Source organism: Astyanax mexicanus, chromosome 8 (genome assembly GCF_023375975.1).
Source record: "Astyanax mexicanus isolate ESR-SI-001 chromosome 8, AstMex3_surface, whole genome shotgun sequence".
NCBI classification, from domain to species: Eukaryota; Metazoa; Chordata; class Actinopteri; order Characiformes; family Acestrorhamphidae; genus Astyanax; species Astyanax mexicanus.
This window is the reverse complement of record NC_064415.1, coordinates 54,953,698-55,018,092: the sequence shown is the minus strand read 5'-3', so window position 1 is coordinate 55,018,092 and position 64,395 is coordinate 54,953,698. Positions and strand designations below refer to the sequence as shown.

The window sequence follows — 64,395 nt, the reverse complement described above, 5'->3', positions numbered from 1 at the left end:
TCGTCAGTGTCCCTTTAAATCTGGTGCACCATATGTATGAATTCTACCAGTCAGGTATTAAGGAGCAGTAAAGCCATTCTGCTGAAGTACTGCTGCTTAATACAGGAGTTTCAGTTTAGTTCTCCAGCAGTATTAGCGTTAGCTGCCAACTGCGCTAAGCACTAGCTCTTCGGCTATTCAGAGGTGCGTGTTATCAGCCTGTACCCTGCTGCTAACCCCAGATAACACTGCTGAAGCAGTGCTCCAGCTTCAGTGGAAATCTGGAAATCTAAGCTAAGTGTAAATAAATGGAAGTGCTTTACTCACCCAAATAAATAGTTTTTGTTAGAGAAATCTGTGTAGATTAATATCCAGCACTTGTTTGACTTGTCTATTGTGTGAAAAATAATAACGGTATACAAGTTTTAAAAAGAACATATATGGAACCTAATCGAAGCAAAATTATTTGAAACATCTTATATGCAATGCAGTTATGCTGCCACTATGATCGGCAGATTGCTGTTCGAATCCCAGTCATGCTGCTTGCCATCAGCTTCCGGAGTCCTTGCTCTCTCTCTGGGTGGGTACAGTAGATGGTGCTCTTTCCCCTCATCACTCCTAGGGTGATGTGGATCAGCACAAGGCTGTGTCTGTGAGCTGAAGTATAGGAACCGAGTCGCTGCACTTTCCAATGGGCTATATAAAGCTGTTAAGAAATATAAATTATGCAGAATACGAGTTGTGCTGTCCATTGTGGGTAGTAATGCCTTCTATAACATAGAAGTTGGATAGGTTGGAACATTTTCATAATGCAAAAATGAATCAAAGCAAGTGTCAATACATTAAATATATAAATATCATAACAGGTCCCGATTTAAAGGTTTAGTGGGGGGATGTATGTAAGACCGGTATGTGTCCTTTTAACACTAACAGAGCATAATCCAGAGCTCCTGAGCAGGACTTTAAATGACACAAAGGTCTTCTTGTAGGTCTGCAGGCTCACAGGTAAGACCACTCTTCCTGAACACACAGCCCACTATGCAGTTGATGTTTATTTATTTTGTAAATGGGGCTCCTGAGGTATGTCTCAGTCAGCTGGATGTGGGAGAAAACTACTGTATGGTCATTCCTGAGGTGAGCGCCAGGAGATTAGTCTGCAGAAAAAGCTGCCGCCGGTGGACGGACACAAGCTGGGGGCAAACCCTCTTTCAGGGGCTGTACGATAAATCGTATTTTTCTATTATCACGGTATGAGTTAGTAGTAAAAATACCAAAGAAGTTGCAATAACATGGTGAATAACAGCAAACTTAAATTGCATTAGCTGCATGCAACAACAGAGGGAGCTCTGCACGCTGTAGACTGTGGTCATGTGATGAAACAAAGCTGGAGGTTGAGTGAGGTAGAGCAAGATAGAATGAATTGCAGTGAGGTAGAGCAGAATAGAGTGATATAGAGGGAGATAGACCAAGATACAATGAGGTAGAGTAAGGTAGAGTGAGGTAAAGCAAGATATAATTAATTAGAGCTATATATATATTGATACACTGTGAAGTAGAGTGAGATACTGACGGGTAGAGTGAGATGAGCAAGGCAGGGTGAGATAGAGCAATATAGAGTCAGATAGAGTGAGGCAGATGGAGATAGACCAAGTTATAGTGAGGTGGAGCAAGATATAGTAAAGTGGAGTGAGATAGAGTAAGATAGACTGAGGTAGAACAAGATAGAATTAATTAAAGCCAGAGTGAGATACTGAAATGTAGAGTGAGATATATTGAGGTACAGCAAGGCAGAGTGATCACAAGCCATCAAACCAAGCTGAACTGCTTGAAGTTATCCAAAAGCAGTGTGTAAGACTGGTGGAGGAGGAGAACATGATGCCAAGATGCATGAAAACTGTGATTAAAAACCAGGGTTATTCCACCAAATATTGATTATTTCTGAACTCTTAAAACTTTATGAATATGAACTTGTTTTCTTTGCATAATTTGAGGTCTGAAAGCTCTGCAAATAAATGCTCTAAATAGAATGTTTATAGAATAAAACATAAAACAATGTTCATTTTACTCATATAAACATATAACTATTAAACCTAAAAATAATACTGACTCTCATTTTTATAACGTGTACCTGCGTTAGAAAACTCACCAGTATTAAGCCATGAAGTCCATGAAAGCAGCTCCTTAGCAGAATTCCCAAACTGCCCATGAGTGGAGGTGTGCAGTCCTCCCCTGCCCTGGACGCTACTGGAAGCAGAGAGGGGAGTGAGGCCAGTAGCCCTGAGCCCAGAGCAGAAATAAACACACAGGGGGGGCAGCGCCACTTCTGGGGAAATGCCAGCCGGCCCACAACTCAACCTGGGACACATACGGATTCAATTATGAGGTGCAGAAGCCATTTACTGCTGTTTCTTTCCTGTTCTTTCTTTCCTTTTTTCAAATCTCACACCTACAAGATTGGCAGTTTTATAACAGCACAGGTCCAAACATTGTGAACAGGAGTATGTGAACGTTTGGTACCTTTAGGTCTTAATGGCCCAATCCCATTTTAACCCTTTGGCCCTACTACTCACCCCTACCCCTTCTTTTTGATTGTAACCCTTCCCTTTGAAACAGAGATACAAGGGAAAGGGGTAAAATCCAGTTTTAACCTAGTTCAGTAACCTAGCTGCTGCTGCTGGTTAACTAGTTAACTTTAGGGCTTATTTTATTGTATGTCTTCAGAAAGGTGGGAGATGGTACAGAAATGAATTATTATTGTCTATTCCTTATTTCTTCTGTGATGGGAAGCTGAAATTACCTTTGATTAGCTTTTATTTTATTTTAATACTTAAACACTGCAGCCCCTGCTGTCTGTTGCACCATTTAAGATGGAATGGGAAAGTTAGATAAGCTAACTAGCTACTAGCGATCTTTTTTATGCTTGTTATGAAGAATTTGGCCATAAAACATTGAAACCACACATTAAAGTATAGTAATAAAGTGCTTATTGTCACTTTTAACAAGGAAAATACAAAAATTTGTAGGTTTCTTTGGTCGCTTGTTCCGCCATCTTACCAGTGATTTTCATACTCCTCGGTTTGAAGTGTGCATCTGAAAAATCTCTGTATGAAGGGGTAACAAGTGCTATCCCTTCCCCCTAACCTACCCCTCCAACCTAACAAGAATGGAGACACCCCTACCACTTGGTGTGCACACTCAAATCAACAGAGGGTTAGGGGTAAATTCTAGGGATTGGGCCTTCATCTCCTTAGATTGAGTGTTAAATTAGGGGTGGAGCTAAACGCTGCAGGGTGGTATGTAGCCAGAATCAAGATTAAGCACTACCAAGTGAAGTGTAGTGTAGTTTTATGGATGAAATGTATTTTTATCAAGTTAAAATGTAATTTTACACATTCCAATTGTATAAGAATGATTATATTTTTAAAAGGACAAATTCTCTTTATCTGTTACTTTAAGAATACTCAGCAGAATCTTATTTGGGATTATTCGCAGTTTAATCTTTTGAAAGTCCTTGTTGAGTTTGGAGGATCTAGTGCTAGGCTAAGTTTCGAGTCTTTTTGGTGCCATCACTATCTCAGTTGAGATTTTGGGGCTAATCAAGTTTTGTGTCAGTAGAACTAGTCAAGTTTTAAGTATATTTTTATGCTATATGATATATTTAACTAAAATTGCTGATCCAAACAACCAGTGATTTATAAAGGAAAATTGTGGAAATTATTAGGGGTGCCCAAACTTTCGATTCAAACACCTGTGAATCAAATCCCTGGTATGCAAGACCAATCAAGTAAAAAGTAAGAAGTTAATGTCATATATATGACAAGTATCCACTCCATTGGACATCCACTTTAATCAAAAAAGCCAAGTTTATTTGTAAGCATACAGACAAAATAGGTCTATTAATAACTTGAATAACTTACAACAGCAAGGAAACTGAGCAAAACATTATTCAAGCAGAATAAAACAGCAAAATAATTTTACAAAATTAGTTAAGAGTTCAGCGATCCAGAAATGGAGGGATTGAGGTGAGTCACTAAGTTCCATGTACATGTACGGCAAGCTTCCTAGGACCATTTCTGCCCAAACACAGGCCAATTACAGCACAGGTAATACAAATATAAAGTGTTGAGCCAGCCAAAACATTAAGACGACATACTTAATGTGTTGACAGACCTCTGCATGCTACCTCAAAAACTCTTTTTAAAAACAGATTTTTGAAGATGGCACAAAGACAATGCAACAGATCACAGGTCAACATTGCACCAAACCTACCCATCCAAATGATGTTAAAAAAAACAGGACTCATTTCAAAGAACAGCGATTAGCACTGGGAACCTGATGGGATTTTTAGATGCTACACTGTGTTTTGTGAGGCATTTTGGTTCAGCCCAGATAATGTAGCCTGTGGTGCCCAACACCCTGTCCCTTCTTAAACCAGTTGGTCTGTAGATACTAACCACAACTGACTCAGAGCTTTCCTTAAATCCTTAAGGTTTTGTAGGTACTCTGACTGGACATAACAATTTGGCACATAATAGTGTGGCTAAGGTCTTCATGCTGAGCCAGTGCATTTCTTCTATGATGAGAACCAACTGTTCACTACAGTGTTTCAGGTCTTTTGAGCTGTTCGACCATTGCGCTAACATGTGTGCAACAATGTTGCATGAGCTTGGTAGCCTTGGTAACATGCTAACAGCACTTTAGCAATGTTGGACAAGGTTAGCAGTAATATGGGTGTGCTAAAGCCGATTTATGTAGCATGGTTACTCAACTGTACTTGGGGCCACAGACAGCCTATTGGCTAGCTGGGCTGTATTAACACTGTGGTAGCAATGATGGACTAGGCCCTGTGTTTGGCATGCTAATGCCATGTTAGCAATGTGAGATAAGCCTGGTTGCTAAGCTTGTTGGACGAGGCTGCTAGTAATTTGTGACGAGGCCTATAGCCATTCGCAAGTTTTGGGAATGAAACTGGAAACATCCAAAATGTACCAAAATTGCAGAGTGTGAAAGTGTGAAATTTGAAAGTGCAGTTTTTCAGCTTTTGCTGTTAAAGCAGCTTCAAACTGCACAGATTTTTGTACTGAAACATGTAATCTTCTCAATTTATTTTTTTTCTTTGTCCTGAGCCAGACAGCTCTGACCAATCAGAGGAGACAATGTGCTTGCGTGGTTTATTGGTGCGTATTTTGATGCGTTTAGGTTTATGCCTTTGTGAAAACAAACCAAACAGAGGGATAAAATCTCCAATTAACAAACTTATCAAAGGATCCAGACCATAAAAACAAACTACAGGCGTGAAAACGCACCAAAAAGAACCACAGTCTGGACCAATGGATCAGAATTCGGTGTGACCAAAAGAGGTGGTCTTGGTTTGGGGCAACTGAATTATAATCTGGTTTATTTGAAGTGTGGAAACACTTGTTTAAATGGTTGGCCTCAATGGCAGCCTCTGACAAAACACAGTACTAGTCCTGGTCCTGATTAAGTAATGCAGCAAATGGTAAAGGAACTGTAACCAGGTTAACAGGTCTGCATCAGCACAGAACATTAGATCCTTCAGTTGAAAAGAGGCCTTCAGTGAATCATCTCTCTTAATGCAGAGCATCCCGAGGCTTCCACAGCTGCCTAAAAGGCTGTAGGCTTTAGAGAGCAAATCAAATAGCTTAGTGGCACAGTACCAAAAAAAACATCCTGTTTAACTGAAACAGATACAGAGAGGGAGGGAGACGATCATGCAGAAATGAGCAGGGAATATTTTAGTCACCTTGGCATCATTATGCAACCTGAAAGTGTTAGAAAACAACCCCCACAAAAAGCACCAATTTAAATCTAACCAATTACAGCTACAAAGAAACAAGCTGAAAAAAGAAAAGCAGCCAAATATACAAAATATCAATATCAAGAACATGCTGGTATACAGAATATATCATGTTACAGGAGAACACAGACACTTCTGGAGTCACAGTCCACTCAGGGATGGGCACTGCTGGTCATTTTGCCCTTGGGTGGACAATTAGTCTGACACTGAAGAAAACGAAGTTACTGAGAACGAGCAGCAGCACTAAAGTCTTTAGGTTTGCTGGTGGAGACAAAGCAAATCCAGGATCCAGTCATTCAGGAAAGGACATAGCAATGAGTAAGAACCTGGATGTTGGGTTATCTGTTATCCCCTGGAAAGAGGAATGGCTGCTGGGTAAGATGGATGAAATATGGTGTGTTTTTAGATGATATTGTATTAACACTGGGAATATTTTAAGTTGGCAGCAGGTTGGTTTAAAATAGGTTTAAGGTTGCGTTTTCACACCAGCACTATTTGATTCGGTTAAAACAGACTCTGGTTTGTTTGTACTCTGAGTGCGGTTCAATTGAGCAGGTGTGAAAACAGAAATCGCACTCGGTGCGGATCAAAACTACCCAAAACTAATGGTCCCAACCTAACTCTGGAGCGGTTCGCTTGTGGTGAGAACGTGATCCGGTCTCGATCCGACACAGCTATCAAATATACTCCTTTTTTGAGCTATACTTCTGATAAGGCGCAGTTCAATCTGATTTATTACCACAGTTGAACAAGCGCTGTCTCTGCTGCTCCATGCTGTTTATTCGTGCGGCCTGTGCTGCATTCACTGCTTGTCACAGCGTGCTGTACCAAAATTAATACTTTAAACCACCCCTGGCTCAAAAAAACAGCATTCACACTCGATCAAATGTACCAAAATTAGAGAGCAAGTGTAAAAACACTGTGTTTAAATGTGCAGCAGCATTTTTCAGTTTTCTGTATTAAAGCAGCTTCATACTGCACATATATACAGATATACGCGCTGGAACACAGAATCTTTTCTTACTATATTTACTTTCTTGCTCCCACAATAGACAGCTCTGGCCAATCAGAGTAGACAATGTGCTCGTGTGGTTTATCCCTGTGTGAAACCAAACCAAACAGAGGGACTCATTAACTGATCCAGACCATAGAAACCAAATACAGGTGTGAAAACACCCCTAAAAGAACCACAGTATGAACCAAAGGATCAAACTTTGGTGTGACCAAAAGAGGTGGTCTTGGTTAGGACCAACCGAATTATGATCTGGTTTGTTTAAAGTGTGAAAACACTTGTTTAGATGGTTGGACAAAAAGTTGAGACAGGCAATTATTACCTCTTAGACTGTACAAAAAGAATAAAGCCATTGTTGTAATAAAATCAGACTCTCCTTTGCGTGTCTCTAAGCAGTGTACTGTATCTACTGTAACTGTAGATTAACCCTTAGTTATTAACAGAAATCAAAGGCATCTCAAGGGGAGTCCGATTTTGGCAGGTAGGTAAAATTTGACACCTGGCATGGAAAATTAAGATTCGCTTGTGTGATACCAAAAACAATTATTTTATGAAACACCCAGCAAAGTGTAGATGAAAAAACAAGACAGCATTATTCAGTAATATTAATAAGTAATTAGTAATTTGGACAAAATGTAAACCTTTTAAACTTAATAAATTCCTCATTTCCACAGTAACTGCACAGTAAACTTGACAATGAACCATAAGTAATGTCATAAGTAATGAGTTGGTTCTATGGTAGCCACTGAATTGCTTTGTTTTGTTGCAGTTCAATATAGTGGTAATACATAGAGTATAAGTAAGCACAGTGACTAGGATAACAGTAGACAAAAGCCCTATCCGGATGGGATTAGTTTCTCAGGCGGTTCTGGGGTAATTTTCTCTTTTATAAGGGGGTCCTCTGTGATTTTATTCCCGTCCGGAACGACCATGTATGTGTTTTTCTCAGACGTCCTCTGAGAAAATTACAGGCTGAATTATCTACTGTTTTTCGCTGAACTCCTTGGTCCTCCGGTAATTTTACTCCCGTCCGGAAAACATCTCTGAGTTTCGTCTCCTCACACTTAATAAAACAGCTATTTGTCCACTGCTGCGCACCGTAATTACACTTTGGGTGCACGTTTCCACAGAGATCCACGTAAAAAACACAACAGCGAGTGGAAATGGAGGAGCTACTGAACGTGATCTCATGTGACCGAGAAAGCCAAAAAACTCACTGGTGCTCCTGTTTTTTCAATTGCAGTCCTGATGCAAGAGTGAAATATTTTTCACAGACGACCCCCTGAGAAACTAATCTCGGCAGAGTAGGGCTAAAGTGTGTTTCCGACACACAAGTTTTGCTGATCTTCACTGTCCCCAGCTGTCCCGATCATCACTCTCGTCAGTATTGGACTCGTAGCCGGACGCGATGCCAGACTCTCTGAAGCCGGGAGTCTCGAGAGAGTTGAAGAACTGACCCTCGGTGGGAGACGCTTCTGCCAGCTGCTCATCGTCCTGACCCTGCCCAGAGTCTCGGTCCTGCTCCTTCTTCTTCTCCTGTGCTGGACGTCCAGGAAAGAAGCAGAATGCAGAATTGAGTTGGACCAGGCTGGACTCTCGGGGGGCGCCGCCTTGTGGAGAGGAGGGGCGGGGCAGGCCTGTCGCAGCGTTAGCTCTCAGCGCAATCTCCAACAGGCTGTCCTGAGATCCCACTGCAGGAGAAAAATCATCAGGTCATACTGTAGAGATCATCAGACAGTGAGATTCCACAGACCTATCACAATGAGGTATCTAGAACCCATGCGTCAAACACAGACCAGTATGGCCTGCAAAATGATTTTGGTAACCTACTAACATTAGCCTGTTTCCCAATCTTCTGTAAAGATTTAAAGGTGCTCATTACTATCTTACACCCCATCAACAATCTATTTTCATGCCATGCACCCATGCCATTAAAATAGAAGTGGAGTTTAGAAACCCTTTAAGAACATTAAATACCACTAAAATAATGAAAACATAATAGCATTACCAAGCAATTATATCACTTTAAAGACAACAAATTGCAATGAATCATAGTTTGGGAAATCATAGTTCTTGCCAACCCAGATAGCAATGCTGGAGCAGCATTAGCCACTAACTTCAGAGGTGAGTATATTAGACTGTAGTCTGCGTGTTAATCATGTTAATACTAGCTACGTGGGACAAACCGCTAGGTAATATCACCCTGTCTTACCGAAACACTCTGGGCTCCTTAGTGCAGTGCTGTTTAGCAGCATTAGCCGCTAACTGCTGTTAGCGTTAGGGCTTAAATGCTAATGATGACATTGCTGCACCCAGCTATGGTAGAAATCTGAAAATCAAAGCTTGCTGTAAATAACTGGAAGCCCTTTACTTTAGGAGAGAAATCTGTGTAGATTAACATTCAGTGCTCGTTTAATGTTTTTATATGAATTACAGTTTTGTTTACTTAACTTGTCTTAGCTTTATAGGTCTCGCCACCCAGTGAATAAGAAGGAAAACATGGCGACACCCCTGTTTCTTGCTAGTGTCGCATAATGCACCTTATGTATGGGACCAGAAAATAATATGGTATAATACGGTGCACCTTATAGTTTAAAAAAATACGGTAGTCTAAAGTTTTTAAATAATATATTTTAACAGCATTGCAATCTGAAACTTTGCATCTTTTGGGTGCAGCTATTTTTGCAGCTATTTTGATGGTGATGAGTGATGAGATCACACATTCCCGTAGAGCTGTGAGACTCACTGGAGGAGGTGGAGTGTGCTCGCAGCTCCAGCTCCTGGATGTGTTTGACCAGCAGGGAGAGGTGCTGCAGGAGTTCACTGTTCTGCTGAAGGAGCTGCTCCACCCGGGACTGAGCCTCCGCCCTCGCCCGCGACTCCACAGAGAGCTGCTGCTGGAGCAGAACCGCCTGGCAACAGACAAACAACAAACGACCAATCAGCAGCCATTAAATTAAACTTATGACCCCTGGAACTGGTTTAACTTTTAAAAAATTCCCATAGAGATAAATGTCATAATTTTAAGAACTAACAATTGCTGTTTCTATTACATACTAATACCGCAGCAACTTCTTTTCAACTGTGTGCAATATTAATGCTTACAAAAAGTAATTAACATACCACAGCAACCACCTAGAATAGCACAGCAACACCATAGCAACAATAAAATAGCAACCAGCTAGCCACATTCCACCAATCATAAAAGATAAAAGCCCTATGCATTATCTAAGCAAACATCCGAAGAGACAAAACATTGCAACTGCTCAGCAATACCATAGCAACCACTTAGCAACTGCATAGCAACTACATGATAATGACATCATAATAAAAATGCTTAGATAAACACCATAGCATCTTCTTTGAACACCCCAGCAACTGCTCAGTAGGTGCACAGAAACCAGTAATGTGTGTAATAATGTACAGGTGCATCTCAAAAAAATTGTATATCAATAAAAAAGTTACATTATTTCAGTAATTCAATTCAAAATGTGAAACTAATATATTATATAAATGTATTACAAACAGAGTAATCTATTTGAAGTGTTTTGTATTTATTTATTTTATTGTTGCCAATTATGGCTTACAGCCAATTAAACCGCAAAAATCAGTGTCTCAGAAATTTTGAATATTATATATAGACCAATTGGTACTTTTGGCAGTGTGGGCAGTGTGCCAAGTCCTGCTGGAAAATGAAATCCACATCTCCATTTAACCCTTGTGTGGTGTTCGGGTCTGTGGGACCCGTTTTCATTTTTCATCAAATGATACTAAAAATATATTTTTTCTAACTCAAACTCATTGGCTCATTTTTTGTGAAAAACATATATCAAAACACATTTTCGATAAACACACACTGTACCCCCCCCCCCCCACACACACACACACATTTATATTACATACAGTATGTTTGGCCAAGGGCTAATAAACATTGCTTCATTTGTAAATTTTAAACTAAACAAATTTTCTACTCATATCTTGAGTTTAAATCATTTTCTTTTACATTTTATTAAAAAACGAACAAAAAAAGAGTAGCACTTTTTGAAAGAAATGTAACATAAGAAAGCTAAAGGGCAAATATTAACCATGTAAGCTGTGTTTATATTGCTTGCAATTTAGGTGAAGCGAGCATGTGTAAAGCATTTTAATGTAAAATTGCTTAATTTTGCTGAATTAAATACAAGTAACAAAGTAAACGAGGAACAAAAATATGAACACCACACAAGGGTTAAGTCTTTGAACTTGATATAACACAGTGGATCAACACCAGCAGATGACATGTCTCTTACCGTGTATAAATAAGCATGTGTGTGGTTAATGTGTTCCTGTAAAATGGTTTGTAGGTGATCATTGGTGGAATGTGGTCTAAATATTTTGAGAACCTCTACATCACTGGATCCAAAATCTGAATTAGAGGATAATAGAGATGAGCAGCAGATGTGGAAACGTCTAAATGTCGTGTCAGAGTGTATCTGTGTGAGTAGAGCTCCTGCCTGCGCTGAAGCCGCCTGGTTCTTCTGCTCCTGCTGCTGGAGCTGCCTCTGAAGCAGCTGCACCTGATGGCTCACAGTCAGGGGCTCGGACACGGGGGACGCCAGTCTAGACGGCTCTGTTTCCAACACGGGGTCTTCAGATACATCCTGGAGACAAGAGACAAGGGTTCTGACTTTTAACTAAATCTAAGCAACTAATATTATCTAATTTTAAGCCAATACATTTTATTTTTTTTCTCTTGATAAGAATTGTGTCTTTCTATTTTGTATATAGTATTGTGTATGTGTAGATTGATTTACTAATTTTAGGAATAACAATCTTATTTAGTTTTACTTAGAATCTACAGCTTATTTTAAGTAATTCAAACTTAAAATAAGATCATTTTACTTGATTTAAGTCTTACTTCACTCATTTTGAGACTTTGTAATGCCTATTTTATGAAAGTTTACTAAGAAAAATTTGCTTATCCGAATGGCAGATTCTTTTCTTTTGCTATTTTTTTGCTTAATTTATGCATTTTTTTTTGCTCAATTTACATATATTTTGTCTAGTTTTTGCCAATGGATTTTTTGCAGGGCATTTCTAAAGCAAGTCATATGATTTAGCAGTTAGTAGCCTTATAGACTGAAAAATACCATATTAACCCTTTGATTTATACTCAACATGGGTCAAAAGTGATCCATTTATTTGCAATAAATTAGTTTAATCATTCAGTATTCAAGGTATTTCTCCCATGGGTAAACATGGGTAAAAAAAATCAATCAATTTTTTCATTTCTTTTATTTTCGTTTTGTATTGCATGTAAATTGCATGTAAAAGTAAAAAAAAAAATGTTTGATCTTAATTTTTTACCAAGTTTTGTTGTTATTGTTTTTATTCTCATTTTATTTTTTTTTATTTTTATTTTATTCTTAGTTTTATATCTTATATATTGTACTCTGAGGATTTAAAGGACGTTCAAAATCCCACATTGAACTGTTTCTATCGTGTTTTTATCAGCTAATCAGAAAGATAGTTGACAGAAAAGTGACAGTTTATATATTTTTTAAGCTTTTCTTTAATGCAGCCACTTGTCATTCACTATTACATACATTTAATTGCCTAAATGTAAGTTTTATCTTTAGCTTTTCAAAGAATGAATGTTTTCAAAACTACAATTTGTAGGTAGTGTTATTATAGTAGTATAGTAGTAGCATCAAAAATAGGGAAGCATCCAGAATATAAAATTCCTAAATCTAAAAGAGTTTGCACACTGCAAAAAACTAAATCTTAGCAGGTGAAATTTTCGATTTTTAAGGCAATAGATCTTATTTTATTTTCTGATAAGACTTTTTGTCTTATTAAGCATTGTAAGTTTTAGATTAATATTACTTATTTTCGGAATAATGATCTTATTCAGTCTAACTTAGAATTGTCATCTTATGTTAGATAGATAGATAGATAGATAGATAGATAGATAGATAGATAGATAGATAGATAGATACTTTATTTATCCCGAAGGAAATTTAGGCACAAAAGTCATCAATCAAGTTATTCTAATTCTTGTTTCCACATTTAAGGCAAAAAATCTGTGATTTTTCCTTGATTTAAATCTTTTTTAAAGAAATATTACCAAGAAAAATTAGCTTACCCCATTTGGAAGAGTTTTATGCTTAATATAAGCATAACATCACACATCTCTGCACCTTATCCCAACTATACACTTTATTATACCGTATCGGTACTGCACTGTCCTGTCTTTAAATTGTCTCGTCTTTTGTATTTATTGTATTTATTGTTATTTAGTGTTATAATTTTATAATTTTATGTTGCACTGTCGTCACTCCTGCACTTTATGTTGTCTATTGCTTGTGGTTCTATGTTGCACCATGGTTCCGGAGGAACGTAATTTCATCACACTGTGTACCTGTACTCAGATGTAATGACAATAAAAGCCTCTTGACTCTTGACTTGGCATATGTGTCTAAATTTACATATATTTTGTCTAGTTTTCACCAATGGATGTTTTTGCAGTGCAGCTTTTAGCATCTGTTACATCTGTTGCTGGAGAATCAGAGACTATTCCACACAGTCAGACATTACAAATATATGAGGACTCATCACACAGTCTCTTTCAGACTCCCTGATACCTCGACAGCTACAGCACACGGAGGTGGAGAGACAGAGTCTGTGGGGGTGTTCTTTATATTTTATTCATCACAGACACTGTGGGAAGCTAAAAACACATGTAAAATGTATGTCTATATGATGTATTATTCATCACTTTCTGAAGGAAGAGAAGCTTTAAGCTTTAAAACTGTCGTTTCAGAGCTCTGAGTATTTTAATGCTGCTCCAGGAACCTGCTATTAAACATCTTATTAAACACCATTAATGAGATCATTAAGCATTTCTGAGCATACACTGATCAGCCATAACATTAAAAGGTGACACTGATTACCTAATTTCAACTGTAACTATTTACGTTGTGTGATTTACAAATTAGGCAGCAAGTGAACAGTCAGTCATCTAAGATTATATGTTGGAAATTGGGATATATCGTTGCTATCCAATGAAAAACAAGTATCTCCAAAACAGCAAGTTTACAGGGAAGAAAAACGTTTTTCTAAGTATTTCTACTGGTCAGTTCCTCAAAAAAAGTGGCACAGTGTAAAGGACAGTTACTCTGTTCAAATTATGTAGTAAAATTAAAAAACTAGATACTTTACAAAAATGTACAGATTTGTTTTTCATTGGACAGCAACGATTTTCAAAATTAAGCAGGTGGTTTAGATGTTCCAGCTGATTGATGGTTTAAATCAAGTCATCTTGAGTTAGAGAAATGTTCCTACTCTGAGAGACACAGTACCTTGGCGTCTTTGTTTTCGACTGATTCCTCTGTGGTAGTTTCTGAGGGGGAAGTCTTCTCCTCTTCACTTCTCTCCTCCTCCTCTTTCACCAACCAAGCTGCCGATGCAAAAGAATCAAATTTAACACCTGTTTTTTTGCTAACTAACTAACCAACCAACCAACCAACCAACCAACCAACCAACCAACCAACCAACCATCCATCCATCCAACCAACCAACCAACCATCCATCCAACCAACCAACCAACCAACCAACCAACCAACCATCCATCCAACCAACCATCCATCCAACCAACCATCCATCCATCCATCCAACCAACCGGCCAACCAAAAAAACAACTAATTTCCTAAATAACTAATTAACCAACCAGCTAACCAACCAAAAAAACAACTAACCAACTAACCATAACATTATTTAATTTTATCTGTTAAATGTGGAGTTTTTAAAGCAGCCTCACAACTACTTGGAGAGAAAGCAACCTGCTAAAGTTATGCAGCATCTAGAGTTTAGTTTCCCACTTGTAGATACGATTTTGTAGGCTATAAGAATGCAAGTTTATATCAGAACTCCCCAGGGTGAAAAATCTCAGGAACTCCAGAACCTGCAGTAAACAATCACTGAAGATCAAGATGATGTGTCTCACTACCTAACCAAACAATCAACCAACCAACTAACTGACCAACCAAGCAACAATTGAACTAACCAACCAACCAACCAATCAATCAATCAATCAATCAATCAATCAATCAATCAATCAATCAATCAATCAACCATTGAACTAACCAACTAACCAACCAACCAACCAACCAACCAACCATTGAACTAACCAACCAACCAACCAACCAACCATGGTACTATAGTACCAGTATTTGAAACTTATAACAGATTAAACCATCGAGTGTGCTCTTACCGTCAACACTGTCCAGACTTTGTTTATGGCAAACCTCAAAAGCCTGGCCGATTGTCCGCACTATCCGCATAGCCTGGCTCTGAGACAAAAACACATTTATTAGCATATACTGTATTCTTTTATGAGTGCCATTATTAGCTGATAATGCACTGTAAACAAAGCTCTCCATGTATTAATCCGCCACAGTGCCTACAATCCAAACAGTGCAGCTACAAACAGAGCAGCAATGGAACTATTTTAACTGGCGGAGTGTTTTTAACCAATCAGATCCTATTTTTCCTCCTTTTAACTCAAAATCTTTAAATAAATAGCGATAATAAGACTATAGTATAATGACAATTATACACTCGAGGGTTCGTGCTATAACAGCAGTGCCAATATTACACATTATAACACTCTCTCTTGTGTATTATTGCTTAATTATTATATTATAAACAATATATACCAAACACATTGGCTGATTGGCAGCATCTGGGGTGAGACTCAAACACATCAAGCAAGGATTATCAAGGCTTGAAGGCTTAAAACAAAAAAACCTTAAAAGAACATGAGGGAAGAAATAAGACATCAGGACGGACAGAGAGAAAGAGAAACAGAGTAAAAAAGAGAAAATTACATTCATGAATCCATTCTATAACAACACTGCTGTCACTGTGATGGATTAGCTCATTTCTGAACAGATGGGTTCTGCTGCTCTGAATCAACTTCCATTACCAGACAGACTCATATAGACTTGTTTGCTCTGTTTACTTGTTTTGAGCTTCACTTCATCATCGAAATTAATCAGGTTCTCTGTAATTAATGAGTTCATTTCTATTAAAAACGGCATGTGTTTAATTTCATGTATCTTAGTAACAGGCAATGTTTTGGAATGAGGCACTACACAGTGCAGAATCCAACATGTTTGCTTATTTTATTTATACCCCTATAATTTTCATTAATCCCACTCCGAAAAAATACTGAGGTTTAATGTAGAGGTTAAAGCAATGGCTACTTAAGAAGAAAAATATGGTGTTGTTGATACTAGAGAGCAGCACATTACCTCCAGCCTCTGATAGTAGGTCTGTCACGATAAGTGTTTTTAATCTATTATATACTGCTCCATGATTTATTGTAATTTTTAAAAGATTTTTTGCTCCTGATATATATATTTATAGTATATTTTAGCTTTAAACATGAAAGCAAAATGGTTTCACATTGACTTAAATTAAAAAACAGAAGTTACAGCTATCCGTGTATTGCTTTACTAAACTGTGTGAAAGACAACTGCAGAAGTAAAACTGTTCTGAGTGTGTTTAAGTGTGTGTGTGTCATGAATCAGGCTGGCCCAAAATGAATGCAGCAAGCAATATTAAAGCTCAAATATGGGATACAACAAAGTAAAAGCCAGAGAAGCCAGCAGGGATTTGTGCTAGGCTAAAAGCTAGCTAACACTACAAAACTGGCTTTCACTTTGGCATTTTTCCCCTCCAACATCTGTTATTACTTTTTATCAGTTAATTATACATTTTTTTATATTATTCATCAATCAAAAACAACTTAAATACATTGTGTACCACCCAGTTATATACAACAACGTCGACAGTTAAAACAGTATAATCTGATTATTGTCTTTTCCTGCTCTTGGGCTCCCCCTACAGTGAGGAAGTGGAAAAAGTGCTTTGAACTCCTCTAAAGAACACACTTTACACGTGCATTTTACAAGCTGAGAGATAAAACACCAAAATCTGAGATGGAAGAAGTATTTGGAATGACATGAGTACTTGTGAGTGTTTTCCTGTCGGCTATTCCGATTGTGCTTTATGTATTTTCACAATTGCTGAGCCTGTAGTAGCAATAAAAGTGGGGTTTACTCCCCTATTTACAGGTCAGCGGAGCATTGACCAGATTTTAAAGCTGTTATTTTAATGTACAAAAAAAATAAAAAATCACACTATCAACTCCTACACATCACGAAAACCAACAGAATTTAAATAAAGGGAAAATAATAATGTACAAATGACTTATAACCAGAATTCAATGGACCTAAATATATTTTTTACCTTATTTTAGCCAATGCTTCACAAGAGCAAGTGCAAAAGCATGAAGGACAAATCGATAGAGCTTTTGGTGCAGTCAATAAAAAGGGGATTAAACCAGCCTCTACCAAACTCATCAGTATTCCACCCTAATCACTCACGTCTATCAGCCTCCTCTATATCCACACCAGATGATTGGAAGCTCTATCAGCTGCTCTGTATGGATGAAGTCATCAGCAACATATTTCTGCAGTAATGAGAGAAGGTTATCAGCTGACCTTTCTCTTGGATTTGAAGACGTTGCAGCGGAACACGTTGCTTTTCTTATCTCTTGCGATGTAACTGAATATTTTCAGGTCCTGGGAATCATGGGAAACGTAGAATATTCTGAAAGGGAGAAAACATATGTGAAACATAGCTGCAATAATGAATTATGTTGAAAATATGTGGACTAAATTCTAATTCTGCCACAATTCTCAGATTTTTTTTTTTGACAATATTATTATTATTATTATTTAGATTTTAAGACCATTTAATGCCACGAATACAATAATAATACAAGAGAATATTAACACGTTTACACTTTACTTGTTGATATTAAGAATATTTAGACATTGGAATGGGACAATAGCATTTAAAGCACCATTTAAAGCACTGTCATCTATGGTCAGCAGAGCTTCAGCCAGTATTTTATATAATTTTTTAGTATAATCTGTGTGGTTCACATCACATTTCCACACCCTGGATTGCCAGGTATAGAACACAACAGCATACAAACAGTGTGCCGCAGCAATGGTAAATGCATTTTTTTCCTCGTAAACAGGTAATCACTGATCTTCAGTAAGGTTTGTTTTAGCACGGACAGTTTTGCTGCCAGTCACGATCATTTCCAACCACTGCACTGCCGTCCACTGTGGGTGATAATGCCTGCTATGATGCCTGCTATGATGTGGCATTACCAGTACACACATGACAGTGTGGATCGAGCAATGTTAAATACCCTCAAAGCTTTCACAGTCCCTAAATCAGTGTTACGACGCCCACAGACACCCCTGACAGCGTTATTGCTAATGCGGCGCTGCAGAACCTGCTGCCTCTCTGAGTGATGAGAGGTTCTGTGGTGTGTACAGGGCTGCAGCTGGGTGTCTGAGAGAGTGTTGGTGCTCAGGAGATTGCAGTGTTTATTATTTGCTCTCAGCATCTGTCTGTTTCATCAGACTCAGGAGCCTCATTGTGGCTCTGATGCTTCGCTCACGAAATTACAGTATAAAATATAATAATGCTGATTTCAGCAGATTACCAGCTTTCTGAACTAATGCTAATACCTGGCTCACACTACAGGATTTCATTTGTACTGTGTTTTCTGTCCTTAATGCTTGTGAGGTGGGACAAAAAAAATTGATAGATTGTATAATTTTTTATTTGGGATCCATTATCAATGTGTGGCATCAAATATCGGTATTTATATTGAAACATAGGTGCCTTAAACTCTCCAAGTTGACTTACTAAAGCTACTACTTCATTACTCCATGTGGTGGCGCTATAACTGATATCAATAAATTCATAAGAAAAATCTTCGTATTGGCTTATTTAGTAACATTGATGCTGTGAAGTATTGTAGAGACCATCATTATGTCTAGCCACGGGCAACGTGTAGGACAACCCCATTTCCCTAAGTCCTCACATCCTCAGAGGAAAGCGCAGCAACTCGGTTCTGATACATCAGCTCACAGACGCAGCCTTGTGCTGATCAACATCACCCTATAGGAGTGATGAGGGGAAAGCGCACCATCTACTGTACCCACCCAGAGAGAGCAAGGCCAAATGTGCTCTCTCAGGGCTCTGGCAGCTGATGGCAAGCTGCATGATCGGGCTTCGAACCAGCAATCTGCCATGGTGGGAATGGGAATAGTATGTTTTAAACTTTTTAAGCAGTAAATTGAGATTTTTGTATACAAAATTGCTGAATAAACAGGTATCACATACTGAACAACTACTTACACATGGAAATATGCAATACTTCTTGCTGTTTACCTGTAAATAGGGTCCTGCGTCAGTGTTACCTGACTCTCATCCCAGCTGTACGCATTTTTCTGGAAGAAATATTTAGCATTAAATGATAATCCACAGATTTACTATAATCCCAGCTAACAAGTAACACTTTCCTTTATATATACGACAATGAGAAAGCAAGGCATATTAGACTTTTACCTTTTTCTTCTTGCGCAAAACCACTTTGACGCCGTCCACTGCAACGACAAGGCTGACTTTAGTCTTCTTAATGTTCTTCACTTTAAACTCGTACTGGAAAACAAATAAACAAGTAAAAACACATTGAAATTCTGATGTTTAGATATTAGATATTCTACTCATACAGCGGTGATCTCTTCTGCAAAGACTAGACTTCAAACTGAAAAATAAAGATGATAGATATAGACTTGTTTCTGTTGGGAGATCTGTTGATATATATATATATATATATATATATATATATATATATATATATATATATATGTTTACTGCAGTGTAAACAAGAACAAGAACAAGACATAAACAGAAAACCCACAGGGCTGAGCTGAGAACGAATTGATCACTCACAACACTGCAGCTCTTTTCATGCGTTCCTTGAGTTTGGGCAGCTTAAGGGAACTTAAACTCTTTTTAAGTCATCCGAATTAGCAACCCTGTGCTAGCTTTTAGCAGAATATTGTAAAAAAAAAAAAAAAAAAAAGATATTATAAGGGGCATTAAACCCACTCATTTTAGTTGACTCCACACCTCAGCTCAAATTTGAAAAAGATAAAAAAAAAATGGGAAGGGTAGTTTGGGAGGGGCACTGGGTGATGTATGGGTTTAGAGGCAGGGCAGAAGGAAGAGAGAGCTAATTGGCTGAGAGCTGCAGCAGCAGCATTGTGCCTCTGGCGGTATTAATGACTGACTGATTTGTATATTGTGAATGTCCACAATATTGTACCAAAGGACACAGATATTATCCTTGACTATAGCACAGTTGAAACTGTAGGGGCGCTGCAGAGGCAGAAATGACTGCAAAAAGCTAAAAATGCAGTAAAATTAATACAATTTTGTGGACCAAACCAATTCTCCTTGAAAAAACAAACATGTCTCCACTTTTGGAAACAGGTGCTTGCTCATGAAGAGAATTATGTCATTCGTAGGGTAAAGCAATATATCGTAACAAATGGTAAATTTTAGACGATTCAGATTGGTCAAATGTGTCAAATGGGTGGGAAAATTTTGATATGATGAGTTTAAAATAAAAGGTAAAGACCTGGATGAATCAGTGTGGAGGATGTGCCTTGAAACAGTCTTATGGACAATATAGTCATATTTTATTTGATGATACTATCAAAACGATACAGAATATATTGGGATATATATATACCCAATGCCCAACCCTGCTCATTAAAACTTTTTGGCTCCAGTGCAGCAGACTGGATTATAAAAGGTCGGATTCTAATCAAACTGTTTTTTTTGACAGATATATTGTAATATAAATAATTGTGATAAACAATATTACTCAATAGATTAAAATATATTAAAAATTGTATTAATAATGCACTTACACCCTTTGAAAAAACTATATTTTTAAGAATATATAGATATTGAACTTTAGGTATTGTGATACTGAGAACATTTAAACTAAATTTATTGGGTTCATGTTCACATACTGTACGATAACGTCAATAACATAATCTAATCTGAACATATATCTGACAGTAATATACATTTAAAGCTAATGTCTGCCCACAAATCTAAAAAGCAGCATCAACTATTGAACAGAGCACTACTTATTCCTCAGCACCTTCTCCAAAAAGACTCTCTCTATATTCCTCAAACGGCAAAATAAAAGCCAGGCATGCCTGCAGAAGCCTTGCTCTGGTGCACTGCTGTTGTCATAAATCTGAAACGGGCCCTGGAGCAGGTCCAGAGACTGGTGTAGCCGCGGTACAGAGAGGAAAGTTTCTGGAGCAGAGGACGTGTTCTCTGAGATCTGCTCCCGTGCAGATAAGGGTCGAGCTGTAAGAGAATATATTCATGATGCTGTAATGATGCCATCAATCAGTCCTTCTTCTCTTTTTGCAGCGTTACAGAAGAACATGACAAGCGGAAGCGGGTGTTTTTTTTTCCAGAGGACGAGACTTCACGACTTGTGAAAAAATGCATAAAATAGAAAATCAGCTACTTGTTTAGCAGATTTGGGTTCTGCGAGAATATAGCCAGCCTCATTCTGTCATCCTTAATCCCTGCTGAGCAGCAACAAAATGTGATATAAAATTAAGCATGATCTGTGAAGATACAGCGACCTCCATAATCATTGGCACCCCTAGTTTGGTCAGAAAAGACCAAGATAGTGTCACATCCTTGCCCTGTACCTGTCTGTCTCTGTGTCTCATGTGTTCTCTGTGTTTGTTTATCTCAGTGTCTCCGCCCCAGTCCCATTTTCCTCCATGTGACCTCACCTGTGTTTCATCTGTAGCTCCACCCCCTCATTTACCTGTTCCCCGGGTCTGTCTGTGTTCCTGTTCCTGTGTTTTTCTGTACCTGTCCCTGTCACTGTGTTTGTGTCTGTTCCTGTTAATGTCTGTTGCCCAGGTCCCTGTCCAGTCCCCTGTCCAGTCCCCAGTCCAGTCTCCATTCTCTGTCCAGTCTTACCACAATAAAAGCATTTTTTAGAGGGGAAGGAAATGTATAAGAAATAAATTTAAGCAGGACTGCTATGTTTCATTCGTTCATAGGAACACATTTCAGCTATTAATAAAAAACTAAATTATATGGTTAAAAAATCTGGAGTACTTTTATTTTTAAGGGCATTTTCACACCATGCACAAAAAAAAGCGTCCTAACAAACTGCTCGAGCTCATTGTCTCCTCCTCCTTGTGTCTGTCTGTCCAGTCCCTTGTCCAGCCTCTGTCCCCGTTCTTTGTCCAGCCCTCTGTCCAGTCTTTGTTCCAGTCCCCGGTCTCGTCCTCTGTTCAGTCCCTGTTCCATGTCTAGCCCCCTTTTCCTGTCAAGTCTCCAGTCTTTTACTGTGTCCTTTCTGGCCCCTCTTTTCCGGCTCCTGGGAGCTGTTTTTTCCCGCCCCAAGAATTGCATGTTTGAGGGGGGCTCCTCAGTGTCTCCACCCCAGTCCTGTTTTCCTCCACGTGAACTCACCTGTGTTTCATCTGTAGCTCTGTCCCCTCGTGTACCTGTTCCCCAAGTGTCTCCCATTTCCGTTTCCCGCACAAAAGGCATGCACTAATTCTCTTAATTAATAATGGGTGTGTTTTGGGCGTAACATGAAATGTTGTCATTCCCTTTAAAAGGCAGGTGAGCTATGACTTTGGCGTGTTCATATCTTAACAGTGCTGCGCTTTTGTGCGTCTCAGCAGAGAAAGGATACTGACCTGCGCGTTCAAGCTGTGAATATACGCCAGCAGCTCATTTAAAGGAACAGTAATGTTATTTAGTTCTTTATTCTATTTATTGGATTATTGAGTTAAAAGTTGGGGTTTGAGCTGTTTTATGCCCATCACCTGCTCCAAACTATTCTGTTACCTATAGAGCATTATGAGATTGTCTTACACACTCTTAGATTATGTGTTTTGATTTTAAAATCCCACTCACCCGTATCCTCCTCATGGCTGCCAGGATCTCCAGCCTGCTTTTGGGTCTGACAACGTCCAAACTGCCCACAAACTAAGAAAAACGGAAACACATGAAGTTACCAGCAATCTAAAGATCATAGTGGCGGTGCTTTTGACCGCTGAACACCTTGAAGTAATTGGTACTTCGACTTTTTAAGGTGGACCGGAAAATCCGAATAAGACACTGGCGAATAAGACGCCAACTTCAGCCTCGTGAAGTCTCTGATATTTTTATTTAAGTAAAGGCACTTCCTTTCTCTCTAAGACTCGCCAACAATCTGAATTATGATTAAATGTACTGCTTCATTACTTCACATGGTGGCGCTATAATCAAACGAATAGGGTAAACCTCCGGTGAAGAATATTGGTTGCCAATAAATCCACAAGACTTCACAGTATCGTGATACAATCGTTATTGTGGAAAAAGTATCGTGAATATTATATCAGGAAATTGGTCTGGAGCTAATCTGGTCAACCTCTTTGATTAGGGTTGCCAGCTGTTTTTTTTTTCAGGTGAGAAAATATTATTAACACACCCCATCCATCTAACATCAGATGTGCAGGAATATTCAACATCTGTACTGTAATAATCAATATGCAACAGGTTAACTAGGCTTATGGACACAGAGAAAAGAAGCTCATAAATGGCCAGGTCTGGTCAGGTATACTAGTCACGTTTTATTACAAATAAAATATAATTTCCACCCACCTTCACCTCAAACGTGACACCGTACTGAAAGATGTCGTCGTTGTCCGCGGGCGTCCTCGGCTCCAGCGTGTCATCCACCAGGTTATACTTGGTTTTCTCGGGCATTTTGTAAATATTGTGGCTTTAAATCTCAGAAAAAACACAATATTAAAGCAGTGATTTCATGTGGTGGCTCAAGACAGTGCAGCCTCGCTTACACACACCACAGTTCCAGCAAATTACAGCAGAAAACTGATGAAATAAATAAAAAAAAATGATAAAATTAATGAAAAATCATCAGTTAAACCTGCAAACCTGCAGCTGTCTGTCTCCTGTATCCCCACTGAACAGGGGCAGATGTGCAGCGTGTTTATTTTTATTTCACGCCCGTTTTCCGACAAGGTCCCGCCCCCTCCTGAGCTGTGATTGGACAAAGAGACAAGCTATTCACAGAGTTCTACACTAGCAGCCAATCGCAAAGCGAGACGCGCAGCGCGAGCAGCCAGTCACAGCGCAGTGATGCGGAGCTGTGCGGAATACGGGCGGGGAAACTGCTGCAGTCTGGGCTGCTCGCGCTGAAGCTTGTGTGCGCGCGCGCTCGGTACTGTACACTGTGGCTATATGCCGAGCACAGCTGACCTCTGCTGGTGTGTTATTGTTGGTGCACGCGAAATACATCTTTTTTATAGTGACACAGATATAGATAAAAAAAAAAACACCAAACAAAGGCTGAATTGTGATTGCATTACATCTTTTAATGTTGATAAAGAAAAAAAACCTTTAAACAGCCGTTATTTATTTATCATTAATATTATTACTGTTACTATTATTTTTTTAGGTAGGTAGGTGGGTGGATGGAATGATAGATGGATGGATGGATGGATGGATGGATGGATGGATGGATGGATGGATGGATGGATGGATGGATGGATAAAAGGGTAGATAGGTAGGTAGGTATATGGATGGAAAGGTAGGTAGGTAGGTAGATGGGTGGCTAGATGGATGGATGGGTGGATAAATGGATTAGAAGTAGATGGATGGGTGGATGGATGGATGGGTGGATGGATAGAAAGGTAGAAAACAAGGTAGGTAGATGGATGGATGGATGGATGGATGGATGGATAGGAAGGTGGATGGATGGATGGATGGATGGATGGATGGAGGAATGGATGTAGGGATGGCTGGATGGATAGGAAGGTAGGTAGGTAGGTGGGTTGATGAATGGATTGGAAGTAGATGGATGGATAAATGCATGGATAGAAAGGTAGAAAGAAGGTAGGTAAATGGATGGATGGATAGGAAGGTGGATGGATGGATGGATGGATGAATAGGAAGGTAGGAAGGTAGGTACACAGGAAATTTGGCAGTGTTAAATCAACACTGTTAGTGTTAAATTATGTGTAAAGTTTAACACTAATAAGTGTTTATTTAACACTAACAGTGTTGATTTAACACTGCCAAATATCCTGTGTAGGTGGGTAGATGGACGAATGGAAGAATAAAATAATAAATAGCATATAGCTACAGTAATTATTCTGCATTCTGAATTACTGATTGCTTTTGTCATGTAGATCACAATGCTTTACCAGAACATCCAGACATCAGTTTATTAGATTAGTCAAATGAGTTAAACCAGAGGTAAGATCCTGTAAATATCTCCTGAGGTAAGGTTGAATGTCAGATGAATCATGACTGTTACTAATAAGGGGGGATGTTATCACTCATGACTTTACAGTGATTTTACAAATAGTGAGGCTGAATATTGGGAGATCAATAATTCAAACATTTCAAAAGGCAGACAGACAGACAAATAGATAGATACAGTATATGGGAGAAAATGGACTGACCACTTCCTATTTTCCCAATACACCAACACTAGTATTCAACGCTAGAGGGCGCCCGAGAAGAAGTAATTTGCTGAATGTAAGGCTGTGTCCTAAATCTCACCCTAACTCTAAGGTCCTGCTTGAAGTGCATGCTTTTTGAGGCTGTTGAAAAGTGAACAGGTTTCAAACGATTTTATACCAAACCTTAATTTATGATGGTCAGAACATCGTTCCACCTTGTGCTAATTAAGCTAATTAAGCTAATTAAAGTGATTAATTAGCTTATCTGTAACTAAATACTTTAACACATTTATTTTACATCCCTTGTAATTAAAGATACATTATGTATCTTAATTTGGGTAATCCTTTACATTATGTTACAGTCCTTTTTTTTTATTACTAATCGGAAATTGATCAGTTACATCAGTAATGTAACATATTTCATTACTTTTTTTCCAATTTTCTCCCAATTTAGCTATCCCAAACATTGAGTGATGCCGACAAAGTGGTGCCACAACACAAGAAAGGTGAAGTTTAGCACATGCCTCCTTTGACACATGCGACTTAGTTCTGATACATCAGCTCACAGATGTAGCCTTGTGCTGATCGACATCACCCTAGGAGTGATGAGGAAAAAGAGCATCATCTACTGTACCTATCTCTGTATCTATCTCTCAGGGCTCCGGAAGCTGATGGCAAGCTGCATGACTGGGATTCGAACCAGCGATCTCCTGATCATAGTGGCACTACTTTAGACCACCATACCACTCTCAAACCTGCTTATAAGACACTTATTATTATTATGTTTTGTAATCTGCAATCAAATTATTATTGATATTATTATCATTGTTATTATTATTATTATTAAATTCAGAATGCATGATCTATTCCCCGCAATTGTGCAGATCATTTAAACCTAGGACGAATTCCCACTTATTCTCAAATAATATAAAATTCCTAGTTATTCTGAAATAATATGCTATTTATTCTCAATTATTATTATAATTATTATTATTATAAGTATTATTTTAAATAATAACATGATCTGGTCCCTGCAAATGTGCATATCATTAAAACCTGTATCTGCAATCTAAATATAAACAATTTTCAGACACCATTGAACTGCCATTACATCATCAGTGTGTGCTATTTCAGCACGGTTATAATAATAATAAAACATCCGGTGATAGGAAGCGTTTGGCACTGACCCCCCTTCCTCACAGCCACCCTGAGATGTCAAGGTGCAAATGCGCGTCACTTGGCCAGACCTGGACTTAAACCGGCTATAAATAAATAAACACAAATAATAGCTCAGATAATGTGCTGGGGGTCCTCCATGTGTGCTGCTCTCACATTTCGTGGCCAGGTGAGGAAAGGACATCTCGGAACACACTGTACTTTTCGCTGCTATCTTTGCTATTAGTTTTGTAGTGGGGTGGGGGGGTGGGGGGATGGGGGGGCTGGCTGAGAGAGCTGTTATTTCACCGCTGCTTTTTCACCTCAAATCAGGGCAGCTCTTCCTTTACGCCACTTTCCAATCATTTCTCGCCGGCCACATTTCCCCCCAATCTGCTTCCAGACAGATAGAGAGACAGACAGAGAGAGAGAGAGAGACAGAGAGAGAAAGAGACAGAATGCAGGATTATTATGTTCCCCTATCAGAACGAGGGTCAATCTAATTACATTATAAAACTGAATGCTAAAAGCCTTAAAGCACCACACTCCCGACTCTCTCTCCCATTATTGAACAGGAATAGAGCCTCGAATGTCCAGTTTATTTCCTCAGTGCTTCACCTCGAGTGCTCCTGACACACAGACAGCACATCTTGTCTCCTCTTACTAATGCCTGAGAGCCTAGCTGGGGCAAATTTCCACTTATTCACAAATAATATGCTATTTATTCTCAAATAATACATCTGGGCACGACTGATAACGATTTTAGATGTCTAAAAATGCAGACAATCAGAAGAAACCAGAAAAAAATGCTCAAAAACAGAACTACGGGACAAGGAACACCACGACACGACCTGGTCTGGTCTTTTTCTTTATTATAACAGTGTTATAACAGTTATGTAACAACATAGACAAAATTATACACAGTCAGGTCAGAATATCATGATCACCTCTATGTTTCTGAACTGACTTTACACATCTTACCAACTCTACCGACCATTTAGATGCACTTAATCAACCTAATCAATCTAATTTCAATGCTAAATGGATTTAAATGGATTTAAGTAAGTAAATAATATGTTGGTTGGTTGATGCTGCAGTTGGTCTGCAGGTTTAGGTTCAGCAACAGTATGTGCTCTAAAAGAATAAGGTCAGCTGACTACCTAAATATACTGAATATAGACCAGATTATTCCATCAATGGATCCATTTTTTCTTCCCTGATAGAACAGGCATATTCAAAGATAACAACTCCAGGATTGGGATGGAATTGTGAAAGGGTGGTTCAGTCTGGCTTTTAAAACCAGTGATTTTATTTATTTATTTTTGATCAGGCAGCTCTTGGTCTGGTTACATTTTATGGGCATAATGGGCTTTTTGAAGCAGAGTTAGATTTAAATACAGGCTCTGTTCCTGTGCTTTCTTCAGAGATTTATACTCTTAGACTCATAATGTTCCTGTTCCTGCCAGACTCTTAACTACACTGTTCTGTGCTGAACTGCTTAATGTCCCAGAGATGTTCCAGAGAATGTGGCATAAAAGACAACCAGATCTCAGAGTTTTAAAATACAGTGGGCATGTATACAACACAAAATGTGAGTAAGAGTATAACACTGCTATCTTGTCGTTGGACAAAAGGAACAACTGTCCAGCACCAATATTCACATATTAAAACTAATAATTAAATAAAATATCAACATTTAATGCAGTACTTGAATATAAACTTAAAATTTGATTTTTTAATTCAGTTAAAATGTAAAACTCATATAAAGTAATACAGTATATAGATGAGTGTATTTCTTCTATTGTTGATGATTATGACTTACAGCCAATGAAATCCCAAAAATTTGTGTCTCGGAAAATTTGAATATCATTTAAGACCAACTGGTATTTTTGGCAGTGTGGGCAGTGTGCCAAATCCTGCTGGAAAATGAAATCTGCATCTCCATAAAAGTTTTCAGAAGCAGAGGGAAGCATGAAGTGCTGTAAGATTTTGTGGGAAAACAAAACTGCACTGATTTTAGACTTGATAATAAAACACAGTGGATCAACACCAGCAGATGACAGACATGTCTCTCCAAACCATCACTGATTGGTGGAAACTTCACACTAGACCTCGAGCAGTTTGGACTGTGTGTCTCTCCACTCTTCCTCCAGACTCTGATCACTTGATTTACAAATGAAATGTAAAATTTACTGATGATCAGTGATGGTTTAATGGAGAGACATGTCATCCGCTGGTGTTGATCCACTGTGTTTTAGTCTAAAGTCAGTGCAGTTTTGTTTTCCCACAAAATCTTACAGCACTTCCTGCTTTCCTCTGTTACTGACAACTTTTATGGAGATGCGGATTTCATTTTCCAGCAGGACTTGGCACACTGCCCACACTGCCAAAAGTACTGTAAGTAGTGCAGAGCAGGGGAATGCAGCGGGGGAAGGAGGCAGCAGAGCTCCATGACTCACTGCAGAGCGCTGAGGCCAGGTAGGATGGTCTGAACGGGGGGAGGATAACAAACCAGGGCCGAGGCGTGTAGTGTGTGGGAGCTGAGTGGGCCAGTGCTGTCGCCATGGAGACCAGCCTGCATCCATGCGGCGTTTCCAGAACTGAAAAAAAAAATGGTACCCGGCGTGGGGGGGTATTCTAGAAACAATTAATTATCTCCCAGGTGGCTGTGCGCAGTTTACTGGGTTCAGACTGGAGCTGTTAGCAGAGTGGCATGGCAGCAGTGATAAAAAAAAAAAAATCTAATTTTTGTACGAAATTGAACCCTACACCATGACACCAAGCCTGGACGTGTGACATGTAACAACAAATTCTTCATCTCGATCTAGACCACAGTAACTCCACACACTGATTCATTGTAGGGTTCAATTTCTTATAATGATGCCAGGCAGAGCTGTCAAGTAACAAATAAAAGTACTTGTAAAATGGACTTTGTCCTGTAATCATGTTTCTGTAAAGCTGCTTTGTGCCAACACCTGTTGTAAAAAGCGCTATACAAATAAATTTGATTTGATTTGATTTGATTTGTGTAGTAAAACATGAAAAAAGTACTTTGTAGCGTTTCAACATCCAGAAATTTTAACAGTTTGTCCAAACATCCTTCAGACTGGGTGACATGGGGCATAATTTGCCCCAAAAAATCGCTTTTTCCTCCGTTATCCAGCTCAAAGTAGCTCCACACTTTTCTTGCTAGACTCCGGAGAGCCCTAACATTTAAAACGTGGCATTAATAACTTAAAAAGTGCACAATTAGCTTATTAAAAACCTCTGTTTACATCCTGTAATGCAAGCTTCAGCTCCGAGCTCCTCCATCACTGAACTGATAATGACACACATATATATATATATATATATATATATATATATATATATATATATATATATATATATATATATATATATACATTTTCAAATCTGCTACAGGACACTTTGAGAAGCTGCCTGTTTTCTCTCTACTCCACTTAATAATTTCAGATCAGTAACAGGAATCAACCCGATCAACCTAAATTCGGTAAAAACTAGACAAACATAACAAAGCTAAAGGTTTGGAGGACATGAACTGTTTCATTTTTATTTAAGAAAAAAAATTAAGTTCAGTAAGGAGCCAATTTTATTGTTTTATTTATTATATTTTCACTTTAGCTGATTGACTTAAATATTGTTTGTATGTTTTCTATTACAATTACAATTATGATTTTCAGTAATGTTTTTTAATCAAACATGAAAGCTTTTTATGTAATGCTTGAATAGTAAATCTCAAGATTCTCAATTCTCAATTTCATTTTGTTAATATGACCAAATTAAAAATGAGATCTGATCATTTCAGTATCCTTTCAGTAAATTAATGAAAAATAATGAAAAAACAAACGGCCTTAGTTATGAAATCACCCATAATAACATTAATGCTTCTTTCTCTTTTTGTTCAGGAGCAGATTTGATGTGTTCACAGATCAGTGATTAATATTTAAAGTGTGGATTATCTGCACTTACTGACCCCTTTTAATCTAAGTGTCTGTCTGATGAGAGTGATGCCCTTGTGCCTGAGAAACGTACAAGCCACACTCCTATCCAACCACCCACACACCCACCCACCTAACCACCCACCCAACCCACCCACACACACATCCACCCAACCCCCCCACACACACATCCACCCAACCCACCCACACAGTCTGCAGCAGCCTCACTGCTGTCTTACTAATGGCCCATTATGACACTGCATTACTGTACTGTGAATCGTACTGCTGTATTTGTGCTCACATTGTTAATTCTGGAGAACATTGCATTTTTACAACATTTAATGTTCTAAAAAAATGGGAAAACAATATGAATTTATTAGTATACAGCACATTATCATCCACTCATTATTTTTGCTATATTAAAAGATTCAGATTATTTTTTTCCAGAGCTGTATGTTGCTCTGAGATATCAAAGCAACACTGCAGTTTTATGTGCATTTTTAAATAATGATTTCTAGAATCATTTAAGTCTGTCTCATAGAAGCTATTTTTAAATTAACCCAAAATAAAATATTTTTAACTGACCAGGTAAACAGCCAGAGTGTTAAAATAAGCATTCATTTAAAGTAGAATAGCACTAAATGTGTTTTTTGACTTACTATTAACAGCAGAACCTTTTTTTACACTATAGAGCAATTTTTAAAGAACCTTTAACCCCTTAACAGGTCAGGATTTTTGTCTGCCTGTCGTTACACCAACAAATCTTGAGTATTTCTATTTAAGCATTATATTAAAAATGCTCATGTTTGATAAGGAACATTACTAAAATCATAATTGTAATAGAAAATATAAAACATATGTTACACTATAATGAATAAAATCATAAAATTAGCCATTTCCTGAGTTCATGTTAAAACACATATTTTCCTGAATACAAATCAAACAGTTCTTTAATTTCTTTATTTTTGTCTAGTTTTTACGTCTGCATTTTTAAACATGCAGTTTAATTTGGGTTAATTCCTGTTACTCATCTGGAATTATTAAGTAAAGTAGATTTTTTAATTTAAGCAAAAATTAACTTAAGAATACCTCTTTGTTTTTTAATGTGTAGAGTGGTCAGTGATTTGAACTGGCACACTTAATAGTAATAATAAAAAAAAAATATATATATATATATATATATATATATATATATATATATATATATATATATATAAAAGTATAATCTACACTGATCCAAATATTTTATTTATTAGGCACAAATTTATTATTTAAGCACCAAATTCATCCAAGTTCTTAATTATATATATATTTTAAGAGTGTATAGTTGGCCGATGCATCAATGAATGAAAGATCAGTGTTTCTATTAAAGTGTCATACAGTTGCAATCAAACCACCAAAGTCATCAACTCATGAAATAACAATTCATAATTTATTCAAGTTACAATTTTCGCAGTACATCACAGTGTCATAAATATATCAAATATGCTACTTCTGCAAAACACATTCTTCAATAAATATCAAGTTTCAATAAATATGTAGAAGTGAAAAATGGAAAAAAACACACAGCTTGTGCAAAAGGCAGTCAGGCTTTCTGCGCCTCGAGTTTGAGTCCCAACAGTTCTGTTGTCTTTTTTTTTTTTCAAGTGCTACGGAATAATCCTATTTATCCCATAATTCCCTTCTTCTTCTTCTGTAAATGCTCCAAATCGGAGCTCCAGCAGGATATGTCTCGTCTCTCCTGAGCTTCAGTCTGATCCAGACCGGGCTGGAAGCTGGATTTCACCATCATCTTCCAGCCATCCATCCATCTGATCATCTCAAATTTCAGCTTCAGCTGCAGGAGAACGCAGCGACGTTCAGACCAGCCGTACGAGGTTCAGGTCCTCTGAACTCTGAAATGTCCTGTGCTCAGTCCTGGTAGTCGTCCTTCAGGGCGTCAGGTGTTTGGTGAGGTCCAGGTAGAGCGAGGACTTGAGGAAGCGAGGGTAGCAGTCCTTCTCCATCAGGGTGTAGATCTTACTCTGAGCCAGCTCAAAGCAGGTGCTGGTGGGACGCTCCAGGTTCTTCTTGGTGATGGTTCTGGTTTCGTGATCGAGGTTGACCTGGGTTGATGGAAAAAGGTAAGATTTAGTTATATGACATAATAACATAATAATAAATATATGATATTAACTAGCTAGTTATAACATATGACCCCTTAAATACATGATAAATAACCTACATTTGAATGATTCGAACCTTTTTCAGGGTTTTTAACCAATTTTAGCCAATTAAATTCATTATTTTAAGTGTTTAATGTTTGAAAAGAGAGAGAAATATATGGCTATATATGTTTATTTGTTAGAAAAGCTCATATAGTGAATTGCAATGTTCGTACAATGGACAGTGACCTACCTCTCTTGGTGCATCACAGCCAATGAACTCCTCGTAGATCTTCTTGGCCTTGCTGCACAGCTTGGAGGACGACTTTGTGGTCCTAAAATCCTCACAGGCCAAATAGAAGGCAACATTTTCCTCGCTATACTCGGACACCAGGAACGCTCGGAAAGCACACAGGCCATCTGTACACAAATAGGAAATATTGAAAGGTTGGATTATTCATCTATAAGTAAAGCAAAACTCTTAAATCACTGTTGAGACACTACTGTCCAGTGCAAAACAGGAGAAGTATCTGTCTGTTTTGTAGCTCTGTACACATTGTGTTAATAATTTTAGATGAATGGACCAATAGAAATGCTCTAAATTACTAGGAATAATCTCTTATTGTAACTCTGTTATTGATGTCTTCCATTCGAATTGTTTTACACCAACCCAACCAAACCCTTCAAATTTAAGCATTGTTTTTTATTAGAGAACCTAAAAAAGTTTTTATGAGTGCTATAAGAGTTATAAGAGTTTAATTGGTCAATAATATTGCAATAGTATTTTTAAAAATGGTTCCTTGAGTGGAACCCTTTTAAATGTTATGGAGAATCATGATTTTAAAGGTTCTTAATAGAACCTTCTACTAAAAACAAGTATCTCCTTTTTTAGTATCTCTAGATTTTTAGTTTACTACATAATTTGAACAGATAAACTGCCCTAAACTAAACTTTTGGACTGACCAATAGAAATACTTTAAAATGACCTGAAATAAACTTATGTTACATATGTTACGTTTTTTTTTTCTCTCTCCTGTAAAGTTTTGTCTGTTTTAAGTTTTCTCCAATAATTTCTCATAATTCTCCAAAACTAATCCAATCAAAATACTCTAAATTTACTCTACATTTGGACATAACTACATTTACATTTTTTTTGCATTGACTTTCACACAAAAGTCCCTATTTTAACATGTTTTTCACTGGACAGCGTTGTTGATATGCACTGTATATACTATATTAAACATCAAAAACTCACCTCTGTGAGCCAGGAGGTTCTGAAAGGATGTCCTCCAGTTGAGCACGTCTTCCGACCGCAGTTTGTCGGCTTTGTTTGAGAGACCCATGAGGTTGAACTCCTGTTTGAGGATGAAACTTCCGAAACGAGCCTTCAGCTCTTTGGCCCTGAAAAGAAAGAAAAAAATCCAGTCAGTTAGATGTGAAAAAACATCAGACATGTGTTCCCTGGACTAGAAAATCCAGCATAAACTACAATACAATCCATAGAAAATGGCTATTGCTATGGCTATGCTGCACTGATGACAATCCACCATTCAAATAGCACTAAAAAGCATAATATCAAGCCCAGCTTACCTCTCCAGACAGGTGATTGGCAGTGATTCCAGTCCTCTGCACATGATCCTGCAATAAGATCTCTCTCTCTCGTTCTCTCTTTCTCTCTGCAGCTGTAGCTGATCTACACTGTGAATTCTGCCGTTGTGATTCTGCCAGAAAAGCAGCAGCCCAGTGCTATTTATGCAAGCGCCCACTCAGGGACGGCGTTCCCCGCAGCCAATCAGAAGCAGCGGCTGCACAAGGGGGAGGCGGCTTTCTCCAGCAGTAATCAGTGATTCATTTCCAGTAGACCCCACTCTCCGAGTCTCTGAGATTCAGCCTTTCCCTCACAGCACTGAGGAAAAAACAGCACCGGTAATTCCACCAGAAAATGTGTTTAGAGTCGAGACAGGCTCCGCAAATCGAGTATAAGTGAACATCAAGCGCCTGTTCGGCTGGAGCCGGATGTGATTGTGAGATTTTGTAGCAGGAAAAGGTGATTAATGCATTTATCCGTATGATAAATACAATACAATACAATATATAGTGTCCTCCTACACATCCACAGCATTTGTGGTTTCCAGCACATACATACATAATCATACAGTCATGTGAAATGTCATGTGTTGTGAGGTGTATATATATATATATATATAATTAAATAATTATTTGATTTAATTTGTTTAATGCAATACTGTTTTATATAATAATATAAATATAGTTTTTTCTTCTATATTTAACTCTACAATACATTGTACATGAGGATCAACTTTATTAAATATGTTAAAAAAAGACATTTAATAAAGGTTTAATAGAGTTCGTTCAACCAATAAAAAGTGACTATTATTTTTTTGTTACACTTTAAAATAAGGCTGCTTTATAAAGGGTTTATTAATAGTCTATGAAACAAGGAGTTTATTAATGGTTAATAATTAGGTTGTAAATACTAATTTAATCTCAATGTATTTTGCTATGTAATAACAGTCATGTGAAATGTCATGTGTTGTGAGATAATATAATTAAATAATTAAATTTGTTTAATGCAATACTGTTTTATGTAATAAAAAGTATTGTTTTTTCTTCTATATTTAACTCTAACTACATTGTACATGAGGGTCAACCTCATTAAATCTGTTCAAAATTACGCTTAATAAAAGTTGAACAGAGTTCGTTCAGCCAATTAAAAGCCATTATTATTTTTGGCTGCTTTATAAAGGGTTTATTAATAGTCTATGAACGTGGGAGTTAATTAATAGTTAATAATTAGGTTGTAAATACTTTATAACCCATTAATAAGTGGTTACAACACATAAAACGTATCTTACTTTGTTTTTTTTTTTCCATCAATCAGAATTAACATTTAATAAAAACAAAAAATAAAGTAGAAAGTTAGATAAATAAGTGTTATTTAATTAGGTTAATCATTTATTTTATGCTAATATACACCACATTATGATTATTGGATAAATTATTAATCTTAATCGTTAAAGTTATTAACAGTTATGTTTTCATTTCAACATTTTTAATCTTTGATCAAACCAAACACATACACTGTAATAGGCACAATAATAGATGATCAAATGATAAGTGGTTAATTAATTATAATCCCATCACTTAAACCAGATTCATTACTGTAGTGTGAATGCCTAAATAGGTGTGAACGACCATGGGTGTAGATAGTTCTTTCTTAGAGGCGTTCAAGCACTACTGAATCGAATCCCAGCACCCCCAAAAAGTGATAAAAAGTTGTGTCATGTGGTTTTCATGCAAAGAAATCACAATTTTTACAGAATTAATACTTCGTTGGTAGAATTCTACTTTTGCTCATCAGTACCTGAAGGTAATATGTGTATAAAAAGTGTTTTTTAATAAATTATCTGTGCACTTTCAAAGATTTCGGTGCCTCGTTTTAAATGTCAGGGCTCTCAGAATTCTACCACTAAAGTGTGGCACCACTTGGGTTTGTTAATAATGTAAAAATTATGAACAAAAGTAATTACTTTGCATGGCCAAATATATGCCCCTATCACTCGCATTGTAAGCCTGTTGGGAGCTTCAGATAAAAGCTCTGTATTTTGGAATGCTAAGAGTGAGCGGAGGTGGACTATTAAACAAAAGCTTGTACTCATTCTTATGTTTCATTAAACCCCAAGTCAATTTCACATCAGACTTCTCCTTTAACACAAAATGTTAAAGAAGTGTTTAATGATTATGTTGAATAAAAAAATGCAGAAAATGCACTTATCTAGTACCCATGCCAACAGCATGAGGACATTAGGAATGTCACTGTAATGACTTGTACTGTAAGAGTTGTATTTTCCAAGTGAGCTTTTTAGTCATTTTCCTAAAATAACATAAAACATAGAAGAAAAAGAAGAAGAGAAATGCTTGTTCTCCTTTCCACAAGCTTAAGGAAATTCAGATGATGTTGGTCACATGACTCTCACACTCAAAAATGGGCGAATGTGCTCATTAAGGTTAAGGTTGAGTAACACTGAGTAACATAAATTGAGTATGTCACGCTCTAAATCTGACCCATCAGTCATAAACAGCCAAATATGGATTTCTCTAAGCAGCTGCCTAGCACTCTAAACATTACAATAACTGGTGATCTCAAAGCAGGAGAAGATTCTGAAGAGATTTGAGAGCAAAATGTTTTCAGGTACAGCGTTAAAGAAATGTAAGAAAGTTAACCACTTCAGTTTCGGAATCACTTTCTCTGATTTTGCTATTTATAGGTTTATGTTTGAGTAAAATGAACATTGTTGTTTTATTCTATAAACTACAGACAACATTTCTCCCAAACTTCAAATAAAAATATTGTCATTTAGAGCATTTATTATTTTTTTTTTTGAAAATGAGAAATGACTGAAATAACAACAAAAAAGATGCAGAGCTTTCAGACCTCAAATAATGCAAAGAAAACAATTTCATATTCATAAAGTTTTAAGAGTTCAGAAATCAATATTTGATGGAATAACCCTGGTTTTCTCCACCAGTCTTACACACTGCTTTTGGATAACTTTATGCTGCTTTACTCCTGGTAATTTCCTGGTAATTTTCTTTATTTGGTCAAATAAAAAATAAAAAAAATCATCAATTCTCACTTCTTTTTAAGCTGTCTCTTATTTTTTTTCAGAGCTGTATGTACATACAGTTTTAACTAGCTTAGAGCATGTTTCCATACACTATATAAAAACACACCTATGCATGTTTTTTTCTCACTAATGTGAAATCAGAATAAACCTTTCCCAATTTTAGCTTAATGAGAATTATGAAAATTATTTATATTTGCCAAATGTCAGAATGATGACTTTTTTTAGACATTTTATTACTGTCTGCAGTCAAAGTCAAAAGTTTACTTGAGTCAAACGTTCTGGATATCTTTTCACAAGCTTCTCACAATGGTTGGCAGGAATTTGGATCCATTCCTCCTGACAGAACTGGTGTAACTGAGCCATGTTTGTAGGTCGTCTTGTTCTCACCTGCCTTTTCGGCTTTGCCTATAAATGTTCAATTGGATTCAGAGATCAGGGCTTTGTGATGCCGCTCCAAAACATTGACCTTGTTGGCCATGCCAGTTTGGCAGTATACTTTGAGTCATTGTCCATTTGGAAGACCCACTTGCACTTAAGCTTTAACTTCCTGGTGGATCTCTTGAGATGTTGCTTCAGTATTTCCACAGAATGTCCACAGTTTTCTTACTGATATCTTGGCTGATTTGGTTAGACTTTCCCATGATGATACACAAAGAAGCAGTGTGTTTCAGGTGTGCCTTAAAATATGTCCAAAGGAGAGTCTCTAATCAACTCAGATCTTGCCAATAAACAAATCAGAAGCTTCCATAAAGACATGACATCATCCTATGTGCTGCCCCAAATAGTTTAAAAAGACAATAAAAGGATGTATAAAAATGCCTAAAAAATTCTCTCACTCTCATTATTCTGGCATTTGGTAAACATAAATAATTTTGGTCATCCTAATTGACCTTAGGAAGGTTACCTTAAAAAAAAAACAGTTTGTCAATTGTGATAAAGCTGTTGGATCATAATGTTGACCTAAATAATTCACAGATGATAAGAAGACCTTCAGAAAACCCACTGCGGAATCAGGAGCCACAGGGTTAAATGTTGCCCCTGTTCAACTCAGAAGAAGCTGTATATTATTTTTTCTGACATTTTCAGGCTATAGTAGCTCCTGTAAAGGTACAAGTGCCTTTAGCTAATGGGTATTTGCTGCAGAGCGGCTCTACAATTACGCTTCCAGTAAAGCTGGGAGAAGGAAGGCGCCGTGTGAGGAGGTCCCTGTTCTTAGGAAGTATAGTACGAGTAAAGGAGGTCATTGAGGGGTTCGCAGGAAGTGAGGGGGAGGTGAGTGGGGCTCTCTCTCTCTCTCTTTCTTTCTGCAAAGCTTCTCTTTTAAGAGCCGGGAGGAAAAGGCCGCCCACGCCGACTGGAGGAAATTAGCACTGCTACACTCAGACGCTGTAGCAGTGGAGGTGCAGACGGTGATGGGAGGAAGCGTCTCTTAGAACAGATAAACAGTGTCTTCAGGACTGATCGCTCTTCTCTTACTAATAAACCAGTTAAAGGTAAATGTAATGTAATGTAATGTAAATTAATGAAAGACAAACACGTCTTTACTTTACTTAAATAGAAATATTGAGTATCAATACATTATAATATAAATAACATTGCTGTCCCTTTAAATGAGCTGCTGGTGTACCTTTACACATATCCTCTGCTGAGAGGCACAAAAGCACTGCGCTGTTAAGATGCGAACGTGCCAAAGTCAGAGCTCACCTGGCTCTTAAAGGGAATGATGACTGGCACTCTGATTGGTTTATTTCACGTAAAGCCCAAAATTAACCACACCCATGATTAATTAAAAGAATTAGTACATACTTTTTGCACATTTCGAGCTGCACAAGTCATTTTTTTGCCTTCTCATGATACCAAAGACACACAGATACGCTCTATATCTAGCTATGTAATTGATATGTAATTGACGATACGCTATAGATCGCTAAAATAGAGTATAGCTGCTCCCAACTTTTTCTTAACTGGTTGATAAAAGTGCCGCACTCCGACTGATGGTTCAAACGTTTTATTACAGGTATGTTCTTCTGCCTTACAACGCCCAAGACCACCGTGAACACTGAAATAGAATACACAGTGGCAAATACACATCAGTAACACCGCCATGTTACAGTCTATGAATTGTTAAACTACTAAACTACTAAATTACTACACAAAATTTTAATGCTCTCAAACGTAATTTACACACATACAACACAAGAATATTTAACTTAAATGACTATACCGTGTGCACCTCCAACCAGAAGGTTAGGCATTGCTAGAAGTCCATTTTGTCCTATTTCACAGCCCTTTATCCTTTTCGACTGCTTGCACTCACCGACTGACTAAAAACGAAACTTAATTTTTTACCCAAGTGCACCATGTGACCAACTGATGAACTGCTGACGTGGTCAGACAATGTTATTAGTTAAACAATTTTCTGAAATATACACATTATAATCAAGAAATGTACGAATATAAAATGTACATCAAATAATAAAATAAAATAAATAAATAAATTCACACAAAATAAATGCTTATATTACTGCATTCGCTACATAGAGCCCTATATTTCAAATGGTCATATATATGACAGTAGGGCAAACGTCCATGTAAATTAATGAAAGACAAACATGTCTTTACTTTACTTTAGTAGAAATATTGAGTATCAATACTTTACTGGAGTAATTCTTTTTTTAGACGACTTTTTACTTCTACTTTTTAAATTTTCACACAATTATCGGTACTTTTTACTCAGAATAGGATTAAGGATTAATTATAGTAGTTATAATATTATAAATAATAACGTCAGATCTAGTGTAGATCCAACAGCAAAACAATGGTATAAAACACACTATAACCACCACCTTTTACTGAAAATATGATATTGTTGATTGACAAGATTCAGGCAAAATGTACGTTTTTTTAAACATTTTTTTTTTACTTTGTTTTTTTTACATTTCTTACATTCATTTTTACATTTTACATTTAAATATTCACCTAAAAACTTGCATCCTAAAAAGACGAAGTGTGCTAAGTCACAGTTAACCACAGAATAATGTTGACACCACTAAATATAATATAATAATTAAATACTGAATTATTAAATGACGAAATATTACTGTACTTTTCTGTATATTCTGACTCTCTAAACCCAGCATATGAGAAGATTAAACAGTCCAATGAGAGAAGTAATTAATATTCTCCCCTATATAAAATGCTCTCCTATATTCTGTGCTCTGTGTTTATTCGCTCGCTGAAACACAAGATAAGATAAATCTGATGTCGCCAAAAAATCACAAGCGCCAGAAACGCTGAACTCACAATGACCTACAGCTAGTAGTGACATAAACACCAATCATCAGCTTTCACATGTTCAGTATTTGCGTCATAAAGTTGTGAGTGGACAGCGATCGCCGCCAGAAAAAAGACCTCATCATTTTGCTGTGGTAAAAAAAAAGAAAACTCTAAAACTGATTGTGAGATTGATAGAAAGACCTTCAAAAAGTTGACAAAATTATACATCACGGATCAGTAGATCAAATGGCTCAAAAGAATATATATATATATATATATATATATATATTTATCAGTCAAAAGTTTGGACCCCAATTAAATTCAGTGTTTTTTCCTTATTTTAAAATGTTTTGTATTGTAGATATATTAATCAAAACTATTAAACTTTTTTTTTAATTGTTCAGTAAACACAAAAATGTTAAACAAACCAGAATATTCTTTATATTTTACATTCTTCAAAGCAGAACCTCTTGCTTAAATGACAGCTTGGCACATTTTGACATTTTCTGAAGTAGAGTCACCTGGAATTCAGGCTTTCAGTTAACAGCTGTGCTAAACTCATCAAGAGTTAATTACTTGAATTTCTTGTCTCTTAATAAAGTGTTTGAGAGCATCAGTTAAAGTAAAGTAGTGAAGAGGTAGAGTTACAGGTATACAGTGAATAGTGAATATTTGAGTAATGTTCTAATCCAGATTATGAGAAGCAACAACTACTCAACTAAGTAAAGAAAAAAATGACTTTGAGAAAGGAAGGTCCGGCATTCTGAAGAATTCTGATTTTAAGAACATTGAAGACCATCAAACATTATGATGATCTCATCAGGATTGCCCCAGGAAAGGAAGAGCAAGAGTTACCTCTTGTTCATTTTGTCTAGTTTTTGCCAGTGGATTTTTTGCAGTGTAAAATCAACCAATGCTACCAGAAGTCAGCAGGATTGAAAACAATTGGCCTATTCATGTATGGTCATCTGGGTTCAGTATTCATTTATAATGACTGAAAAGACTGAGAAGAAATGTGTCCAAATTGTTGACGTGTCCTGTATTTTAAGGCTTTTTTTCTATACTTTTTTAGACATTGATCAGGTGATTAAAATAATTTTGGACATGGTTTTCAGTGTGTTCTGCTGGAATGCTAATCTAAACAGTACTAGACCAGTCTGGATTATATACAGAATGAATGAATGGATGGATAGTTTAGGGTCTGTACAGTAGAGTGCTGTGTTTTTCTCTGAGACTCTCAGGGGTCACGCTCTGTTTTCGGGGACGCACTGTCACAGAACATGTCCAGGCTTCAGGCCAGCAGCCGTCTCGCTGCAGCACTTGTTCTGTTTGTCCGCTGCAGTCCTTCGTCTGCTTGTAAACATGTTTTTATTACAGATGCCCCAGATCGAGGGCCTATACATGCTGAAGTGTTGTGGCTGTAAAAAGCTGCGTTCTTAGAAAGAGGCTGCGTCAGCTGTTGTTGTTGTTTTGAGGAATATTTTTTTTAATGGCAGCCAATGTTTATAAGAAGGCAAGTGCTGGATTTAGTACTGTATATTTCTAGTGGGACTGGTTTTATTCACACAAACTAACGAAAACTTAAAGTGAAAAAACGTTTTTATTAACTGAAACAAATAGAACCGATAATTAAAAGAAAATAATAGTAACTGACTGGAACTGAATTGAGAGTTTATAAAACTAAAACTAAACTCTCCTCTCCTTTTCTTCTTCTGTTTTTAACTTATTAAATGTTAATTTTTCTATCTATTATGCATTGATTGTTTTGCTCTATTGATTTCTACTGTATAGTATTGATGATGATGATGATGATGATGATGATGATGATTATTTTAACATATATTTTTATATTGTGTTTTTTTAATGCAATGTAAAGCGTCTTTGAGTTTCCTGAAAAACGCTATAAAAATAAAATGTATCATTATTATTATTATTATTATTATTATTATTATTATTATTATTATTATTATTATTAAGTAAAACGAACTGAAATTACAGATAGAACACCCTTAGTTTTCGTGTGTGTTCATTTATTTATAATATTATTTATTATTTATTTATAACATTATTTATCATTTCTGAGTTGATCATTTTGCTGAAAATGGGTGAAACCTGTAGAGTTATTTAAGTTTCTGAGTTTGTTAATGTGTTTCTCAGATTGAGCTCTCTGATTTGATGTGTGTTTCATGTCCATGTGTGTCCTTCTGGCTATTTTAAGCAGCAGTATTACATACCGTATATTTTGCACTTAAAGCTGCTAGCTTGTGGACTGGTACAGTTTTTGTGAACAGTAATTTGTTTTACAGTAACTAAATATATTTTTAAATGGCTTCTTTTGTTAAGTTTTATTGCATAACATATTTTTGAATCTTCTACTTCACAAATAACCCAAAGTACATAAAAAAATAAAACTAATACTAGAATTAATAAAAAAAATAACCAAAACTAAGCACTAATAGTAAAAAAAATCTAACAGAAGCTAACAAAAACTAACAAACCCACTCTAAAAGCAAATTAAAAATAACTGAATTAGATGAGAAAATGTGAAAACACAAATAAAATTAAACTAAAATGAAAAAACGTACAGAACTTTTTTTTTTTCAGAGAAATTACAGATGAAGCCAGAGAGCGGTGAGTAATTTTTCCTACACCTTTAAAAGACTCTTGGAAACTGGAGAAAACTGCTACAGGAAGAGTCACGTCTGGCTGACCCACATGGAAACAACAGCTTTAGCCTTTAGCTCAGATTAACATGATTGGACTAAGTCTCTGTTTCAGCAGTGAAGAGAAGAATTAGAGAATTAAGTAATAAAGACTTAACCCTTGTGTGGTGTTCATATTTTTGTTACTCGTTTACTTTGTTACTTGTATTTAATTCAGCAAAATTAAGCAATTTTACATTAAAATGCTTTACACATGCTCGCTTCACCTAAATTGCAAGCAATATAAACAGCTTACATGGTTAATACATGTACAGTGTGTGTTTATCGAAAATGTGTTTTGATATATGTTTTTCACAAAAAATGAGCCAATGCCAATGAGTTTGAGTTAGAAAAAATATTTTTTTAGTCTCATTTGATGAAAAATGAAAACGGGTCCCACAGACCCGAACACCACACAAGGGTTAAATGAAATGAAATTGCTACTGGATTACTAAACAACAGAGGTGTTGTAAAATTTTCATTTGTTGAACTACATGGTTGTGTTGAAGCACAAATATCTACATTATACTGTAATTTGTATCGACACTTTCCTTTCACAGATAATTACTGTAACTGACCTCTTACCTCAGGGTTTCCTGTGCCCACACATTAGTTTAAAACCTGCAGCATTACACAGTGCCTTATTCAGCCACTGGCCACTTCCTTCATCACTCTCCCCATTCCTGGAAATAGGAACTGCTTCCTGTCTGAAGGTTCAGACTTCCGGAGAATAATGCGAGCTGTTACTCAGAATAGCAGCTGCTCTGCTGAACTGTTGGAAGAGCTGTAAATATTTACATAACAGTGCAAGACTGCTGTATCCAACCGGCTATTTAAATACCTCCTATTTTCAAAACTCTGTAAGTGTGAGTGCTTTATTTAGAGGCATTCTGGGTAAATAAATGAAGATCTACATAGTTATATTTGAGTATAATCATCATAAAATTAGGATACAATGTAAATATTAAAAAATATTCATACAAAAATGCAAATTGAAAATGATATTAATATGATTCTCTCCTTCTCGACTCTATATTAGTTCAATAAATATATTTTACACTTTAGTGGTGGTGTATAAGGTGTTAGTGTGTGTTGTGTGTGTGTGTGTGTGGTCCTGTGTGGTCCTGAGCATTGTAATAATAATATATACAGAAGGACAGATAGAACACACTTATATTTATATAACTAAAAATGCTCCTATCCACTAAAAAAATCTAAAATCCACAAAAATCCTCCTATAACTAAAATATATGCTGCTAATAAATGGATGCCAGATAGCCACAAGACACTTTTAGAGGCACATTGTGATGCTCAGAGTTTAGGAATAAATCTACCCTGATGGGCATGAGGTGTTCAGGTATCTTGCGTGTTTTTATCTCAGTGGTGTGAAACACAGGTGCGCCACTTTCTGATTAAAACCCTGACAACAGTCGATAGTCAGCCGTCCAATCCTATCTTAGCCATGCTCATTAAACACACAGTTTTAACGCAGAAATAAACAGAATAAAGAGTTGCAAACAACATTGCTGTTCCAGGTATCCTCCGCCGAGATGCACAAAAGCACTGTGCTGTTAAGATGCGAACGCGCCAAAGTCAGAGCTCTTAAAGGCTCTTAAAGAGAATGACGACTGGCACTCTGATTAATACATGCCTTTCGCACATTTCGAGCTGTGCAAGGCATATTTTTTTGCCTTCTTATGATACCGAAGACGCACAGACACATCCTATATCAAGCTACGTAATTGATACGTAATTGACGATACGCTATAGATCCCTAAAATAGAGCCCTATATTTCAAATGGTCAGATATGTTGTGACAGTAGGGCAAGAGGAACCTGGTTAACTGGTTATGGGTGATTGGTTGATTGTACCATATGTGGGCTGTTTCTTGTTTCAGTCCTAGAGTGTGTACTCTTTCTAGGAACAACATTTTTCACCTGAAAATAAAGAACATCACAGTATGGAAGACATTCTGAGGACAGTGAATCTGATATATTATCATAGTAACAGATGTAGGTTAAGTGTAGATGCTATAAGACACAGGGGTTCTTCAAAAGCAAAATCAATCTCTTATATTCATCGCCTCCTAATCTACAGACTCAACATGAGGATAATAGAATTGGGTCAGAATTGTGTAACTGCTCATGATTAGAAATGCTGCAACCTGTGAAAAGCGTCTGAGCTAAAATCCGGCTGTTACATGAGTAGATGAGGACACGTCTCCGACAATGAAAGTAATGAGATCGCTGTTGGTTTCCTGCCGCGCTGCATATTGCCCCAAAATTGTCCCTTAAAGCCCTGGAATGAAACTGGGTCACCTGATTGATCATCGCAGCCAGAAGCATCAACCTAGTGCCACACTGACTCTTCAGCTGAGGCCTTGGCCTCATAACTATAAATGAACACACATGAGTCAGTTGATGAGCTCCTGAGCACATAACGAGATTTATGTAAGAGGCAGAAGACGCATGTTTGCCACCTCTGAATAAATATAACCCCAAACAAATAAAAGTAGGCCAGCAAACAGTCATTAAAATCAGCGTAGAGCTGCACCTCAACGGACTCGCAAAACCTTTACGAGAGCAATCAGCGGAAAACAGACTGATGAGAAGTAATTATCCGTTTATTTGCTTGGGATGTTTATTATCTGCACGTATTTACTGTAACAGGTTTCATATTGAGCAGCTAATGATATTACTGACATTACTAATTTTTGCTACATTTTTGAACTTTATAAAAATGACAAAGTGCATAAAGTTGAGAAAGAAGCTGACCAATCAAAGGACATGCATTATTGCACTCACTCTTAAAGAAAACATAGCTGCAAAGAGAAGAACGTTTCAAATTTAAAGCAGACTTTTGGTGTAGTAAAACATGATAAAAAGTACTTACCTTTGTTGAACGTAGTCGTGAGTCATGCAGCCGTCTGCCAATGGTGTTGGCAGTAGTAACAGTAGTAAAGGACAGCTTATATGACTCCAACTTCCAACTGCCAACTTCCAGGTGCTTCTGGACACTGCATGCTTAGAGCCACCACCATGCCAAAACTGACAATGATAATTAAAATGATAAAATGCCAAGAACAGTAATTAAAATAGTAGTAATTATATTAGTCCTATTAATAATACCTCTAAATGCCTGGTGAGTTCTGGTAGGCTTCGGAAGAAGATAAATGAATGAAGAAGATAAATGAATGAATGGAAAAATGGATAGATGGATGTTTAATAGTAATATTAGTAATAATAATGGTGGTTATAAAGGTGGTGTTGACAATAATTATTATAAAAAGAAGAAGAAAAAGAAAAAAAGAAGTTGCAAGATTGCAAGATACATGACTGCATCATCACCAGCATCGCCAATTAGCAATCTCTCAAGGATGTATTGGATGTATTGGAACTGAGTTGCTGTTCTTTCCTCTGAGTGCTCGGCAATCCTGCATCAGCAACAGTTTAAAAAGAGGTGGAGTCTGACTTCACATGTATCAGAGAAGGAGCATGCTAGTCTTCACCCTCCTTGTGTCACTGGTTATATGGGGAGCCCTAATGAGTGGGTTGGGTAATTGGCCATGTAAATTGGGGAGAAAATGAGAAAACAAATAAAAAAAAAATAATAATAATAACACTAGAACAGTCATTGGGATGTCAGACAATCTACATAATTCCATCCCATAATGTGTCCGTGCTTCAAGATGGCGCGAGTCGATAAACAGTAACTACCTTGTCAATAAGTGTGACGGGAATCAAGAGCTATAGGTGTTATCAGTCTTTGTGTTTGTCTATTTTTAGCATCTCTTTCTATTTTCAGAAGGTTTCAGATGTTGTTTTCCTGTCTGCAACACTGGAAAGTCTGGGATTAGCTCCTGCCAGCAGCTTCCTGGACGCTTGCCACATCTAGAGGATGGAAACTCATGGTCTGTGGTATTCCCACAGAGGAGGTCTGTCCTTCCGGCTTCTTTCCCAACAAGATTTCCCCAGTCCTGTCAGAGCTCCGAGCTCAGAGTCCCTAAACGCAAGCAGGACTTTCACGGGCAATCCCCACATCCACTGGATCCAGCGTCCAGCAATAACTCATCGGGTCATGAGCTCTGACAGCATTTAAAGTGACTTCCAAATTGCCACACATTCATATCTCCACCAATGAGCAAACGCTTCCAGCGGGAGTCATAAGATGACACGGCTTGACCCGTATTTTCCCATTATTGTAATGGTCACTTTCTAATGGTCATGTTTTGTGTGAAGTATGAAACCTCTGAACCCAGTTACCACTGACTTTCCCAGTCAAGTGTTTCAGCCTGGACTGGTTTCCAGTCAAAACAAAGCTCTTTAACATACACTGATGATGAGCCAAAACCTTATGTGAGCCTCAGTGTGTCTATGGTATCATAAGGATGCAAAAAATACGCATTGCCAGGCTTAAAATGCAGAAAAGGCATGAACTAATTCTCATAATTAATCATGGGTGTGGATAATTTTGGGCGTAACGTGAGATAAACTAATCAGTGTGCCAGTTTTCATTCCCTTTAAGAGCCGGTGAGCTCTGACTTTGGCACGTTCGTATCTTAACAGCACCTTACTTTTGCGCATCTCAGCAGAGACAGATACTGATCTGCTCGTTCACACTGTAAAGATACACCAGCAGCTCATTTATAAGGGAACAGCAATGCTGTTTTATTCTTTATTCTGTTCATTGTTGATGTAAAAGCTGGATTTGCACACTTCAGTGAGTTTATTTGTATGTAACAAGTGAGGGTGTATGTGCGCTTAATGACTGTTGACTGTTGTCAGGGTTTAAATAAGTCAATAGCGCATCTGTATTTTCCACCACCAAGCTAGAAACATGATAGAAATGTACATGAACACACTTCCAGATCACCACGCAAATGAGTGAAGATATATTCCTAAACTCTAGCAAGGCATGAAAATAGACGCCTATTGATGGGGTGTAAGATAGCAACGAGCAACAAGGGTGTATGACAGGGCTCTATAACCCAACATTATACCTAATATATGCTTTAGGTCCTCTGCATACTGAAGTCATCCAGACTATGAAGGAACACATAAGTAATCATGTAGTAAATTAAAAGTGTTAAACAAACCAAAATACTCCTATCTGAGGTGCTGTTAACTTGTGGTTTCTGAAGTTGGTCCTGATGAGAGCCAGTTTCATCATCATCATTTTTATTTGTCTTTGCAACTGCACTTAAGAATACTTTCTTCTATTTAATTTTTCTTTTTCAGATTGACTGATTTTCATGTCTGAACACACTCTCAAACACATTAAGCAAGAGGCAAGAAATTCAAGTAATTAACTCTTGACGAGTTCAGCACAGCTGTTAACTAAAAGCCTGAATTCCAGGTGATTATACTTCATATAAAGCTGGCTGAGAAAAAGCAGCCAAGATGTGCAAAACTGTCATCAGATTGAAGAATCTGAAATATAAAACATATTCTGGTTTGTTTAACACTTTTTTCTATTTAATAAATAGTTCAATATGTTTTTCTTCATATTGGTTGACTTTAGTGTAAATTTAAAATGCAGAAACATTTTAAATAATGAAAAAACACTGAATTTTCTTGCCTGGTTGATCAGATAAGATCAGATACGATTCATTGGCTTCACAAGCAGCACAGATCCTGTACACTGTTATGTTAGGCCTCCATTACTCAGAATGGTTCGTCCAGCACAGAGATTCTTAAACTGTGTGTAAGTGTGTGTGTGTGTGTGTGTGTGTGTGTTACTGTTTAAGAACCTCTGGTCCATCCCATCCTAATCAGACTAAGATCTGCAGAATTGCAATTCCAAGCTTTGTTCTTTGGTACATTTCTGAACATTTTTAAGAGCTCTGATGAAGTGAAGTTCTCAGTCTTCTCACAGAGCACTGCGATGTTTTGCTGACCTGAAGGAGAAAGTCAAGAGCCCAGAACAGCACACTGAGTTCTGCAGGCCTGCACGACTAAACTCCATGTGACTCCAACTCCACAGTGTGCACTATACTTAAAGCATTTTGTTTTGCAAAGAAATCGTATGGAAACATTTATAGTATATCAATATTTGATTGATTACTGATCCCAGATGCTGAAGTTCAGCCAAGGCATGTTTGGTATAATATGTGCTTTTTTAGTTTAGATTGAGGGACTCAGATCTTCATCTGTTGGCCACCAACAAGAACATGATATTCCACATGGAAATTAAGGGTGATTAAGACAGTTTTTAAGCTTTCGTAATGAACAAAATGTGAATAAAAACCAAAGGAATTATCAATTTCTATAAAACTGAAGGTGTTTATTTTGATTTTGTGGTTTTAAAGCTTGGGCTCAGAAAAGACTTTTATAGCTGGATTCTCCCAACTGACCTTATGTCCCATTCACCCAATAAAGCTCTGGAATATAATCAAGATGAAGATGGATGATCACAAGCCATCAAACCACCAAACTGAACTGCTTGAATTTTTGCACCAGGAAAAAAATGAAGAGACCACTTGAGTTTCTGAATCAGTTTCTCTGACTTTGCTATTTATAGGTTTATGTTTGAGTAAAATGAACATTGTTGTTTTATTCTATAAACTACAGACAACATTTCTCCCAAATTCCAAATAAAAATATTGTCATTTAGAGCATTTATTTGCAGAAAATGAGAAACGGCTGAAATAATTAATAATTATCAATTATTAATCACAGTTTTCATGCATCTTGGCATCATGGTCTCCCCCACCAGTCTTACACACTGCTTTTGGAGAACTTTATGCTTTAACACTCCTGGTGCAAAAATTCAAGCAGTTCAGCTTGTTGGTTTGATGGCTTGTGATCATCCATCTTCCTCTTGATTATATTCCCGAGATTTTCAATTTGGAAAAATCAAAGACACTCATCATTTTGAATTGGTCTCTTATTTTTTCTTCCAGAGCTTTATATGTCAGTATTTTAAATTGTTCCTATGCACCTATGTACAAGTTTTTACTTTACATGGCCAAATGTTTCATACATGCCAATCTCATATATGTGCATATATTACATTTGCGTATAGGCTAACTGGATCAAAAACATATTGCTGCTGACCAATAAAAATCATGTATCTCTATTCTTATCTGTTTGAATTTTCTCCATCATTTGAACCCTGATGGATCTCTTTTTTTCTATTGGTCTTTTTAGACCAATCGAAATGGTCTAAAATTACATGGAAAGCATTTTTGCCTTCTAACATAAATCATTTTTAGATACTTGTTTTTAACTGGACAGCAAATATATATATTTAAGGCAATAGAACACGAGAGGGAGTGTGTTATCATGAATAACATCACGGTTGTGATCCGGTCGTAGGCACGAGCCGAAGGTGAGTGTCGTAGATCATCACAGCCGTGATGTTATTCGTGATAACACACGACCTCGAGTGTTCTATTGCTTTTATACAACAGTTTCTTTTTACAAAATGAATAAAGAAAATAAATCAGGGAACTTTAAGAAATTAAGAATGAACATGTTTTAATATGGACTGAGCCTTCCACCAAAAAGTAGTTCCACAACAACTGTAACAGAACTGAAACTTAACTACAAAACAGTGTATAGTTTATACAGACTAACACCACGAAAGTTAGCTTGAAATTAAAATTGGGAATAAGTGAAGATGGTAACGTTAGGAGCGTGAAATAACGCTAATACTCTCCTCTCCTGCTCTGTGGAGTCGTCTTCAGGTGAACACTGCGCATTTTTTGAGCATTGTTTTGCTGGTCGTGTTGGTTTTAGCTATATTTGATATATATATATATATATATATATATATATATATACCAAATGTAACAAATGATACCAAAACAGAAAAAAACTATTTAATAAAAGTTTATTAGAATACAAAATGAACTGCTAAAATGTCTGCTACAGGTAAACTCACAGGTACTGATTCCCATAAAGAGCAGAGTTCTGGAAATCTTGGAACGTGTATTTGTTTTACGGATTGAGCTGATTCCCGGAAGCAGCGGCTGCACTTGCGGCTCTGAGTCGTGGTCTGCATGTTAAACAGTGTTACAGACTTTCAGAGAAGAGCAGCAGGAGGTTCCTCTCAGAGACACAGCCTGAATCCAGCGCAGAGATGATTTTTATCAGTTCGACAGCTCTCTCTCTCCATCTCTCTGTCTCTCTTTTTCTCTCTCCCTTTCTCTCCATCTCACTTTCTTTATGCCTCTCTCTCTCTCTCTCTTTCCCTATGTCTCTATGTCTGTTACGCTCTCCCTCTCTACCTGTCTCTCTCTCCATCTTCATCTCTCTCTCTCTCTATCTTTCTCTCTCTCTTTCTCACTCTCCCTATCTTTCCATCTATCTCTCCGTCTTTCTTTCTCTCTTTCTACCTCTCCTTTCTTTATCTCTTTCTCCCTCTCTCTCTCTCTCCATTTCTTTTTATTTATTTCTCTCTTTCTCCCCTATCTATCTATCTATCTATCTATCTATCTATCTATCTATCTATCTATCTATCTATCTATCTATCTATTTTTCTTTATCTGTCTCTCCTTCTCTCACCCTCTTCCTCTCTCTCACTCCCTCCCTCTCTCTCCATCTCTCTCTCCCTTTCTTTCTCTCTTCCCTCTCTGTCTCCCTCTCTATGCCCTTTCTCTCAACTTATCTTTCTTTATCACTCCCTCTCTCTCTCTCCCTCTCTCTCTCTACCCGGAAAGGTTGAGCAGTGAGTAAATGAAAACGGCCTCGGCCGGGGATGTTTTCATACAGAAGCCTAATTGGGAACATTGTAAAAGATTGTGTTTGCTGAACGGTGACATGTCTGTAATGAAGGGCGTCCTGCGCTCCTCCGATTCGGACAAATTCTCCACATTATGAGAAACACAGAACAGAGAGTCACAGCGGTGGTAAACCGCGGAGATGTCACGTTCACACTGCGGTCATTACGGACGTTCAGAGAGCAAATGGTTCTGGGCTTTTAGAACATCTTGGAGAGCTGTAGAGAAGACAGTCATGTGACCACTTCAGTGACTGCGGTTATCTCATATATATATATACGTAAATGGGGATAGCAAAACCTATATAGAAAAGCTCTGAAATTAAAAAAGCACAACCAAATGTTGCAAAGTGTTTTTAGGAAGATGCAGAAAAAGGTAGGAAAGTCATCTGAACCCAAAATGTGAGCAAAAATGGGTAATGTAAATAAATGGTGATGTATCAAGTCGTTTTGATTCCATTTGTAATCATGGAATTCTACATCATCTACAGTTCTTGAGAAAAGTGGGTGAATGTGTGTGCGTAAAACTGTTGGATGAAAATTTCACACTTAAAAACTTCACAGTGTTTAATATTTTGACAATGCAAACCACACCAATAAATTCGTAAAGAGGTAAATGTCTTAAGTGATATTACTGTAACAATTTGGAGTAATGGGAAGTGAAATCTAGGAAAAATATCATTTCAATTTTGCATAAACCAACCTGATCACTGATTGGTGGAAACTTCACACTAGACCTCGAGCAGTTTGGACTGTGTGTCTCTCCACTCTTCCTCCAGACTCTGATCCCTTCATTTACAAATAAAATGTCAAATTGATTTGATGATCAGTGATGGTTTGGAGAGACATGTCTGTCATCTGCTGGTGTTGATCCACTGTGTTTTATTATCAAGTCTAAAATCAGTGCAGTTTTGTTTTCCCACAAAATCTTACAGCACTTCATATCTTACAGCTTCCCTCTGCTACTGACAACTTTTATAGAGATGTGGTTGGATTTCGTTTTCCAGCAGGACTTGGGGAACACTGCCCACACTGAGAAAAGTACCAATTGATCTTATATAATATTACATATTTTTTGTTAATATATAAGATTCACATTTTGAACTGAATTACTGAAATAAAGTAACTTTTCAATGATGTTCAAATTTTTTGAGATGCACTAGTATATATGGCTGATCAGTGTAGATCAGTGCTTATCCAGGTTCCAGTGTATCCAGTGTAGGAGGTGTTTGACATCACGCAGAACCCGCCGGCCCTCGTAAAGCTGAATCGTAAAGCAGCCTGCGTCTCTCTGCACAGTCGTAGCTGCTCTGTGGGTTCAGGAGTGTAGATGTGCAGCAGTGAATAGCAGGGTATCTATGAGGAGACTCCACAAACACACACACACACACACACACACACACACACAGTGCTGATGTGAGAGCACTGCCCACACACATCCCCCAAGGCCGCTGCACTTTTGTCAGTTTGTGAGTGTATGAATATGGGTCTGTAAGGAATTAAAGGTGGATGGCGCAGTAATGGAGGAGGGCTCAGGAGTGACTAATGCAGCGACACTCTCTCTTTTCACTCCTCGCTATAATGATGCACTCTTATTATATGTTGCAGCCTCGGGTATCGCTGGAGATTATAATGCAGCTGATTCTGCTGCATATTCAGCCTCCTTCTGGCGTCATCTTACAGTAGGGCTCATGATGTAAGTAAATGATTGTTTAATGATGTACTGTTGATGATCTGGTTTCCAATGGTATCTGTGGAGTGGTGGAATCTACCGTAGTTTTCGCACTATAAGGTGCACTTAAAATCCTTTAATTTAAATTAAAATGGCGTTTTTATCATTTTATTTAAAAGTTTTATCCCATTTTCTCTGCCAATTTACAAGGCCAATTACCCAACCCACTCAGTAAGTCCCCCCTCTATCACTCACTAGTGATGCCCCAATATCAGGGGGGTGAACACTAGCAGCACACGCCTCCTCCGTCACATGTGAAGCCAGACTCCGCCTCTTTTTTAACAGCTGCTGATTGCTGCAGCATTACGAGTAGCATCACCAGTAGCACGCTCAGAGGAAAGCGCAATGACTGGGTTCTGATACATTAGCTCACAGATGCAGCCTTGTGCTGATCCACATCACCCTAGGAGTGATGAGGGGAAAGAGAGCCATCTACCGTACCCACCCAGAAAGATAGCAAGGCCAATTGTGCTCTCTCGGGGCTCCGGCAGCTGATGGCAAGCTACATGAACAGGATTCGAACCGGCAATCTCCTGATATCCTGACCTTTATTTCTTAATGCTTTTATTTTTTTGTTTTTTTTACATAACTTTTACTTTAAAGTACTTTAAGTTTGAAAGCAGTACTTTTACTTTTAAATCAGCACTTATTTTACTTTAAGAGTTAAAAGCTTTGTGTTGATGCTATCTTCTATAGATACTTCTACAGCTCAAGCCTCACTAAAACAAATATGGCTGCCCTCAAACCCACAATCCTCAATCCATGGCCAAGCTTCCATTATGCTAAGGTTCAACCCATTTTCTCAGTGATGTGTCTCCTAGTGACCCTTCTCCTCCAACCGCCTGTCATCTCCGTAACCGTGGTGATTAATATTTCTCGGAATATTGCTGCGGAAAACATATTTTCTATTTAAATTACGTTGCCAGCAGCAGTGAAAACACACTCGCAGGAAGAAGCCGACTTCCTCATCAGTGCTCCCTCCCCTCTAACCGTCGCCAGGGAGCAGGGTACTGTCATATCCTGCACAGACACGACATCGCAATACATGAGACCAGTCTTATTTATACCCAAGAGAGTCTGAAACAGCGCTCGCTCTGATGTAAGCTGCAGTGAGAGAGCTCCCGTGAGTAATCAGAGGGGTCGGGAGAAAAGAGACTGAGGCGCCGGGCGATTCGCTGCAGCGGATGCAGAGATAGTAACACCAGCCAATGTGCAGCCAGAATCACAGCCAGTAACTAACAACTGCGGAAGTGTCTGCAAAATATCACCTAGAAAAGTTTACGACTTTTGCTCATTACCCAGTCACACCATGGACATTATTCAAACACTTAATTCTTTACACTAACACTTCCCCAACCTCATTTCACCTGTTTCACGCATTATATATACCCCTGCACTAAAATCACTTCGTGACAAGTATTTGATTGGTTTCGCCCGTCATAACTAAGTGGTTCTCTTGTCAGTGCTTAGTTTCAAGTACACTTTACTCATGATTGGGTATTCACTTTTTCACATTCTATCTATCTATCTATCTATCTATCTATCTATCTATCTATCTATCTATCTATCTATCTATCTATCTATCTATCTATCTATCTATCTATCTATCTATCTATCTATCTATCTATCATTAGTGGTATCATTTTATGACATTTAATTGGGTTATCTTACCAGACAAACAAAGCATTATAAATGACAAAATAAATAAATAGTATTTATTTAAACCCCTCATCAGATAAAGATTAGATTGCATATATCACTCCAGTTTCTGAATCCGTTTCTCTGATTTTGCTATTTATAGGTTTATGTTTCAATAAAATGATCATTGTTGTTTTATTCTATAAACTACAGAAATAAAAAAAAAATACCTAAAATAATGCAAAGAAAAGTTCACTATTGGTCTCGTGCTCTAGTGTGACATCTAGTGGCACAAAGGATCACATATAGAACCAGTCATATGAAGCCCATGTATTCAGTTGATTAAAAAATACATCATCAATCTGACAGTCTTCAGAATGTCAGGGCCAGGCAGAGAGGAGATAAGATGAGATGAGCATGGATAGAAATAAAAGGCTTTATTGAAAATGGGTAATCCAAAAACAATTAAGGTCAAAGGCAAAAGGCAAAGGCAAAATTGAAGGGGATTAAACTTCCAAGGGAGAGGAAGACAGTCCAGTAAATACATGACAGTGCAGTAAAATCAAATAAAAAAAATCTGAAAAATTCAAAAAAGGGTCATTCACAGAAATAAACTAAGCACTGACAAGAGAACCACTTAGTAATGACGGGCGAAACCAATCAAATACTTGTCACGAAGTGATTTTAGTGCAGGGGTATATATAATGCGTGAAACAGGTGAAATCAATATTCAGGTGATTGTAATCTGGGAGGTGTCATGTGATCAGCTGTGAATAGAAGCACCTTCTTTAATAGTCTGGACAGTCAGAAACCTGAAGTCAGAAACCTGGCTTTAACAAATCGGATCCGAATCGCATTTGGAGGTGGTTTAAAACGCAATTTTGCAACTTGGATCTATACAGATGGATGGGCCAAAGAAAACCAAAGGTTAGTTTCTTATGCCAACATTAATACCACAGAATCCTCTGCAGATACGCATGTGATAGCCCAAATATGGTTTTAATCTGATTAGCATCTTCCTGACTTTTTTTTTAATACTATTAAAAATCAAGCTGACAATCTATATAGGCCGGAAATCAGATTTTCTCAATATTAAAAGCTATTTCTGAGCAAAGTCCATTCATATGAACTTCTATTCATATTAACTTCGTAGTGATTTTGTTCTGTTTTCTTAGGAAATCCTAAGTGAATCCAGACCCTGAAATTCAATCTCTTTAAAACCGTTTCCATCCACAGAGCTGTTGATGTGGCATGTAAATGTACAAAAATCCCACAATCCAATGTCAGTCTTAAATCCCTCCTGGCTGCTGATTGATGAGACCTGTCAGAGCGACCCGTCCCCCGGCCCAGCCGTGCACATTTGAGCTGCTGTTGGAGATAAGGGTGTATTGTCCGTTTGGTTGCTCCAGTGGGAGTTCAGAGCTGGTTGATGGCAGATTCTCCACATTCTGCTTCCCTTCAGACCCTTTTAAAACCCTGTTTTTCTGCAGAAACGTCCTTCATTCTGCAGAATTGGAGGCATCAGCTGGATCTCGGTGGCCCACTGGAGCCAAAAGGTCTTTTCCCAACTTCAGTGGAAGCACTCAGTAGGTGACTTTGGGTTGTGGAGGAGCTCTGTGGAACAGCCTCAGAGGGGTAGCGAGTGGCCACAATATGAGAAACATCTGCTGGAGCTTTCCTCCAGAACTCCAGAGGCCTGGAACTGCCTGGAAGAACCAGAGTGAACAGCAGCAACAGATGGTGCCTGATGTTTGAGGACAATAGATGTTTTTTGTTCAGTTAATGTGGATGGCTTATGTAGGTGTCATGATGTCTACTGTAACTTAATTTAATTTATTTATACCTGTATTAATAAATACGTGTATTCCTGCCTGCTACATACAAAAACAGTTGGGATCATAAAGTGTTTAAGTGTTTACTTCTTCTTCTTTTTATGAATTTGGCACTAAGGATACCAACTGATGACGTTTTTCAATGTTATTTTGTCACATTCTTTCTGCAAACACATCCTAAAGGAAAACTCCTGTGTGAAATGGACTTTGAGTGAATTAAAACATAATAAAAAGTACTTAACCTTGCTGAAGAGCCCACCTCAACAATAGCTAAAAATGCTTTGTGTCTGCAGATAAAGGTCTCTTTCTACCGTTATCCAGCTCAAAGTAGCTTCAAACATCATTTGTAGAATCAGGAGAGCCCTGATATTTAAAACGAGGTATTTAGAACTTTAAAAGTGCACAAAAAGCTTATTAAAAGCCACTGTTTACATCCTATAACATAGTTAAATCTGCAGGCGCCTGTATTGTGCCCCCGCCAGGAAAAGCACCCCCTCTCTTAACTTTACTTACAAAATGGAAATACCCAAGATGCAGTTCTAAGATGCGAAGATAATTTCTTTAGCTAACTTTTAGTAGGGTGCTTTTCCTGGCGGGGGTGCTGAATTCACCACAGCACCGGCATCTTAAATATAATTCACAATAAATCAACCATCATTTTGAGCAATGTTTATGTAATTTTTTGTTGGTTCTTTGCATTCTAATATTGACAGTAACCACATGTTTTCAGCAACAGCTGGAATTCATGCACTTCCAAGGAATTCATTCTGCAATCTGCTAATCTGCTATAACTATCCTACCTATTCGCTTGCACTCGGTGATTAGAAAATCATCAAATTCAAAGTTTTTATTCATGTTTTACACAACTTCCAACTTAGTGTGAAATTGAGGTTACAGGTTCAAACTTTCTACGATCAAGTAAAGGTAAAGTTTTTTTTTTTTTTTTTTTTTTGCATTTAATGTACTTTCCCAACCTTTTTTTCATTCGGGTTTTAGATAAACATGCCTTCAGTCAGGGAGTTAGTTTTATTTAATCTGTATACTTCTCGTTAGAACCAGAAGTGACCACTAGATGGAAGCACTTCTCCACTTTAAGCCTGGACATGTGCTCAGTCAGTTCTTCTCTGTATACAGTGCATGTTCACCAGTCATTTACATATGAATAGGGCATAATTACTACTGTTATCAGTGTTCTGCTTGTAAAATAGAATTATTATTAAAATAAGAACAGCTTTGGAAGAAAGAAACTGGAAATAATATGTTTCTAACACCACTATTAATATAAAATAAAAAATAATATTTACTAAAAAAAGTGCATTTCTGGACAAAAAAAAAAGTTCCAACATACATTTGCTGAGCTGTTGTTTCGGGTCAATAGATTGAAACCTATTTTAGGTACCTGAGAGGTGGTTGCTGTAGCCTTGAAGGTGGTTGATATGGTAGGTCAGGTAGTTGCGAGGATATCCCAGCTGGTTGCTATTGTGTTGCTAGGTGGTTGCTATGATTGATGGTTTTGCAGTTGATAGGATATCCCAGATGATTTCTATGGCATTGCAAAGTGGTTGTTATGGCATCGTAGTTGGATGCTTTTGTGTTGCAAGGTGGTTGACATGGTATGTCAGGAAGTTGGTGTAATCCGAGCTGGTTGGTTTAGTGTTGCTAAGTGGTTAATAAACTATCCTTGATGGTTTCTAAGATGTTTCCAAGTGGTTGTTATGGCATCCTAGTTGTTATGGTGTTGCAAGGTTTGTTGCTAGGTGGGTGGGGCGCTATAGTGTTGCAAGGTGGTTGACATGTTATGTCAAGCAGTTGCTGTTATCCCAGCTGGTTGCTATGGTGTTGCTAGGTTTTTTGCTAGGTGGGTGCTATAGTGTTGCAAGGTGGTTGATATGGTAGATCAAGTTGTTGTGAGAAAGGGGGTTTAATGCATTATTTTTTTTATTTAATTCATTATTAATATCAGACATTATTGCGTGTTGTTACAGTATGTTTATAAGCATAACCTTTACTACTTATAAAAAGGACCATTATTTTTTTACAGCCTCGCCACAAGCAATAAATGAGCGCTTTATATAAAACAGAACAGCATAATTTCTGCCATGTTTCTGTGATATTTTAAGTTGGCGTGTTCCGCTCGGTCCTCAGAGACTCGTACCGCAGGAAGGCCCTGGAAGTTCAACATGATGCAGAGCTTTTGTAGGTCAGGGATAAAATGTTAAAACTGACAGGCGGCTGCTGGATTGTAGGACTGATGCAATGTGAGATCTCATTTAGTGCCGTCGCAGCTGCTCAGCTATCAGGCGGCGGAATGTGTAGAGCATCAGTCATCTGCTTAACAAGAACACGGAAAATCAGTTACTCAGCACAGATGGAATAAAAAACGCGTTTCAGCCATTAAATAATAGATAAGAGCTGTAAGAACAGCAGAACACTATAGTTAGCAACACGGGCGGCACGATATCCCTCACTGACACCAATTCTGTGATACTGATACTGATATTGAAATTGTGAGAGTCAGTCGATACTAAAACAAAATGTTTAATTAAAAAAAAAAAATTGTGTTTTTCCTGCCCTCCTGTTGGTTCATATACCTTTCTTAGCACATGGTCATCTCTGTGTTCTCCTTGTCTCCCCCCATTTCTTCAGTGCTCCCACCTGTGTACATTTGTAGCTCTGCCCCCTCATTTCCTGTCCCCAGGTGTTATCTGTTTCCTGTTCCCTTCTAGTGTATTTATACCCCAGCTGTCCTGTTTCCTTGGTCGGTTTATTAAGACTACAAAATAAACAAACAAAGACCTACATAAACTAAGAAACACAACTAAGAAACCGACGGAATACACAAACTAAACTGATGTATAAATGTATAAAAACCCACCAGAGCAGCATCCTTTGACTCTGGGGACAAAAGATCTCCTCAATCCTCACTGTCTTTACCTGTCTTTATTAAGAGCCATTATAACAGTACCTTGTAACATGTTATGTACAGGTATGTCATTATATTTATTATACAAGCTTATCATGGTCATTATCGGATATATTACATGACATTCAGGGCCCTATTATACTCCCTGCACTAGGCCCGTCATAATGCTCATTGCTATCTTACACGCTATGAACAGTTTATTTTCACGGCTTGTGCCTGCACCATTAAAGTAGTGTTTAGGAATAGTTTAAGAATAAATTTACACTGATGGGTGTGGTGGTCTGGAAGTGAGGTGTGTTCAGGTAAATTTCTGGAGTGTTTCTTGGTAGCGGGAAATACAGGTGCGCCACTGACTGATTAAAACCCTGACAACAGTCAGCAGTCAGCAACTCAATCCTATCTTAACCATGCATGTTGCACGCTCTTAGTGCACATACACCCCCGCTCGTTAAACACACAAACATGGACACCCTACGCAGCACAAATCACAACAGCTTTTACATCAACAATAAACAAATTATATGAACAAAGATCAAAATAACATAGCTGTTGCTTTTAATGAGCTGCTGGTGCATCCTCACAGCATGAACATTCAGATCAATATCCTCTTCTGAGATGTGCAAAAGCGCTGCGCTCTTAAGATATGAGCATGCCAAAATCAGAGCTCACCTGCTTCTTAAGGGGAATGACAACTGGAACTGGAACATGATTTATTACTGGTTTATTTTATGTTACACCCAGAACACATCTATGACTAATTAATATATAGAATTAGTTCATGCCTTTTGCATGTTTACAGCCCCACCAGGTGTATTTATTGCACCCTCACTTTACCAAAGGCACCGACACGCCCTAAATAGAGCCCATAATACTTTATAAATGCATTCATAATGCATTATGAATAAAGGATTCATAGGAAGTGTCACCACAATACCCATTGATACCAAAGTGCCATCTGTGGTGAGAACTTAAGACGTGAGGGTAGACTGCATGCTAATACTCTGCGGCTGTAATGGATGGAGGTGACGGGAGTGATTGAAGTGAATGGGACAGATCTTATTGCCTCTCCGCCTCCTGCTTTTTCTCCATCCTCACTGGAAACACATCGCAAGACTAGATTGCTGTTATTATGTCAAAACAGCTTCCTTCATACGAGACGTGACACTTTTGGCAGAGAAGTGGAGATTAGGCCTTTATAAAACAAGGCTGATTGGATGATGGATGTTAAGTTGTCCTTGGATGAACTTGTGCATCTCAAAAAATTAGAATATCATTGAAAAGTTACTTTATTTCAGTAATTCAGTTCAAAATGTGAAACTCATATGTTATATAGATGTATTACACATGGAGGGACCAATTGGTACTTTTGAGAAGGTGAGAAATGTGCCAAGTCCTGCTGGAAAATGAAATCCGCATCTTCATAGAAGTTGTCAGTAGCAGAGGGAAGCTGTAAGATATGAGGTGCTGTAAGATTTTGTGGGAAAACAAAACTGCACTGACTTTAGACTTGATAATAAAACACAGTGGATCAACACCAGCAGATGACAGACATGTCTCTCCAAACCATCACTGATTGGTGGAAACTTCACACTAGACCTCAAGCAGTTTGGACTGTGTGTCTCTCCACTCTTCCTCCAGACTCTGCTCCCTTGATTTACTTTAAATGAAATGTAATATTTACTGAGGATCAGTGATGGTTTAGAAAGTCATGTCATAGAATTTCATAACTCTGATGTTGGGTTAAAAATGTAACGTGGGCATATTATGAAGAACAGGATTTTGAAACTCCTTATGTATTACCATAGCAACATCCACTAATGCTGAAAGCAGCTGCAATAATACATAAAAATGTACAAACACTCTTTTTGCTTAGAGTACATCTCTTCTATATTTTACCTTGCTTTAGTTTCTGCCTAGTTCTCCTCTATTCTCTTTTTTATACCTGAGAAAGGCTGGATCAAAATGGATTTTTCTCCAGGACTGCAGCAGTTCCCCAGAAAAATAAAATATTCTTAGAGTAGACTTTGTTGTTTCTCTCTGTTTAAATAAACATGTTTTAAGGAACGCTGTACTCATACTGAGCAGAGCCTCCTTCTGCCTTCAAAACTGGTCAAAGACCAGTCAAGGACAATACTTTTACGTAGTTGAGTCCAATTAAGACCGGGACTTTTAGTAGTTGAGTTCCAGTCAAGACCAATATATCAATAGCAAAATCTGTGTAGAATAAGACTTTTAAGTAGGAGAGTTCTAGCCAAGACCAATACTTTTGGTATTCAAGTCCAAATCAGGAACAATCATTTCAGTAGTCTAAGACCAGTCAAGGACAATACTTTTAAGCTTTTAAGGAGTCTAATCAGGACCAAGACTTTTAGTTGTTGAGTCTGAGTCAAGACTTTTAGTAGTTGAGTCCAATTAAGACCAAGACTTTTAGTAGTTGAGTCCAATTAAGACCAAGACTTTTAGTAGTTGAGTTCCGGTCAAGACCAATAATTCAATAGTAAAATCTGTGTAGAACAAGACTTTTTAGTAGTCGAGTTCTAGTCAAGACCAAGACTTTGAGTAGTCAAGTCTAAATCAGGGCTAACACTTTTAGTAGCTAAGTCCAAATCAGGACCAAGACTTTTAGTAGTTGAATCCATGCCAAGACTTTTAGTATTCAAGTCTGATTCAAGACCAAGACTCAAATAGTCAACTTCAAGGTCCACCTGATAAACTGCTTGCTGAATGCTCAGATTAATTTACACAGTTCAGTTAAAAGTGCTACAATGCTAATACATTGCTTTTAACAGAATTCTCTCTTTATGGGGTTTTGTTGTACAATGTTTTGTTTGGGCTACAGCAGTCAGCTATAATGCCTGGTTGCAGACACCACACACACACACACACACACACACACACACACACACACAGTTCAATCTACTCCAGCAAGGCAAACCAGCAGCAGCTCAGTCGTCATCTGGCTCCTTTGTTACACTGTGGAACCAGCAGAGAATACTAATGGCGTTTTTTTTTTTTTCTAAAGGTGCGGGCACATTGTGAGCAAAAGAATAACATCATTTAGGAGAAACACCAAAAAACTAGGGGCATGTTTCACACACCATATTAGAGGCTAACAAAACTGGAGTACAGCTTCATGCCTTACAGACGTGATGCATTACGATCTCTCGGCCTACACGTAATACAGTGGTTTTTTTTCACCGCAAATTAATTTAAATGGGCGGCAAATGGTCAATTTGCAGTCATTTCTATTCACTAATGAACCATTACTGAGTGCCTGTCGATTTAAGAGGGTTTTTAAATCTGCAGTGTAAATGAGGTAATTAGTCGGGTCAATAGTGCTCTAATGTCTCTTTCCCCTTTGAAAATGGCCAAATCCCCCCAGGACAGCCGGTATAGTCCAATGGACTCTCTCGACAGCGAGCAGATTGTTCAGTTAAATCAGAAACCTGAATACATACGCTTGTGCTTGCTGAGAAGTTCCGGGAGTTTTTCTGAATCTCTGACTAATTAAATGGTTAAAATGGAAACAAAGTCATTGCGAGTGGGTTTTTTTGTTTGAAACACTCCATTCTAGAGAAACCCACTGAGTCAGAATTGTTCACAGTGGTGATGAATCAAACCCTGGCCCCTAAATAGTTTAATTCCTCTAAAAGCTCCCTCACCGAAAATTATTACAGGAATTGATTATCCCAGCTAGCAAACAGCAATGTCTCGAGGTCCGCTGATGTATAGCAGCATCGGCCCTGCAGAACTGTGCCGAATTTGGTACAGTATACTTGGCAACTTGGGTGCTGGCACAAGCAACTTGCCATATTATACTTGGCAACCAGAGTGCTGGCTATTATTCTCAGCAACAGGAGCGCTGCCGCAAAAGCAGCTTGGACAAATTTCCATATACTAGTCAGCAACCAAGGGGTTGCCAAAACAGCTTGGGCTGATTCCCATATCATACTTGGCAACCAGGGTGCTGGTGAACGTGGTTTGGCCGATTTCAGTTTTATTCACAGCAACATAAGCTCTACCACAAGTGGCTCGGACCAATTCCTATATTATAATCAACAACCAAGGTGTTGCCACAACAGCTTGGGCTGATTTACATTTTATTTTTGCCAACTTAGGTGTTGGCACAAGCAGTTTGGACAGATTTCCATATTACACTTGGCAACCAAGGTGCTGGTGAATGTGGTTTGGGCCGATTTTCGGATTATTCTCAGCAACAGGAGAGTTGCCACAAGCGGCTCAGACCAATTCCTATATTATAACCAGCAACCAAGGTGTTGCCACAATGGCTTGGGCTGATATACATTTTATTTTTGCCAACTTAGATGTTGGCTCAAACAGCTTGGGCCGATTCCCATATCATATTTGACCACCAGGGTGTTTCTATAAGCTGCTCGGGCTGA

General features: G+C 37.8%; 2 protein-coding genes across 2 annotated transcripts; both read right to left on the bottom strand.

Annotated features, from left to right (window-relative positions):
• Nucleotides 1–3,823: 3,823 nt before the first annotated feature.
• Nucleotides 3,824–23,752, bottom strand: nos1apb (nitric oxide synthase 1 (neuronal) adaptor protein b). Its single transcript, XM_022677866.2, has 10 exons — nucleotides 23,436–23,752; nucleotides 22,707–22,778; nucleotides 19,290–19,382; nucleotides 19,113–19,171; nucleotides 17,357–17,465; nucleotides 15,061–15,139; nucleotides 14,150–14,247; nucleotides 11,303–11,449; nucleotides 9,556–9,721; nucleotides 3,824–8,500 (listed from the first exon to the last, which is right to left on the bottom strand). The coding sequence occupies exons 1-10, from the start codon at nucleotides 23,538–23,540 to the stop codon at nucleotides 8,157–8,159; spliced, it is 1,272 nt and encodes a 423-aa protein (XP_022533587.1). The 5' UTR covers nucleotides 23,541–23,752; the 3' UTR covers nucleotides 3,824–8,156.
• Nucleotides 23,753–31,785: 8,033 nt separating this feature from the next.
• rgs5b (regulator of G protein signaling 5b) lies at nucleotides 31,786–34,261 on the bottom strand. Its single transcript, XM_007250694.4, has 4 exons — nucleotides 34,110–34,261; nucleotides 33,775–33,920; nucleotides 32,773–32,939; nucleotides 31,786–32,480 (listed from the first exon to the last, which is right to left on the bottom strand). The coding sequence occupies exons 1-4, from the start codon at nucleotides 34,151–34,153 to the stop codon at nucleotides 32,307–32,309; spliced, it is 531 nt and encodes a 176-aa protein (XP_007250756.2). The 5' UTR covers nucleotides 34,154–34,261; the 3' UTR covers nucleotides 31,786–32,306.
• Nucleotides 34,262–64,395: the final 30,134 nt, after the last annotated feature.

Coding starts and splice junctions, on each gene's coding strand:
- nos1apb (XM_022677866.2), bottom strand. CDS start 23,540: ATGCCCGAGAAAACCAAGTATAACCTGGTGGATGACACGCTGGAGCCG. Junction 19,383..22,706: donor CAGCCATGAGGAGGATACGG/GTGAGTGGGATT, acceptor TTTGTTTTCCAG/TACGAGTTTAAAGTGAAGAA. Junction 8,501..9,555: donor AGCACACTCCACCTCCTCCA/GTGAGTCTCACA, acceptor TTTCTCCTGCAG/TGGGATCTCAGGACAGCCTG.
- rgs5b (XM_007250694.4), bottom strand. CDS start 34,153: ATGTGCAGAGGACTGGAATCACTGCCAATCACCTGTCTGGAGAG. Junction 33,921..34,109: donor CCAATCACCTGTCTGGAGAG/GTAAGCTGGGCT, acceptor CTTTCTTTTCAG/GGCCAAAGAGCTGAAGGCTC. Junction 32,940..33,774: donor GAACCTCCTGGCTCACAGAG/GTGAGTTTTTGA, acceptor ATTTGTGTACAG/ATGGCCTGTGTGCTTTCCGA.